General features: G+C 43.5%; 1 protein-coding gene across 1 annotated transcript; it reads right to left on the minus strand.

The window, feature by feature from the left end:
- Positions 1 to 18,900: 18,900 nt before the first annotated feature.
- Positions 18,901 to 49,798, minus strand: SLC22A15 (solute carrier family 22 member 15; the record flags this gene model as incomplete). The annotated part of the gene is made up of 12 exons (XM_084267073.1): positions 18,901 to 18,987; positions 22,072 to 22,260; positions 24,925 to 24,997; positions 25,591 to 25,711; positions 28,135 to 28,220; positions 29,039 to 29,179; positions 30,514 to 30,729; positions 32,398 to 32,527; positions 33,516 to 33,680; positions 34,697 to 34,829; positions 37,827 to 38,039; positions 49,712 to 49,798. The coding sequence occupies 12 exons, from the start codon at positions 49,796 to 49,798 to the stop codon at positions 18,901 to 18,903; spliced, it is 1,641 nt and encodes a 546-aa protein (XP_084123199.1).
- Between the last annotated feature and the right edge of the window lie 22,291 nt (positions 49,799 to 72,089).

The raw sequence follows: 72,089 nt of genomic DNA on the forward strand, positions 1-72,089 counted from the left end.
GTACTATCTGACTCAAGGAAAAGACTGCAGCTGATAAAAGGCCCTTACACCATCAACAGGTTTGAGTGGCAATAGGCCCTTCTGTAAAGGCTAAAGCAGCGTGGTGGCATGGAAGAGAAGCCAGCAGCCAGTCTTGACCTCGCTGAGGAAAACAAACCTCACGAGGACTCATGATGACCAGATAGCACAGAACACTGGAGAAAAGTAGAGGCAGATGGCCATGTGTGAAGAGATATTACTGGGGGACAAAAACCTATCAGAAGGAACGACGACAAAGGGGAGTGCAGCAACACATCTGCAGAGATATGAGAAGACACAGACTCACATAGACCCAAAGTAGGAAGAATTCAGGCTCCTCCAGGTGCATCAACAAGAGGGACTGAAGAAGTGCTGCTTCTTCTTTCTTACTCTCTGAGAAGCAGAGAGAACACCCTTCTTTTTCACTTAGGCACTCCTCCTTTATCCAGGACCAGGCATATTTTGTTCCTTGAAACAGATTTGTTTGCTGTTGCACAACTAACAGTCCCTGAGCAGGGGAGGCCACAGCCTGACAACAGAAATGTCTTTTCACAGAGTATCAGCCAGGGACATGTGTTCCCAGCCAGCTCTCCCAAATGTCAGCCTGTCAGCCAAGCCAGCCACGGACTGAACCGCAGGGAAAAACACATGACTGCTTCATGGAGATACAAATCACCAGGCAATGACATGAAGAAACAATTGAGGCCTTTTTGATTCTTTTAAAGTCACAATCCATCAGATATGGATCTGAGCCCTGTAAAGAGCTTCTGAACTTCATTAATTTAACAAATTATATTTCCCGAGTGTACTTGTTTCTAAGGAGAGTCCCATCCACACTGAGAATGGCTACTCTTCTGACACCTCTGAATCACGTTCCTTTCTCTTGATTTTTGAAAAAGACTTAAGCCTCCACTGGGGTCTGGGCGTGTTTCTGAGAGGGTGACTCATCCTCAGGCATTTCTTGTTGAGGGCACTGCAACCTTCCTTCCCTTTTCTGTGTCCCTCAGGAGGCTTTCCGGATCACTTATGTCGCTAGCTGACCGCAGACAGTCCCCCAAATTCTGTCTGATGAGCATCCATTGCTGTTCTCAAGCATTTTCAAGCCACACTTGGACTTCTCAAGTCATAGTTCCCTGCCTGCTGATCTGCATAAGCTCATCTGAAATGATTCACCTGTATTACATCCCCTCAATTGTTTTATTTCAATGCCCATTCCATAGCACTATATAATGGAGTCCAGTTAGTGGTTAATTTCCTTTCTACCTGTGTCTTCATTTGCATATTGTTATTCTTCTAAGAGGATTTCAGGATTTCCCAGTATCTCCAAAAAACTGAATCTATGATGTATCATCTTCATTCATGCCTTTCATGATATCCAAACTGAATATGATTGCAGAGCTGGGAAACCCACATAAAAACACTCTGTGGCTATATACCTTGAATGGTATTAGATTGGCTCTTCTATCTTCTGAAGCTGCCAACTACTGATGCTTTCCATGCTTGCCTCGCTTTCCTTTCTTCACACTTCAGTTTCATAGACAGGACAAATCTATTTCAAACCTACAATCAAAAGTTATCTGCACTGTGAACTGTACAACAATAAAAAAATAAATAATCACTGCCATCATCAAGGAAATAAGAGCAGTCACGTTAACTGTGTGGGGAAGTCCAACATTGGGGCATTTTCTGTTTGGCAACTACTTAGAAAAGCTACTCATACGGAACAGTGAGCATGCATTAAGAAGGTTCAACTGATTCACACAAACGAGTCAGTCCAATGTGCCACTTGTGACTCACAGATGATCTGCAATGCAACAAATAAGCCCAGCTGAAGATGCTGCCTTCCAGATGAAATACAACCCTTAATTTGCAGTTGTTAATGATGACCCATCCCTCCTTGCTCTAATTACCAGAGGCATTAAGTCTGTTGCATTAGCTGAAGCATGTACTTAGGTCAAGAGAGACTACCAAAACAAATCATCCCAGTAGATTTAATAATCTCTGACAGTTCTCTTGCCTTTTTAAACTGTTGCTCCATTTCTCCCCATTAGTGGATTAAGTGACTGTACAAAATGAGTAATTGTAGCTTAAATCCCCTATAACATTTATGCTGTAGCAGTCCTTAGCATTGCTGTTTCAGTACAGTCTGAAGCACCCATTCAGAGGGTAACATTAGATAATCAGGCTTTACTTGCAGCACAAGTTCTGTGAATTTAGTCAGGGCTTTTTTCACTTTGTCTTTTAGCAAGTAGATATGGGCAAAGAGGATGCTTCAATGACAAAGGCCTGGGATGGACTACAGGGAAAAGAAAGCGCTGCTAATTCACTGTGACAGCATCAGAATCACATACAGATGCCAAATTGAAATGCTTCTCCACTCATTCCCACCCCTGGCTGATCAATACTTGGCAAGCTCAGAAACGATCCGCATGCCCATGCTGCTTGTTGTCACTGCCACAGGCTCTCACGTTAGCCTTGGGCCTGCATTTCACAGCAAGTCAGTAAAAGGTTTATATCCTTTCCAAACTAAGCACAGTGTTGGATCAGGTCCGGTGGGTTATCAATTGTCTTCTTTCCATTCATGGCCAGACTGGACACGTGGGATAAAGGCAGACAGCTTTTGCTAGAAATTACTTCCCTCAACCCGGGCAGAGTTCTGGAATCCAAAACGATTTACAACAAATTACAACCTGAATCTTCTCAGGCTGCAACGTAGCATTTCCAAAGGAAGTGATCACTCCAGGATGACGGGCTGAGGATGCAGGAAATTCTGAAGAATGCTGAGATTATGATGCTGCTGCCCACCACTGACCATCCTCAACTATCAGATTCGCAGGAGTCCAGTCAGTGTTGCAGCTGTTGTTAGGAAACCAGCCACTGGGTAGCAAATACAAGACATATAGCAGGACTTCTGGTGCTGGCATGATCACTGGCATACAGTGTGGTGAGCTGTTCAGAGAGTGTGGAAATTTCCAAGTTCGTAGCAGTCAGCTCAATGGGTGGCAGTGGGGCAGGAACTTGGGAGCCCTGGATGCATCACATCTGAGGCCCCCAGGAGAGCTCACTGAGATGTTTGACAGGAAAACTGCCATTCTGAGTGCTAAATCCAGGTACTGTCCTCTGGAAGTTCACTGAAATAATACAAGTTTAGTGCATCACAATTTCAACATAAAATATTTCATTAGGGCCTTTCCAAGCATCTGCAAAGGATATTTTTCCTCTATCCCTATGTTTTATCCATCACTAAACTACAACCTCTCATCTATTGTTTCAATCAGGACGTGTCACCATCTTGAAAAACTATCTATGGCTAACTCATAAAAGCAGAAACCTTCCAGCACATCTATTTAGATGCCAAGGTAAATGGCCCGAATGCCAAAAAGGAAATACTCCATACCCAGAAGCTCTCACTGATTTAAACACATGGTTAGAAGAACAGCATCTGGAGAAAACACGATGTTTGGCAGAGCACAGTGTAACTGGGAAAACATTTAGCACTGGAAGCCTTGGCAGGTGAGAAAAAGCTGCCTCATTTTTGATCTCAGCATAGGTTTGCTCGGCTCTTGGTAGACTGATTATTTTCAGCTGTCAAGAAAAGGACTTTAAATCTAGAGTCACGGTAACTCTGGGACAGACAGCCCACAGCCAAGATTTACAGCAGCCAAAACAAGAAGCACGCTTTCAATGATGCTCTGTCTACACGAGGGGCTGAATCAGACCAGAGCACAGCATCTCCAGGAGCTGGCATTTTTCCATGGCTGCCCTCCAGAGCACAATGTTAGCTTCTATTATCTTTACACTTCGCTGTTCTGTCCAAATTGACCCGATTCAGAACTTACTGCGTGAGTCTGCGGCAGTTTGAAGTAAATTGAATAAATCACCAGCGCTAAGTGAGCACACCCACTTGGGGGAGAGAAGATTCACACTGGCACTCCTGTTGATGTGCTTCAGCTAGTGACTGACTAGTAAAAAATGTAGAAGTCTTTGTCAGAAACAGACCTAGAAACTGGGTCTTGTGTCTCGCAGACCAGTGACAGCTGCGTACCCATTAAGATCTGTTGCTTTCTCCTGATGAATAAATAGTTACTGCAGAACAAACAGGTCAGCTTCATCAAGCAGTTGAGAATGGTCTCCAGACCCAAAGATCCTGGTCCTTGGGAGCTACCTCTGAGTGCTGGGAGAGATATTTGTATGGGAGGGGTGTGAGATTTAAAAAAACCCACAAAACAAAACCCCAAACAAAACACCAACTACAAAAAATGGAGTGAAGAGGTCAGCAAGAGCTTGAACAACATTAAAGCACCTGTGATTTTGTACAATCTTGGTTAGCAGCATGGACAACAAACTGTAAAATTGTCTGACCAAACTTCTCAGCTTGTGTCATGTCACACGTAGAAGTAACAGATACCAAATTTCCAACTAACAGGTGATCCCAGGATATGTCAACTTGGACACTGTTCTGAGGCTAACATGGCATTGAGGAGAGACTGGAAAGGAGAAGCTGAAGAAGTAAATGGGATAAAGGAAGAAATTGTCAGTGTACCTTAAGAAAAGCACAGGGCAAGAGCCAGGCAACAGCTTGTTTTAGGTGGGAAGAAGGGAGGGAGGGAGAGAATCATTAAGAGACACTATAGCACAAGGGCCCTGAGGGAAGCGGTGGCCAGGAGGGAGCAATTACAATACAGACAAGAATGAAAGCACCAGCAGAAGTGAGAAAAGAGATGCTCTTTATTAGAAGTACAATATATGTACCACAAAGCAGATCAAGAGATTCAGCTTCTATAGTGAGAACCAGCCTTGTATGAGAGAGAATCTCAACAGAGGCTTCAGACAAGTCTTTTCAGAGCATTTCAAGACAGATCAGATCATGACCTGCATTGCTACACGCTCTACCTTCAGTCACTGGAAAATGAGCTAACAGTCTCCAGCCCAAGTTGTGCCTGGCAGATATGTATGCTATTCTTTAAGGCAGCAACTTCTTAAAAACTTGTCATCATCAAGAGCAGGCAGCAGGAGAAAGGAGAAACGCAATTGTATTCTTCCAGCAAACACTTCCTCCTCTATCTTAGACCATAAAAATATACAGCTTCAAGCTGATCCCCGCAGTCAGCTGCCCAGCCCTTTTCACTTTATTGGCTGTTTTGTGCAAAGTCAAAGTCAGATTGCCAAAGGGAGAGGGTCAATCGTTTGCACTGCATCTGCTCCGGGCAGCGATAGGACACAGGGTAGATATTTAGGGCTAGAACTAGTTAAATGCAGATTCAGGGCACTGAAAGCTGAAGTGGGGGAGGAGAAACAATCCTGGAATAAAAGCACTAGGAATCTGCAGAACAAGTTGCCTGGCCAAGCTAGTGCACCACCGTGCTGAGTTTGGGTCAGAAGGGAAGAGGAAGCAGAACAGCACTGATAGGAGCACAGGGTCATCTAGTCTAGTTCCAGCTGTCACGGACAACAAACACCTTAGCTGAGTGAACTTCTACTCCACTCACTGCTCTCTAACAAACCAAAGGCTAGCAGAGAAAAAGACCAAATGGCCACAGCTGCAATTCCAAATTTTAAAGAAGATAACAGACCCTCAATTCAAACAACCCAGGATGCCTTTGAAAAGGCCAGTACCCAAGCACTGCTTTCTTCTACCCTTGTGTATACTGTTTCTGAAAGCTGCATCATCCCCAAAGATAACCTTCCCTAAGTACTGTGCGAGGATCAAAGCACTTAAAATTAATTTCCTAGGAATTCTCTGTTTCTCTATGACATCTTCACACCAACTGCAACAGAGATGCACCCTGTCCAACATCATCATTATAAACACTATTTGAACATAATGCATCATCTGGCAAAATCACATTAGCTCCCTTCTACAGATAGGGGCGGGGGCAGAGGGTTCAAGAAAGCCACAGGCTTTAGTGAGAAAAAGTGACTTACCCAGAGCTGGTGGCAATTTCAGCTGTAGCACTCAAAGGTTCTGGCTTAACCACTGCATTGGTAGCGTATGCTTTGGTAGGGCTTGCAGAGCCTGGAGAGGGATCTTCCTACACCCCCTTCAAAAAGGTGTTAATTAAACATCTCAAAGTGAACGTCAAACAAGTCAGAAAGAGCTTGAATACAGTCTGGGCAAGTGCACAACTCCCAGTGCTGTTCAACAGCCAGCACACAACAGGGTGGGTATTCGCTGCCCACCGCATCGGTATCCAGGGGCCAGGACACAGAACACAGCTGGTGAGGTGCCTCGATGCAGGTCTAAAACTGGGAAGTGGTGGAGAAGTATGTGAAGTACAAGTAGCCACTTCCACTATTACAGAAAAACAGGGGTGACTGCAGAGGAGGAAACCATCACTGTCAAAAAATAACAAAAATACAGGGTGTTGCAGGCTTGAGCTGGTAGGGGAGATCCTCACAAAGGGCAGTACAGGTGTAGTGAAGGGGGGAGCCCTGATACCCTCCTGTCAGACGAGGGAGCTCTGTGCTGACCCGTGTTTGGCTCGTTGATACAACTGTAGACAGAATACTTCTTCTAACAGCTTCTACCTTTACTTGAGCACAAAGTTGAGAAGGCAGCACCTCCTATTTGGGGGAGAATCTGTAAGGCAGTCACTGGGACTTGTGCAGAGGTAGTCTTCGGTATTTGGCGCACCCACCCTCCAAAATGAAGCAGGGATTTCCTACGAAATCCGAGTGCTAATATAGCTTTGAGAGGTGACAAAGTTTTACAGGTGCTCTTGGAAGAAGCAGCAGACAACAGGAATTATCCTACACTGTACAACTTCCTTTATCAGTAGGTTTTACTCGCTCAAAGCACCTGCATGCTGCTTATGCTTGTTTCTCTGCTTGTTAGGCACACCTACAGGACGGCTCCACCATGACATCAGCTAAGGTGACACCTTGTCTTGGCACAGCTGCTAATCAGAGCAGCTTGAAGACAGGATAGGGATCAGGCGTCATCCTGGAAGATGTAGCATCTGAGAGCAAACAACAATCCTAAAATAATCCCAATACGCCCCTCCATCCCCAACATTAGAGCACTCCAGCTTTGGGATCTGGTCCAGGGTTCAAACCATAGCTGAATCAAAGTAAAGCTGAACTAGATTTTTAATTGTTTCTGAACTTGCAAACTTCCAAGTAATCCCATCTGCATGGATCAGCCAGCCTTCCATTCAATAAGTACCCATGACATGCTGTATCGTAATCTTGCCAGGCTACTACTGCACGGATTATACAAAGTGCAGAGAAACGAGAATGCCTGCCTGCTTATAGCTGCAGAACAGATTGCAGGATTGTCATATCTTAGCTGTGTTTCAGTAGCAGAAGTGTGGAAGGGATCACAGGAACGCTACAATTTTTCCAGCACATATTACCTCCTCCCTCCCCCAAACAATCAGTTGCATCTTTAACAAGAAATGGTGAGAGTAAGTCACCCACACCCCACTTACCCAAGTATGACTTTGCATTACCTGCTGTTAGTGAGTTTGGTGGACTAGAAGAAGTCGAGGCTCCCCTCCTCCTCCCTGCAGCAAGGATCGCTCACTGAAGGTGCCTTTAAGTAACAGATCGGGATTGGAGACTTCTATTCACCAAGGCAGAGAAGACTTGACCACAAGTATCTGCCTTGTTTGTGTAACCAACAAGCTGCAAGATGACAATGCTGGAAAAGGTTGAGCTGAGTCTTGCTCAGAAGCGTGCTGCTTGGAAATAAACCTGTGAGTCTAGTAGAAGGAAGGTAACTTTAGTTAAACGTGAGCCTGGTGCACTTTGGGAGAACTGAGTAATTCTGCCTGATAGCTGCTTGCCAGGTGGTGAGTAATGCTTACAACAGCCACCTCAACACCCGTACTGGCAGCCACTGGCAAGGAACAAGCCCGTTCCTCAATACATCCCTGTTTACAAGGGATGGCACACTCCTGTTTGATGGCTTCCAGAGGTGTCTTCCTCTTGTCAGAGTGAAAAATCACTTGACAGTAGAAGCATTACAATAAAGCGAAGGTTACAGAGCCACACAGGCAATAACAGCAGTAGCAACAACAGTCTCACAGCTGTGTGAACTACAGTCTTTCCCATGCATAATTTGTGTCCCCTTCCCCCGTTCTTGGTCTCTCACCGTTTTTCCTTACCTCGGCCTAACAAAGGGTACAGCACAATGGTTCGGTAGTCAAACAGGCTCCAGTTACAGCGAGATAGTGCCAGTTCCCAAAGCATAAGCAATCAAAGCTGCTTTAAAGAGCAGCCCAAATTAACACAGTTTTAAAAGACAGGTGCATAGAAAGCTATATCAATGTAAAACAGCAACGTAAACAAGGTGCAATCTGCCCTACCCAGTGGCTGAGCACAGAAGCAACTCCTTACCCTTGTGTAGATGACAACCAGGTCTTTCAGGCCAGTAGCTGGCTGCAGCCTGTCGTTGAAATACAGTAGAGAGGAAAGAACAACAAATTTGAATGGCTAGGGCTGGAAGTGGACACATCTGAAAAACTGGGCCTTCAATCATCACCTCCATTGTGAAAGAGCAGCAAAAGTAAAAACGTAAGTAAAATCCTAAGAATCTCAAGTGCCAGAAGTAAAAGAAAGGCTCACAAGAACTGAGGGGAAAAAAAAGCACAAAAAAAATGGCCTTTGTTTGTTAACTTTAGATCAAGGGATGAACAACACTGGTGATTTTGGATGCTGGTATATGCTTCATATTTCTAATCACTCACTCTAGAAAGGCTGCTGCTGCTGCTGAAAACACTTGGGATTTCAGAAGACTTCAGAAAACCTTGTTTGAATCTTCAAACAATTCTAGAAGGCATATGAGAGATTAATCAGAAAAGATACTTCAGGTGGCTGCCTTTTTCTTTTACAGTAAGCAGTACCAGAGCAAAGGATGACTTTGCAATGGTTGGTGCCCAGGAAGCGTGGCTGGATTACTGGCCTGAACTCCATGTTGAGGAAGAGAAAAATGCAACATAACACAAGGCCTGGGATGTCACCTGTCACGCAGAGCACCTGCCTTCTTCAGCATGAACACTTTAAAATACTGATGAAGGGATTCAGCATCTGCTCAAGGGGACAGCTATTCAAGGAGAATGTTTCAACTACTTAGTTTCTGGGGGCAAGCAGATACAGAAGTGTGAAAGCCCTGGTACCTAGTAGTTAGAGCACCAATCCCCATTTCCCACAGTCACTTTTTCTTCCCCCCCCAGATTCAGACAATATTTTCTTTTGCTGCTGGACCGGAGACAGGAAATGCTGCCAAGCTATTTATCACCTCATTTCCAGGTAACAAAGAGAAATGTTCTAATTCTGCCATTCCCTGCCAAGAGGTGAGGCAGAAGCCCCGAGGACAGGGGCGATGGTTCTGTGCATCTGCACAGCGCTTCAGAGAAGGGGTGCGAGGTGCCACCCAGTGTTTACGGGCCCTCCCCCAGTACAACTGTTAGTAACACCACCGCAGATATTTTGCTGTGCTAAACCCCCCAAAGTGTTTCCAGTCTCTCAACATCAATCAGCACTAACGAAGCCAGTAGTAAACTGATTCTCACATTCCACTGGTGCCGGTTTTTGTTAGAAATGATTTGTGATAGATATGGTGGAATATATTGATTAGTACTGACAGTCCCAGTTTCCCAGGCGCTTTGTAGCGCTGCCGTTGCAAAGTGACCCGCTTTCCACCTTGTCAATTTCCTTCCGCAGAGTTCGTTATAAATATCTATTCTATTATGAGAGCTTCAGCCCTCTCCAGAAAACAAAGCAAAAGGGTCAGGCAAGTAAAAAAAAAATCAGTACAGTGAAATAGGTTTTGCAGTGTTGCAAAAGAGCTTGTTTTTATTGAGAGATTTTGTGTCAAGGGAAGAAAAGGCACAAAATAAGTTACAAAGACATTTTATGAACGGTATGAGTCAGAGGCAGTATCAGAGCTGTTACAAATCACTTAGAAGTTGGCTTATCAACATATGTTAGCCTCTACAAAAAACTTAAAGGAAAAAAAAATATTTCAAATGATCAGAATCATTCAGAAATGAGTGAAAATGTAAAGACCATCAGTATTAACTTTTGGCTAAATTCACCTGGGCTTACCACCATCACCCTCTCTATCTGAGAAGATAGACACCTCTGGAAAACATGCAGTATTACAGAATTATTTTAAAAACTCATTTACATTTTAAAAATTAAGAACCTAGTATTTACCTTTCAGACCTCCAGTGAAGTACAGTACATACAGGTAAGGCAGTATGCATTGAAAATACATTAAAAAAAACAATGTAAGTGCAATTATTGTGAATATTTCAACTTTTTTTATGGTCCCTCACCTATGGTAATGAACATCTTAGAAAGATGGATCTAGCAGCTGTTCACAGAACATATGAATAAAAGGTCTACTGTGGAAAAGCTTATGTTGTCTTCAGCTGTGACTTTTCAGATCAAGTATTCTAAATTCAGACTTTTCAGCAGTACAATTCTGAGTGAACATCAGCACATTAATACACTTAAAGAAGAGAAAGTACTTCTGAAATATATCAGTCCTCATTTTAACATGGGAGGGGTTAAAATACACATCCGTATTCAAGTAATCCAAATTAAATATTTCAAAATACACACACCAACTATATACAACTTGATTTTTGTTTGAAACAGTGAATCGATTCCCTCCCATCTCCACTTCCCTGTTACTTATCTCTCTCAGCTGGCAAGGACTTCTGACTGTTGGTTCAAATTAAACAGGCCTGAGGAAACGATTCAAAGTCTACAGGATACAGAGACTATACAAAGATTTGTTTTCACGATGATGAAGAGTTGAGCAGAAAGTCATTTGCCCCTTTGGCTGCTCCTCTGGTCAAGAGGAGACCTAAGTTCTGTCTTCTGAAATCAGCAGGGATGCAAACGTAACCAGACACAGCACTTGGCCACACATGTCTGATTACGTCCTTAGGAGTTTCACTTACTTGACCTAAGACAACAGTAACACAGAAAGGGAACACAGTACCAACTGCCGCTCACAAAATCTGCCAGCCCGGACTGTAAGGAAATGAACTGCAACCAGACCCCATTCAGTCGTGTACTGAGTGCAACTGTCAGGGTTTGGGTAGTGAGGGGGCTGCAGGGTATCTTGTGTGGGAAGGGGCAAGGGACTGACTGCCCTGTGCTGGTCCTGGCCAGCAAGGAAATCACAGAACAGCTGAGGTTGGAAGAGACTTCTAGGGGGCATCTGGCTCAACCCCACTGCTCACGCTGGGGCCACCTACTAAAGCAGGCTGGCTTAGGGCTTTGTCAGACAGCTGTTGAATATCTCCACGCACGGAGACCCCACAGCATCTCTAGGCAACCTGTGCCAGGGCTCAGTCACCCTCACAGTAAGAGAGGGCTTCCTTCCCTATGTACAGATGGATCCTCCTGTGTTTCACTTAGGGACCACTGCCTTTTGGGCACAGTGGGCAGGGATTCACTGTACTCCAACGCTGTCAGAAGAGTTTCTAGCACATCTGCAAAAGCATGTTTAAGGAAGGGCAGTAAATGCCAAGAAAAAGAGATTACAGTGATATAGCAGTAGGAGGAAAAAAGGATAAAACCATGCCAGCACAAGAGGAGTGGAGAGGAGAGACAGCTGAGCAGGAGAAATGCCAAAGGAAAATCATAGCCTGAGCAGAGGCTGAGATTAGGCTCAGAAAGAGCTACAACTCTTAAATGACTGTGGCTATGAAGAAGCCCACACAAGAACAGCTGAGTAAGAAACAAGGAGCAGTGAAAGAACAGCAAGGACAACAGACTGATCCTGATCTCCTGTGCCACCTGTTGCCTTGCTGAACCGACTGAGCATAACACAGCCAGGGAACTGGAGGTCACCATGGGTTGGGGGATGGCACTGGGGGGAAGAGTGCAGAAAGTGATGTTTGGACAAAAGCAGCAGTGTTTTCCTTAAGTGGCTCTTTTTTTCCTTCAAATACCAAAACAACTAACTAAAGACTCTTTAATTGGTAATAAATTCCATTTAATAAAAACACCCCAACTCAAAACCCTTTATTGCCCCCTGAAAAATTGTATCCTCAACTGAGGTTAGTATAAAATCAAGGGCCTTCTGGCCCTTCTAAAAGCAAGTAGTACACAACACACAGGAGAACCTATGTTCTAAGTGTGCAATTATTCTGCTTCTTCAAGAGCTTAAGTCTTTAAATGTAATTAATTTAAAAGGCCTTTAAGGAAAAACTTTAAACAGAAAGAGGACTTTGCAGTGTTTAAATAATGGATTCCAACATAAATAAAAAAGGAAATATTACGTAGTTTCCTAAAAATCATTTAAATACAGTATTGATAAAAAAGCTTAACATAAAGAGGTAGCTTAAATCAAATTATTATTAGATGCAGTAGGAAAAGGTAGTGCAATAAAAGTATCCATATGAAAAATATACATCCAATTTCCACATGACTTACTCAGACTTCAACAAGAACAAACCAAAATTTGTGTTAAGTTTTTGACCCTCGACACTTACCAAAACCTGTCTTTTAGAGGCATATTTGAAATCAGAGTACCACAATAAATTATTTTATCAGAAGTCACCCAGCAAAAATCACTGCTCTATAACAGTTTTCATCAGTTTACAATACTGGTTTTTTTGGGGGGGGTGAGGGGTGGTTCGTACAATCTAACATCAGAAATGTCTGTTTCCCAATCAAGTTTCCACCATCAAAAACATTTTGTTTGAACACAGATGTGCCAGATACCTCTCATGGGATATCTTTAAGTAGATTTAACTTTCAATGTGGGCAAAGGCTTTCTTACTGCCATACCTTTGCCTGTCTCCTGATAAAGTCAGTATAACATGAGCACCCCAGTCTTGTCAGTGGGAAGCAGTAACATGCACACTAAAGCCCTGTTTCCTCTACAAACCTTCTCTAAATGAGGGTGGGCAAGTACCTAAACTCATATACAGCTTGTAGAATGGACTGTGAAGACCCTGACACGCCATGGTCCCACTTCATTCTGCATACACACCGGAGAAAGCAGATTATTTCTTTTAAATCATTCTCCTGGGTGCAGCCAGCTCTTGCTGCACAAACCTTCAGCCACCTGCCTACTTCCTGGCAAACAAGCAGCTACGATAGGGCTAACTTGCAGTGAACTGTAGTTGTAATAGGGATTTAAAGCCTCGATGTTATTTACCAGTGCCCCAGGCTGTGCATTTAATGGAAATCTGCTAGATCCTATGAAGCTCCAGGCAAGCTGTTATTAGCAATGCTAATTTCTGAGGCTGATCAATGAACTAACAAATACCAATTTGCAGTTTTTAACCAGGTTTTATCAGTCTTAAAAGTAAGCTTTGACATTTGCAACTCAGAAGCAAAGAGGCTCTGCAGATTTCTCTTTAATGGCTGCATGGTAGAAGTTCTGCATGTTCTACAAAACTTACACTTTATCCCAAATCCTTCATTTAATTTCTTTGGTTTCTCATAAACAAAAGCTACTTAAGTGAACAGGCCAATGGGAGACAAGCAAACAATGGGAACTCTTTCTGTCTCCTACAGCTCCAGAAATGCTTGTAAATACCAGATTTAACAGGTTGCATGGAAGAATTCCAAATGAATGCAGCTACAACTAGTTTTGGACCATTGCTTTCCAGCAAAAACTGTCTTTGGCACTTACATAGCCCAATTCTATGGTGTTACTTTACACACAGTCCAACATCAAGCTGACTGAGGCAATTAAAGACGGCTTTTATGAAACAGGCACTTAGATCAAACTGGAGAAATCTGCTCCCCATTAGGCAATATAGGAGCTTTCTACAGAGTCACAGCAATAGCAAGTAGTACCAAAAATAAGATGACACAGTTCAGTATATCCAGACTGCCAGGGTGAAATTTTTACCCAGTTCTATTAGACTTAAGTAACAGCAGCACTTGGAAAATCTGAAGGTTACAATAGACTAGACAAGGCATTAAAAAGTATGTAGCATGGAAAAATTCTGTATAAATTTGTTCACCCTCCAACTCTACATCTGGATCTGTCAGAGAGGCTTTCTTATGTAGGTATCTTTCTTCTATTTAATACATCTTGTAGTGAGATACGAGCAAAAAGACTCAAAATACAGATACACCCAAGTCTCCTGTTCAGTACACAACTGAATACAGACATTTCTGACACAAACATTACCTGTGTCAGGCCAAACCAACCTCCACTGTCAAATGACAGCACTGGTCTCAGGCTCCTCTGACGTATTTACTGCGAGTCTCACAACTTGCATGCACAGAAGCCTAGATTCAGCTGTGTCAGAGCACAATCAAAGGAGCTCTATCAGGGTGGGAAAAGGTACACATAGCACACCATCCTCCAGCTAAAACAAAGTACTAACCAAACCCACATTCGGTGATTACGCAGATGACTCAGGAACAGGAGTTGGAGCTGAAATGTTTCCATTAGCACATCCTAAGAAAAGTTTGTTCCTCACTTTCCCCTCCAGTACAACAAAATCATTCTCTGCTAAATGCTTTTATATGCTTAGGTGAAATAGGCTGGAAAATGGGCTCAACTGCAAATGCCACAGTTCTAGGGAGGATATTCTGCTAACCTCAGAACATCCGTGGTTTGGAAACCCTGGCATGGATTGTGCATTAAAGCCCCGGCTGTAACAAAGGCAACGAGCAGCTCCGTGTTATTTCGGTGTCTCTGGAGAGGTGTGGACATGTTCTTCACTCAGCACCCTGACCCGAACACTGCGTCACTGGTGGGACCTCCTGTTACACAGAGCTTCTGCCTTTCTGGTGTGTCAGGCAGTTTCTGAACAGCTCTTTCCCAACCCCTAAATGCAGAGCCCTAGCACTAGCCCTGTTTTCAGAGGAAATAGTTTCAATAAAACAACAAACCAAAACCAACTTGTCAAATCGCTCCACTATTCCACTCTTTTCAGCCTATCAGAAGTAGCCAGGTAGTAAAAGCCTTTCAGAAGGCTGAAGTATCACTTTACAAGAAGCTGTGTGACAAAACTGCACCAAATGATTCTAATGTTCCTATCTTTCTGAAGGGAACCTGGCATATTAAGCCATGACAAGTTATACAGCATTCTCCACAAGAGGGCTTTACAAATTTTAATCATTTTAGTGACGTGCCATTTCATAGAAAAGCTGAGTCCAAAATTGAACTGAAGCATGCCACATCTTATATTGATCAAAATAAGTATTTCATAACTAAAGTAGTAGTGCTCAACAAAGCTGGCATTAAAAAGGAAATTATGAAACTGGTGTCCCCAATAGAACCTGCTGGGACCAATGCAAGCTCTGAAAGGAGAAGCTTCAAGTCAACATAAGCAACAAGAAGGGTAGTTTCACCCAATAGCTACTATGTTGTGTTTTCACTTACTCTTGCCTGAAGTGTTTCTGTTCAATCCTCTATTCTTCTGACTCCTTCCAGCTAACTCTCCTCTGTGCTGTCTCACACTCTGTCACTCTTCCTTACTCCTAGCTGTATTCAAGTATCACCTGGGAGGTCCTCAGATAGCTGAATCCCAAACATACCTCACCTGAGACACTATTCGATCTGACTAATCACCACGGGAAAGCCCCTCTCATCTCTACCATAATCCCTTAAGTGAGCTGGCTGAAAAAAACCAGCTACAAACCCAGAGGAAATCAGGGAAGGAATTCCTGTCTAGAGGATACGTGCCCTAGTGCCTGTACCACACACACACAAAAAAACATTTAACAGGTCAGGCTGGTTACTATACAAACCTACTCTAGCAAAAAAATGGTTGTCATACTTCATTCAACTATAGCTGAGGATATTAGGTCTCAGACTTAGTATTACAATAGGTCAAAAACTGCAATATATTTAGTGCTGTACCAGCTTCAGGTCTCCAGGGCAAACTTACTGCCTGAGTACTGGGATTTATTAATTGGGCCTATGCAGACTGCTTATACATAACTTGTCGAAGTTCTCTCTGATGTGGGCTTTCATCATGTTGCGAGACCCATAACAGCAGGCACTGTTCAACTCAAGAACTTCTGCTTCACAACAATGCTTCATCTAGACAGAGAAAATGCTGACCAGGTAGGCAACAAAACACTGCCCAGCATCTCTCCCTAGTGAATGTTACATATAGCACAAGTATCCCAGTATTAGAAAGCATTACACTCTAGGGTAAAGGGAAAAAAGTGATCCTACAGGTTTCCGTACCAGAAGCCCAGTTCTTATAAAATAAACCTCTCTGAGAAGAAGTTTAATGCACCTAATTGATTTGGACTTGGGAACACAAAGGGGGAGATAAAGTAATTGTAAGGAGCCTAATACTACATTGCTGAGCTCCTCGTGGAGGGGATTGTCTCTATAAAACTTGTGAATTAAGTGGCCAGGGAAAGGAACAACGGAGTACCAAAAAAGATGCTGCCCTTTAAAATTCCAGAGGTGCAAACACAGGACAGATTTGTTAAATAAAAGCAGTAATTTTTATGGGGAAAAAAAAACCCGCTGGCTTTGCTTCAGTCTTGTTTTTGCAATTTTACACAAGTATATTTATGCTATCAAAGTGTATGAGTGAAGTAAGTTTAATTGCAAGTTGAAGACCATCACAAAATCCAGCTCAGGTCCTGCAAATAAGTGATCTCCTCCACCTGAACCATGACAGCATCCTACCATTATAATGAAAATTATGTTCAGGTGTCCCTTGGCATGACCAGGGTTGACAGTAACAGCTAATGAAGGTAAAACTATGGAGGGAGGAAGACAAGCTGTTTGTTCCTCTCTGCCTCTCAGGTGACTTACTCCACCTACTGTCCAAAGAGGGACAGAGGCAGCAAACACCTAAACTTTGTTCTTGGCAGCATGTTAACACTGCCTGGCTTACCACCCTTTGCTTCTAAGTGAGCAGGTTTTTATTTAGAAGTCACCAGCAACAAAACAAAAAGCCATTTTTCCAGCTGTCCCTGATTCCAAGTGTGAATGCAAACTAAAAAGAAATAAAACTATTTGAACAAATAGATTCAATCTTTCCAAGTATTCCCAAGAACTTTATATGGAGGGATTATTTGTCCCTTTTGTATGCAAGAAAAGGCAGAAAGACTATTCAGCTAAGTTTAAAGGTGCCCTGCCACATCTGCAACTAGTCAACAGCCTGGAAAATACAAAGTGAAGGCTGCAGGTTGGAATTCTTCTAGTGAAGCTCCTAACATAGGCAAAACCCACAACAATACTGACAACACTGTGCATAGGGACTGAAGCTCCCAATTTTGCTCACAGTCAGTGCCTGGATCAAGCACAGGCCAGGTGGGAGGACCCCAGGTGTGAACCTGCAGTCTCTGGGCAGGGTAGCTGCGCTTTGCTCAGTGTCAGGGCTCCCAGTAAACAAAGTTTAAGCAGCCAGCTGGGAACTGTGGGTGCTGTTTACCTTCACTTCATTTCAGCTTAACCAGAAAATAGTCAGTAATCAGCTTTTTGATTAGTACTTTTTAAAAATTTGTTCTTTTTAGTCTAACATTCACAAATATGGTTACTGAGCCTCATGGTACCCTTGCTGCCATTGGTAGGTACTCCAAGTATAAATACTAACAAACATTTTATGGAAATCAATCTTAATAAATCCACTGGTTAGAGGATGAAAATGACAGTGTCAAACAGAATCCTTGTAAGGCCTCATCTTTATAAGTGGAACATTTAATATATTCATTTTTAAAGACTCCATATACCTCTAATGAAGCACTTACAGAAAGATCAGTGTAATAGGAGAGTGAAGTTGTCTTCCTCAACAAGGTCAAGTAGCCAAGTGCTTGAGCAAGCACTTGGTTAAGGGATAACACCAAGTAACTGAATGCTGTCTCAAAGAGGTTTGCCCTGCTTCCTCTTTTTTTTTTTTTTAAAAAGAACTTTATCTACACATCGGAATTTTGAATAAATACTAGCAGCTTCCTGACATTAATCTCCAAAATGTAACAGCAATCCATAGTTCCTCTTACTAGTTCAGAATTAAATTTCTTCCAGAAATAAAGACACAAATAGGTCCACAAAAATGAGCTACATAATCTAACACACACCTCACACACAGAGTAGGTGATAAACACCTCACCTGTGTCACACCCATGAACTTACATCCTTCACAGAATTATTTCATTGCACAGAGAAGTTGCTGAGTTTTAATATTTATAGCAAATGAGGACAAGGTAAAAGTTGGCAAAGCTATAAACAGCAGCACTGAGATGTGGGGAACACGTGGCAAACATATGCATAAGACAGTCCAAGAAAATGCTTGGTGGAGGAAAAGGGGAAAAAAATAAATCAGTAACATCTTTCATGTCTGCAGGCTCTATCGCTGCTCTTTTCTGCAGTCCTTCCATTATCACTAAGTTAATGCACAGCTCATGACTAACCAGCTGCACCCTGTAACTATACAGGTGTCTGTGTGCAGAGAGAGAGAAACCTTATGTTCACAGTTGCATCTCCCCTGTTCAATATGCAGAAGCCTCTTACACAGAATTTCAGGAATTTGTTCCTGCTGGAGTAGCTCAGAGCACATTCTGTGGCCACTTTCACTCTACAGAAAAACACAACAGTGGATCTTTTCAAGTTTTATCAATTGATACTGAACCAAAATCAACCACCTTGAAAATTAAATAAAAACATGTGCATTTATGATCTGTCCGAATCTGTCTAAGCCTAGGTAATTCCCCAGGCTTCAGAAACACACGATCCCACCCTTGCTGTCTCACCTGGCTTCAAATGTGCTCCATACACTGTCATTCTGAACCACAAGAATTAGAATGGCTGTCTTCTTTGGAGAGCATTGGTGGTGAAATTAGTCTGAACAGTACTCAAAACCCTCTCCACTTGCCTAATTACATTCCCTGACAGGTGAGGTCCCCAGGACTCATCTTACAGCTGGACTGACTGGACAAGTAAGAAAAGGCATAAAATAGGCCAGTGATTTCTTCTTCTTGTTACTTGATCATATGAGTCTCTTCATCAGCATCATAAAACTCCTCATCTTCACTTCCACTCCCTGCAGAACTGTCTTTGTCTCCAGACTAGAAATAAAAATGAAGTAACTGGTTAGCACAGAAGCCACTAAACTAACCTCAAAATACACAGGCATGAGCCATTACGCCTCTGTCAGAATGCTGGTAGAGAAAAAGTAAGAAAAGATAGGTCAAATCACTGTACTGAAACTTTGTAAAAGACATTATGTGAGTTAGTATTTCGTTGCATCCTTGGTTCTTCAAAATCTTTTAAAAAGAGGTGGGCTTCTAGGTGATGGAGTTTCTCTGCTCCATCAGCACAGTACAGAACACATGGAGGAAGGAGACCCACTAGAATGGTTCTGAAGTGATAATCTACTCAGCTTTCTTAACTGAAGTCCAAGGTCCCTACTCTGTGGTGAGCTACTGGAAACAGAGGTCAGAACACACAGATTACTTGATGACATAAAAACTTCTTTATCTGAGTTATTACTTCTCCATATGTAGCATGGGTGTTTTCCTATTCAAGTTTTTCATTAAAAAGATTCCCCCATAACAGTGTTACAGAGAAGGGAAAAAACCCCAACATTACTACTTCATATGTTCAGAAAGTGAACTGCCTATTACAGGCACACTTACTCCAGCCAGAGTCCTTTTAACAACATAATTTATATCGTACACCCAACCTAAGGTCAGCTTTTACAGCTAATTGGTTTTTTATTTGGTCAATGTAGCGTTTTTCCATGAAACTCATACAACTTATTCCAGTTAAAAAGATCCTCCTGCTAGTATAAACTCCATCTAGTTTGGTACTTTAGATTTTTCCAGTGTGCTTGCATCCGCCCTAAGACTTCTGCCTTCCTAGTCATATGTGAAAAAGGGTGAGAGAGAAGGTGAAAAACTAGAGAGATGGAAATCATGTTCCTGACTGACAGTACCATGCAAGCAAAATCTGTAGCTTTAGATCTGTCTTCAGAGGAGTTTTGCTACAGCAATGTGCGTTAGCTGCAAAGGAATTTCAAACAGTTTGAGCACTAAGACCTGTCAGAAGATATAAAGGGAATCATGTTATGCTTTCTTCTGGATTTCTAAAAATTATTTGAGGAAAGTCAGGCTATCACTGGATGCTGTCCAACTTGAATATCACACTCATGTATGTTAACAGGGACAAAACCTCCACTCTGGGCAACCAGAACAAGTTATGCTGAAAGTGGTACAAAAGGACAATGGATTCCACAGGGGGAATTTCAGGGTATGCCAAATAAATTCTACGTTTTTCTTATATCAGCTTCGTAAGACCTCTCCGTGGCCTTGTCAAATAGGGTTAATGTTTAACAGCCTTCCATTGTATCAGCGCTTTCTTTGTGAGCTTTAAAAATACCCCTAATGTGTCACCAACATTCCAGATACAACTACACAGGATTACTTCAGGCCTGAACCAAGAACTTGACTTTTTTTCATTTGGATTCAGCAATTTTAATCCACCTGGGGAAAAGTGTTCCTGAAGAATGTTCTCTTGTGGTTTTTTTCCTTCTTTTTTCCTTTTGTGGATCCTGTTCAGATTGGGATTTTTAAGAAGCCTGCAGAAGTGCAAGCTGGGAAGATTTAATCCTGAGAAGGCTGTCTGTCAGAAGCGAACAGAGTTGTACAAATACTGACAGACAATACTTGTCACCCCAAAGAGCAATACTGACCTTACTTCACTAGAAAGGAAAATACAAATGTGACTTTCCCCCCTTAAGTTGTAGCACCTGCACTGTCTGCTAGAACTGCTTTTTGTTAATAAGCCATCTGCACAGTTAAGATGTAATAATGATGTAATTACCAAAGTAACAGCTGGTGTAAACTTGATGTAAATGTGTATGATGGATTTGTATAGCCAGCAAGAACGTGGTGCCATAACACATTATCCAATATGGTTAAAAATGTTTATAAAATGTGCATGTAAAGCAGCTGAAGTATAAAATTAATTGTTACAGGGCTGCCTTTTTCAAGCTTTCTTCAAGGGCGCTTTTGTCACTAAACTGTGCTGTCCTGTCAAGAATTATTACAGCTAAAATTGGTAAACAAGGCAACATGTTAAAGCCTTTGAAAGGAAGCAACTGTTCTTATTCTAGAAATAAACACTGCTCTGCCTCCCGATTTCTGTGAAAGTAAGCTTACAGCTACCTGTGAATCTTGGGGCGTTTGACCAAAAATTATTCAAATGAAAGTAGGTGTTATAAGGATCCTGTCTCATCTCAGCCTAATGGGACAACTAACAATTTTTGTTGAGTTGCCTTTCAAGCCTTCTGACCACTTTCATTAGTCCATCAAACTTAAAATTTTCAGACCTCACACAAATTCCAACACCCACTTACAGCTCTAACTACTCCTCTCTAATCCCACTCCATTCATGGAGAAACAGACATGTAAAAGAAGCCCAAACACACACCTCCACACAACTAGATGATGTACACACCTCAAGAGGTGTTCAGGAGTTTGACAAAACAAAGTATAAAGCAATGCAAAAGAACCCCACAACACTCAAGGAAGCCTCACTGAAAAATATCCTGCTGCCACATTTATTTATGCTTTTGCCAGGGAGTTTTGTAGCTCCAATGCTTCTGACAAATCTCATTTCCCAGAATCAACAGTAGGACAGATCTCAGAGGCTACTCTAGCTTTAACTAGTTTGAAGACTTGTGAGGATAGACCTAACAATTGACATTGCAGAACAGCCACTGTGGGTCAGGGCAGGAGGACAGCATGCTGCCTTTGAGAACAGTGCTTCACTAACAGGCTTCTGTTTTCTTTAACCTCCAGGGCTTCCCAAACTTCAACAGGCAGCTTTGCATGAAGCACGCATGCTGCAGCAATGTGTCTTTAGAGATTAGAGAGGCACAGACACCACTGAGTCCTTTATGCCAAAGGAAAAGACTGTAAGCTTTTGGCCTCGAAGGGATGAATTAACCCAGCTATGTTTCAGCCTGCATTTCCAGAAAATATTTCAGACATGATGGTAAGGTTACCAAACTATCTTCTGTATCTCCTCGGGGCCCATCCTCCACAGGCCAAGAATCACTACCCTAATCTATTTAGAGTGGCATATTCAAGCTGACAGCTGAAATAAACACAACGGAAAAGTACCAGGAAAAAGAAAAATGAACATACCTGTGAGCCATCTAGGGCTTGCAGTGACATGGCTTCATCACCCAGCCTCCAGTACGAGCATACCTGCAGGTCTGAAATAGTTTCTAGCAAAGGGCTGTTTAAGGTCTCTGGCAGCAATAAACTTAAGAGCCCAGACAAAAGACCAGTCGCTCCAAACACAATGTAAGGCAGAGACCACTGTACAGATTTCTGGAAAAAAGAAGAGAGACAGGTAGGTTGAGATTGGTTCTGTCCAGTTTAGACTGCATATTAAAGCACTTGACCTTTACAATCATTCCACCTGGCCAAGCATTTCAGCTCGTATTTAGCATAGAAGTTACTAATCCTAGTGGGGTTTTTTTAACCAACATTGTCAACTGTATCTTATCAATACTATTAGATCCACACAGATTCTGGGATGAACTTTAAAGGTTTGGCCTGCTGAATTTATACTCACTTGTTCAAGAGTACATACACCATGGACAAATGCATCATTTTGCAGTAGAGAAGAGGTATCACAAAATCACAGATGTGCTGGTTGGAAAGAGAGGTCATCTAGGCTAACCACCTACACTAAGCACAACTACAGCCAACACTAGACCAAGTCAGTCATAGCTTTGTGTAACCAAGTATTGAAAAACCTCCAAGGATGGACATTCCCCCTCTGAACAGACTGTTTCAGGGTGGCATTAAGCCTCCCAAAAAGAATAGTTTCCAAATTACCTACCTAAAGCCCGAGCCAAAACTTTTGGGCACTGACCCCCACTGAATTGTTCCGCACTGTTGCGAAGATCAAAGGTGCAATTCCCTCAAGCTTTCATTGAAGCCATGTGCTCTAGGCCCCTGACTATCTTGGTTACCCTCCACTGGACCCTCCCCAGATTTTTCCATATCACTCTAGACCTGGGGAAGTCTTCTATATAACTTGTTATCCATAATCATACCTGGGTGTCTTCCAGAAAGGCCAGTTGATCCCCAGCCTGTACTGACCATGTACTTAGTCAACAAAGAAGCAGAATTTTATTCCTGTTGGCCTTCATCATATTTCTGTTGGCACAAAAGGTCCCACTGGACTCAAGGTCTACCATTTAGTGTGTCTATCACTCCTCTGTATTTTGCATCCTCTAAAAACGTGAGGAGGATGTCTTCTGTTGTATCCTCTACTGGTCACCAGCCACTAAATACCAAGCCTGTCACTGACTCTTTTGAGCCTGGTGGTCCATGCAACATTCAAATTTAATATTCCTTTCATCCAGGACATACTTCCTCAGCTTCCAAACAAGAAAGCCTTACAAAAGCCTTTCCTACTCTCCTCCTTTTCCTCATCTGTATTCCCTTCTGTGATGAAATAGTAGACTATCAAATCAGGATGGTTTAGTCTAATTTGAATTGTCCTAAGTAAATACACATACGCTAGTCCTGATTATGTTCTTGGCCTTCACATGCCCAGAAAGAGATTTAACTTCAAACTGAGCTTTGCCCTACTTACCATAACTCCTGACAGCCTAAACAATGTTTATATCCCTCCTTTGATGTCTGTCCCTGTTTTCACAGGGCTTTTTACAAGCAAAAACTACATTAGTAAAAGTGTATGCAGAAGTATGCATTGTCTACAATAGCTCAAAAACGTATACATTCACATTCAGCTGACAAGTAAAGCAGGCACACTTAAAAAAAGGCAAGAGTTTAGCTGTTTGTTTCAAAAGCCTCACTTTTAAAAGAGCAATTCCAAATTGAGAAATTAACAGGCTGTGATCAAATACAAGAGCAACATTTCATCTCCTATCTCAGCAATTAACTTTTCTCATTCTGATCATAAAATCTTCAGACAAAAGATACTGAAAACGCATTAGAATAGTTGAAGACATTCCAAAAATAATTAAAAAAAAAAGACTTAATTCTTTGACAAATTGATGTTGACTTGTTATTTAAACAGATTTGTTATCACTTTCATGGGAGCCCTGCAATTTGTGTTTCCTGCAGTGCTGTGTCTGTGACAGACACAGCGCAATGGATGCCCACGCTGCTGCACAGAAGCTGCCTATTGAATCTACCCAGGAGACCGGCGCCAGGCTTGGCTCTGCCTGTTCTACCCCAGATGTGCTTCCACCCTCTTCGTTCTGCACATTAGAATCTACCCTTTTGCCAGCCCTCTGCCTGACATCACAAGATTGCAAACAGCAGAGAGGAAAGTTATTCCAGATTAAATCTGTCACATTAAAGATCTGTCACTTGACCTCAGCCAACAGTTTGTGTGGAAAGACTGGCACACACTGTTACCTGCATACATGTAAGGCTATGAACACTGAGGGAAATAACTGTGTTGTCCCCACATTTCATTCTTCAGAACTTTTCTTTGCCTTGACAGACAGCTGTAAAACCTGTTCTCAAAAGCCTTTCTGGTACATCATCTCCACACACATCATCATTGTCGTTCATGGAGAGATAAACCACTTCTCTTACAATTATAATCCATGGATATTCAATGAAGTGCACCGACTAAAACTAGTTTATTACCAGAAATAGGAGTTATCGATCCCACATGCTTTATTTTGACGCAGTAGATCTTTTAACTATGCGGGGGTTTTGCTATTGCTCACACAGGGTTTAAAATTGGGGTATCACCCTCTTGGTATTTGGAAGTTCCTACACTGCTAAACTCCACTAAACTAAGTCCCAAAATTCCCACAGGGCTAAAACACCTACTGAACTAAGAAACATTGAGTCACTGTCTACTCAGATTATATTGCAATGCCTTTCACCTACCACAATACTGTTAACTTACTATCCAAAATATTCCCCCCTCTGCGAGCCTCTGATGCATCAGAGCCACAAAACAAAAAAAACACGTAACACTGAGAAAATCAAACAAACCAATGAAGGGACGAAAGGAGCAATGATTCCACCAACACGGGAAAACATGGAGCAGGCACCCATTCCAACATTTCTAAGAAAAAAACAAAAATTATTAATCAGAAACATTCTCTAGGAGAAATTACAACTTTTGAAAAGTACCACTGAGCAATGCGAAAAAAATAAAGCCTCGGTCATGAGATTAACTGGCACATTAACTGGCAAAGAAAAGTCAATTTTAACTGAAAGTATCCAAAGGCAGGAATTAAAACATATGCTTTGTGCTTTAAAAGAAGCCAAAACCCCCTGCACACTCAGAATCCCAACATACACACACAGATAGAGAGGGGGGGAAAAGTGCGATTTCAGTTAATGCATCTTGTCTCTGCCTGAAACTCTGGCCCCATCCAATTTACCAGCAGATTTACCCACTGACCAAGAAGCCAAAGGACTATTTTACTGCTATATAAAAGATGGTTAATCTGAAGAGAACACTGCAAAATTAAGGAAAAAAGAAGTGAGAGAAGGAGAAGAGATTTAGCATATAAAACTATAGATAATCATTACATGTAAATGAAAAAAAATCAAATTAAAGGGTATAGTTAATAGAAAAAAGTAACAGAGAAGCAGAAGGTGTTCAGGTAAAAGAACCAGAAAAATGAAGACCTCAAAATAAACTTGTGTTACCTGATCACTGTGGGATAAAGTTCTGATGTGTAGATGTAGACAATGTTAAATGCAGCACTGATTGTCAGCTTCCCCAGCAAAGACAGAGAGCGACTATTCACCACCGCAAACACTCCAGTATCTGACAGAGAAAACGTGACCCTTGTAAGGCTTTCAAGCACTTCGATACATCTCCGTTATCATTTCAATCACACGACAGTATGGAGTGAACCAGAATCTACTGAAGAATCTTCTAAGACAGCCAAGGGCTTTTCTATCAAAGGACAGTATTTGTCAGAGGTAATATGTACCTTCAGAAGAACTCTCAAAACTCAAGAGAATCCAAGGAGCTTTCTTTTAGACAGCAATGGCAGAAATACTCCCACATAATTTATATTCTGTGTCTACAGACTTATTACCTTCACCTGGACAAATCTAATTGCACAAAGAGGAAAACTCTCAATAAAACACACTGAAAAAAATAACTGAAAAAAATAGATTTTAAATTCATGGCAGACTTGCTACTAGCCCAAAATTGTTTCCTTTCTATTACATATAATCTGATAGAAAAAAACTGGGTTAAATGACAGTCCCAGAAACTACAGAATGGAACTATTCCTCAATACCAGAAAAGAAACTGAGTTTTCCTTTCCTTGCCTTCAGTGTTACAGTAAGTGACATCTTAAAGCATTAAAATCCTGCATTAAGGTTGCACTAGAACATCAAATTTCAGAGATGTAAGAAAAAATCCTGTAAACAGCAAAAGTTGAAACTAAAACTCAACATATGCTGAGTCTACCAATAATAAAAAATACTAAACTAGTTTTGTCAGTAAGTTGAAGAAAAGAATGCTGGATACATTTTTCAAAAGAGAACAGTGTTTTTTACTAACAAGAGCCCTATTCAATGTAAATTCCACAGGATGATATCATGCTTCTTACATTAGAACTAGAGGGACAGGAAGTTGCTGTAAAAAATGATACAAAATGTCCCATCCAAGTCAGTTTTGTCCAAATGGCCAGTGCTTACTCACACAATCCATATCAGAAGAGGCATTGAATGCCTACCAAGAAAGGCTACAGCATAACCCATTACTGCTTTGAACAATTCATGCCCAGCAGAGACAGATGCTTAGTTCTACCCAGTTCAGTTCCTAAGGCACTTTGTTCCTGGCTGACTTTGGCAGTTCATCACACAGCTGATTTCCTTGTCTCACAGTTCTATCCTCTGAATCATAGAACGGTTTGGGTTGGAAGGGACCTAAGAGATCATCCACTTCCCCCCCCCCCCCCTCCCCCCGCACTGTGATGGGCAGAGGCACCATCCACTAGACCAAAAGCCCCATCCAACCCAGCCTTCAACACTGCCAGGGAGGGGGCAGCCACAGCTGTCAGTGCCTCACCACACTCCCAATAAAGAATTTCTTCCTTATATTTAATCTAAATCTACTCTCTTTTAGTTTAAACCCATTGCCCCATGTCCTACCACTACACTCCCTGATAAACAGTCCCCGTCCAGCTTTCCTGTAGGCCCTTTTAGGTATGGGGAGGCTGTAATAAGGTGCCCAAGGGGCCTTCCCTTCTCCAAGCTGAACAAGTCTACCTCTCACAGCCTATCTTCACAGGAAAGGTGCTCCTCTGAACTCATGGCTCTCCTCTGAACTTGCTCTAACAGCTCCTCATCCTTCTTGTGCTGGGGACCCCAGAGCTGGATGCAGTACTCCAGGTGGGGTCGCACCAGAGTGGAGGGGCAGAATTCCCTTGCACTTGGCCTTGTTGAACTTCATGCAGTTCACATGGGCCCACCTCTCAAGGCTGACAAGGTCTCCCTGGGTGGCATCCCTTCCCTCCAGGTGTCAACTGCACCACTCAGCTTGGTGCCATTTGGAAGCTTCCTGAGGGTGCACTCGATCCCACTGTCCACATCTCTGACCAAGATGTTAAACAGTACCAGCCCCAGTACCAACAATCCCTGAGGAACACCACTCATCACTGCTCTCCATTTGGACACTGAGCTGTTGATCGCAAGCCCCAGAGCGACCAGCCAGCCAATTCCTTACTCACTGAGCAGTTAATGTTAAGTTATGTGGCCACATTACTAATACCACAATCACATCAGTCTTGAATGTTAGACAGTAGTCAGGAAAAGACAGAAGCTTGCTCCAAGATTCAATTCTTAGGATCTTCTGACATTGGACTTTGATTTAGAGACACATACAAGTTGCACAGGTACTTCTCACAATGACCTATCATTTGGCTAATCAAGATAATCCCAAAGAATGGTGTTCTTGGGGTATGTCAGAAACACTGGAATTGAGGGACTGATGTGATCAGAACTAAAGGGCAGGATCTGAAGACAAACATGTGAAACCAAGCCTTTCTAACAAGCTTTCCCTAAGGTCCTAGGAAGGTTGCTGCTTATCCTTTTTGCAAGTTAGCTTCTCTGGCTTCAAAAATTTAGACTCATGTGTTGTATGAGCCTAATCCACTGGCAACCATCAAATTCTTAAGAGCGTAAGAAGCCAACTTCTTACCATGCACTCCAGAAACAACAGGAAATATTTACCTTTCTTTTTAGGTAGAAACATGACAATGAGACAAGCCAGTCCTCCCAGGAACAGAAATGCACTCAGCGTTCGCTTCCGACCAAACCTGATGTGTAAGAGTAAAAGGTTTATTCTGCGTTAGGTCCGCAGCTGGCAGAGCAGGGAGCCCTCTCTAGTCACGCTGCCTCTTCACTCGCAGCTGGACGTTCTGAATGCCATCTCTCACAAACACTTCCTCTCACTCTGTTTTTAAACAAGTTTCTACTGCACTCTTAAAGTCATCATCACGAACTCTTTATGTGGCGGGTGACCGTTTCTAGGATCTTGATTTGCTCCCCACTGTGTGCACGTGTTTGTAAAACCCCTCAGGAGGCACCAAGAGGAGAGACCGGGAGGTGAATCCTACAAGAAGTGAAAGATGTTTTCCAGGGCACCCTGGCTCAGGAAAAGGCTAAATATCCGAATCAGCAGCCCTGCTCACATACTAGTGCACACATAAGCTGCTATATCAAACCACAGGACAGTTCGGTTGAGTTTAGCTGCAATAGCTTTGACCTAACAGTGAGAATGAGGATTACAAGACAGAGGTGGGGAGAATGCCATCTTGTGTTAGCATGGCGCCAGCACAGCTAGGTTCCACTGGTACAGGAGATCAACTTCACCTCCCAGCCAAATTTAGACAGCTCATTAATAAGTAAGTTAGTGAGAACAAGGTAAACTGCTGTGATTTGAAATAAAGATATAGCAGTGGCACTTTCAAAGAGAAAAGTGCATTTTCCAGAAGAATATAATGAAGGAAGAACAACAAAGTGGGAAAGCCCCACCCAACAGACAAGGCAGGAGACACAATATACAGGAAACCTCTATTTGAGAAAAAATATAACAAAACAAAACCCCGAATGGGTTAATAGATTTTATACTTACCATTTTTGGTTAATCAAGTAAATACAGATTGGGTATGCTGGGATTTCTATCAACCCTGAAAGGGCTAAATTGGCATAAATACTTCCACCTAAGTCACCCACATTAAGGGTCAGACCATAGTAAACCAAACTGCACACAAACCTGCCAAAGACAGAGAAAGAATAAAATCAGAGCTGCTGCTGAAAAAAAATAAAATCAAAGCACTGGTCTGGCACAAAACACTAAAAACTAAATTTAGTGTTTCAGAAGATGGGTCTAAAAACGTTTCTCTGCAACTGTGTCATGCTTTCTAGGTAATGAAACAATTTTGTCTCTGCACAGACCCAATTTCTGTCTTATTACTCAGTTAAATTTAGTCTACAGAGAAGAAAACTGTGCATAAATCAGAATAAAATATGATCAGGATTATATTCTTTGACTTAAGATATTATGTCTTTGTCCTTTTTTTATCAGGTTTCACTTTAGGATTTACACACAATAGGAGAACTACGGACTTTCTCAAACAATTCAGATGATACTTTTGCCTTCTTTTAATTTCTACACCCTAGTCCAGTTTTATTCATTCCCTAATGATGATTTTTTTTATTTTTCCTTTGTAACCCTGACTGGCTATTTTCTTTACAGAGAGGAAAGGAACAGGTACTAGTTCATTCTGCAGGAAATCAGCAATTCTCATTTAAGGAACAGAAAAATCAACTACTCTGTGTTTGGAAAAGCAACAGGAAAACAGCTCTGTGTTGTCTACTGACAAAATGATGCCTTCTTTTTTCCTTAATCAATACAACTTCCCCAAATACATACATTATAAAAACAGTAATAGCAGAGGACTCTCATACCATGTCATACCTAAAGTGTATTTCAAAATGGCACCAAAAGACTCAGTGCTAGCAAAGTGATCTGAAACAAAACAGGCACTTTGGGAGGGTTACGTTTCTGCTAGTGACTAGAGGCAACTCCTGCTCCCTGTTCCCATCACAGGTTTCTGCTCCTTTCTCCAGAACTGCTAGCACTGCCTCTACTTTCTTTCTATTAAGAAAATACTCGCTCACTAGACAAGGTAGGTCACCCACCCGCCAACAGTAACAGGCTACTTACACGCAAACCAAAGAATAATCCATGGGATGGAAAGAACTGACACGCAGCACTGGGTCAAAGAGGAGGACAGCGTGACTAATCTCAACAGCCTTTGAGGCTCAGAAAGGAAGAGATGGTTCTCAACTATTCTGAGACTCAAGAGGCATGATAAATGCAAAGATAAAAGACCTCAGGAACAGACTGTAAAAACAGCTTCACGTTAGGAATGCACTAAGGAAATGATCTAACATGAGGATCCTGTTTAGATGCAGTGTCCCAAGTAACACAGGCTGAGACCAAGTACAACCTGCAAGACAAGCCGCTGCTCAGCAAGGTGTTCTCTTGAAGACATTAAGAGGCAACAGAAGCACTCAGCTGGACCTACAAAGCATTTCAAGTACCAGGTAAACATCATGATCAAGGTGCGTCCCAAGAGTATCCTGTATCTGAACAGATCCAGGAAGCTGCCAGCCTCTCTGGAGCTCCTCTCTGCTGGGAGTTTTAAGGAAAAAGTGCACTTCTGCTTGCGGTTCCTTTTTGCAATGAGGTAGAGGGCATCTTCTGCTTCACTCAGCCGGCCTTGTGAATAGAGCCAGCGAGGGGACTCTGGAATGAATCTGAAACACACAGGCACAAGGAGATAGCTTTAGGGCTTTTTTTCTTCTATGACTTGTCTATGGAAATATACTGAAATGCATTTCAGCCTTAAAGAACTTTTCAAACAACCCTTCAGGTACAGAATTCATTTACTGAAATGGAGACAAACATGTTGAGAGGAAAGGGAACATAAGTCATACATAATTTAAATACCAAGAAATTATATTAAGTACATACATATATACACATACCAACACATACACACAATATTACAAATTACAACATAATTTGGACATTCTCAGGGGAATTCAGAATTAAGGAGGCACATGACTACAAGTAACCACAGAATGTGGTTATATTCTGTTTTTCATTTTCTTACTTTTTTCCCCAAATTCTCTCCTATAGAGGCAAATGCAGAGGCTGTGCAAAGGTCATACTCGTTCCCCATGTGCACTGTTCACTTGATAGATCTGTAACTCCAACACAGCCTATAAAACAAATCTTCTTCTATTACTTTCAGATTCCCAAAACTAATTTAAACTTTAGTCTTTTGCCAGAAGCTTTCTAGGATTTTTGCCTCTGACCAGAAGTGACATTTTTTTTCTTTAAATTAAAAGGAAAGTGATTCTATGGTTTTATAAAATAAAAAAGCTTAGGAAGGAACATGTTTTGATAAAAAAACTGATAGCATTTTCTGCACAGAGTAATTTTTAAGCAATGTGGGAGGGAGGCAGTGTGAAATCTGGAGTAAAAAGAAGTCTGAGCACAGCTCAAGTCCCAAGCATAAAGTACTTTAAAAAATGGTATATATCTGAAAGGTTTCTCCCTCCCACCCCCACCCCAAGGCCCCAAACACCACCTTAGGTTTGAAATATCAGAAGTGTCATCTCTGCTTTTCACCTCATGAACATCTTTTAAGACCTTTCCCTGAGTTTTGATGCTTGCTTTGAAAGGCTGCATAGCCTCTTCAGCAAAGAGCTTCATTCAGAAAGTTACTGAAGTTAAGCAAATTCTGAAAGGAAAAAAAGCCTTAAGTTTGAACAGCAGCTAAGCTTATCTTCTTATTTGAGTTACTGAGATTTTGCTGTCAGGAAGTATACCGAAAGAGCAGACTGCATCATACAGCTTTCAGTGCTGAAGTTCACAAACACTATCTTAGTAAGGTAACCCTTCTTCCTCTTCTTTCCTATTCACACTTGAAAAATAAAAGGAAGCTGCCTACTTGTTTCTTACATATGTCACCTTTAAGACTTTATGCACAAGCACAGTAAGAGAAACACCATGTTATCACGTAAGGGGAAAACCATTTCTGTACCTTGTAACAGGCACATGTAGCATCTTGTAGCTCAACAAACCACAGTTTAGATCATCTACATATACCAGCTAAAGAATGGGATGTTCTTCTTTACCAGTCCTGAGAATGTTCCTATCTACAGTGACAATGCACATACAATTTAATGTACAATATCAAATACTGCAGCTGTGCTATTTGAACAAACCAGAGAGCATGGCGTGGGAGAGGTTGAGAGAAATACCTTAGTTACACCACTTCACACCACCCTAGAAAAGCGCCTTGACTTAGTTGTTTGGTTTACTGGTTGATTTAGGGTTTGTTTTTGGGGTTTTTTTTCCTTTTTTCTTATTTTTGACATCTTTCTTGACAAAACTCAGTTTGAAAAATAACTTACAGAGAGAGAAGAAAGACAACTGTTCCTTCTACGTTAACCACGACAGCCAGAGTCCTCCAGGAACGAATGAAGTAGCCTAATAAAGCATACTGGGCAATTCCCACAGCAAAAAACAAGCCACCGATAGATCCTAATTACAATTAAAAGCAAAACATTATCAGTCTTTTAAGTAATATTATTAAGTCTCAACACATGGAATCAAACAGAAACTAACACTTCATTAAGAAAAATTTACTCATCAATAGAGGCAAAACCACAGGTATTTGATCAACGACCATTCAGTCCTTCTCCCATGCAGGGCAGACATATTACCTCTAATTGCAAAAATCAATAAAAGTCCAAAATGCACCATTCTGCATCCTCCTCGCCCAAAGCAGCTCCATAAACCATTAAGTCTTGTAATTCCAAATATAAGTATGTTTCCACTCTCTGTGTGTCAAACTGCAAACCATGGAAACACTGGTACTTTTGGGACTACAGTGTATTTGTTTGCAGCTCTCATGATTTGTAAGTTTTAAAACAGTCTCAGTGTAGCAATTCTTTGGCACTTGTCACAGAAGGGGTAAGTCAGACCCCACAGCTGTAATTGTTCAATTTATACATTTCATATCGAAAGGACAGCTTCCACACTAGCAACCTAGATAGTTAAGTGTGTCTGTACCTTTTTTCCCCCCAAGTGCTCAGTCTGATTACCACACAGGACTATATTCTTTTCATCTTTTTTCACCTCTTCTTTTTGTTTCATTTTCCCCCTACCCTTTGGATTTCCTTTGAGAACTGCCAGCAATGAAAGAATTGATATTTAGCACACAAACACTAAGCTCTGTTTAGCAGAGTCCAAAATTCTGATGGATAGACCTCAGCTATCATGAGCCTCAGGTGAATATTTAGCTGTGTAACATTCACAGAGGATGTTTTAACTGGTCCTTTGCTAACTTGAATGATGCGGAAATCTGAATGTCCCCAGGTCATCTACTGTGCTTGCCTGAGGTTCGTATTAAAGCAGGGCTCAAAAGACTGTGGGCACAGAGATCCTCAAGCAGAGTTACGTTTGCAGCTGCTGTGGTGTGAGATTGAAATCTGTAAATTCTGACAATAAAGACACTGAGAAACTTCACCTGCTAGTGCCCAGTAGGCAGTGCCCACACACTCATTCAGTAGAACAAAGGCCACCAGTGACATGCCACCATTCATCATCCCTACCAGGAAGCGAGAGATGGCAAAGAACTCATATGAGGGTGAGAATCCATTTGCAATGGCAAACAAGATGTCCAGGGCAAAACCTGTAAAACAAGGCAAAAGGTTTCATTTCAGAAGAGCACCCAGAAGCATTTGTCAGTATCTTTACTTGATGTTCAGTGGCATCTGTCCTAAGCAATCACATTCAACAACTACAACACACTGCTACATACCACAGGTTTGGGCAGAAATACAAGTATCTGAAGTCAATACCCTAACAGGAGGGGACACAAAAGGAGTGGTTTCTGGTACATAAATTTCAGTAGTAAACCTTCAAATTCAGTTCACAGCTGACAATTGTTTTTCACATACTCAGGATTACTGTCCAGCTCCAGTTAAGATTGCTTGTTATTTATCCCCATAAAGAAGCCAGATTAAATATATGTGACCAAATATCTCCCCTTTTTCTTGGAAAGGAGTTCATACAAACTAGGAAGAGAAACATTACCAGGTACCAGTACACAGGGAGTTGTACTGCATAGCAAGCCCACCTTTATTTGCTTTGGTGAGGTTTTTCCTTTAAGAAAATACCAGGTTTTTTAATTGTACTTGCTCATCCATTGACACACAACTTTATAAATACATACATGAAACATGAAGTTCCAAATGTTGTTTGATCTAGGGACAGTAAAAAAAAAGCTTGAGCTTTAAAAAACAATGAGGATCACAATACATAAAAATTAAATCACGTAGACAGGAGATATAAGGTGCCACAAATTCCTAGCAGATTATACATGTAAAAACACATTGCTAATAAATTATTACAAATATTAATTGTAACATGTGGAGATGTCATGAACATCACATGCATAAGTGTAAGCCCTTATGGTATGATTCCTAAATTCAGAACACTCTGATTGAACAGCCAAATACTAATTTACTGCCCCTACTTACATTCCTGAAGTATATTGGAAGGACAAAAAAAACCAATCAAACACCACCCCCACAAAGCATCATTCACTCCTGTGTATCAAAACTCTTAGCAGAAACTGGGCTCGTCACTGATGTTCATAGGTAGGTCACCTCCAATTCATTAATTTTTCCAGGTGGCAGTGGTTACCTGTAAGATAGACTTTCTTCCTCCCAAAGCGATCCGAGAGCTGGCCAAAGGAGATTGCTCCAACGAACACACCACTGAAGTAGAAAGAACTGGCAGCACTGACTTTGTATGATGTGTTACCAATTAAAAACCACTGGATGGGGGGGGAGGAAAAAAAAAAAAGGAGAATTACCTAAAATCCAAGCAGTTCACCTGCAGCTAATACTTGGAGGGGATTACACATACTTGCATAAGTCTTTAAGCATCATATTCAGTCACCAAAACACAACTGCTGTCTCCCACATTCACCACCACTGTGGTGGTACTAACCAGTTGCACAGTTCCTCACATCATGTGCAGTCTCTGATTCTGATATCAACAACAGATCCCTCACAGAATATTGCAATTTTTTGCAGCCTTCTCCCTGTCTCCCTTTTATTGCCTTTTCTCACATAAATGTGTTAGCTTAAATAGACCTCTTGACATATGCCACTGCAGTGTGTTGACTTACTTTGCCAAAATAAAAATTGTTATGTCCAAAGATAATCCAGCACCCATTCCTCCTTATGAACACCTAAGTAGCATTAGACAGGCTTCCTGGTATTGCAAACACTAATTTTTTAGAGTCTATTTTCTGTCATTTCCAATTCTTCTCAATTCCAAATACACAAGCCTGATCTTCATATGTTTAATTCTTACAGACCTAATGTCCTGGATAGAAGAATTTCTTGTCAGGTTCATTCTCCTGCAAAACTGCAGAATGAAAATATGCCATGCTCTCACTGCTCAAAAGTTATTTCCTTTGTATGCTAAAAACTCCAAGTCTTGTGGTTTTGCTTTTTCTACTCCTCTTGCATCTTAAGATAATGTTTCTTCTTAGTGACACCCAACTTTTCTCCCTGTGCTGGTAAGCTGGTGCTTATGTCATTATCCCTGTAATAACACTCTAATCTTCTCCTCATAATCTTCTCTTCCTCTACCAAAACCCTGTTAGCTATCCTTTCTAGTAAAGCTCATATTATTTCAAAGCTCAGTTATAAACCACCTCACCATGAGAACAGAGCCATGCAATTAAACCTCACCAAGATTAGGGAGCTAACAAAACAAAATCATTCATAAGCTCCAAGAAAATAACTTGCTTACTCTCAATATATGCTTCATTTTGAATTGTCACTTTAATGGTGAAGTGCTTACTGATACGGTAGGTAATGTGCCCAGAAAGCATCAGGGCTGCCAAAATTCAATTTTGTGATCCACGTGACCACAAATCAGCTTTTGAAACTTCTCTACAATTTAAAAACAATTCCCAGAAAAATACATTTGTATAATAACAGCATATGAGATTAATTTTATCTTGAAGTAACATGGTCAGTAGGTTTTATGAGAGTTAGAAGAATCGTGCCCTAACTTTTGGTATATAGATTAGAAAAGCTGCCAAAACTGAAACTCAGTGACATGAGACACTTTCTGAATCATTCAGGGATTAAGGGATAATTTCGCTGTGAAGCAAAATTTATTCTGCAAATTCATCTCAACAGCTAAGAAGTCCTTTTATGTGCTCAAGGCTTTTCCCTTCTCCATAAAACATGATTTATACCAGCCATATATGTAACAAGCTTTTTATATTAGAGTATTTTTCAGTGTAAATTTGTAACGGTCATGTTATTAGTAAGTAATGTCACAAGATAAGCATGAAAAACATCCTCTTCAAGTGAAGAAAAAGCTTTTTTATATGCCATCAATTAGACAGCAACACACATTCCCCAAGTAAGTGTGGTATCACTAATATCTTTGTATTTAGCACATTAGTCAACTTACAAATATACCACACATTCAGCTAACATTGAAAAAAAATGTACTTTGATAGCAGGGAAACAGGAGAGGCAACAAGATTTTATATATATGGACCTTTACTGATAAGTATGTTAGAAAACTTCAAAGCAGAATCTACACAATTTGCCTTAGAATTTCTTTATTTTGCAAGTAAACTTTCATCCTGACCTGCATTTCTTATTGATGCCACTAAAATGCACAGGAATATTTATAAAATTTATGCCCTAAAGCACTGCTAGGCTCTACAAGCATGTCTGATTTGTCAAGTTTAAGAGAATAGAAGATTACTGGATAAATTAAAAAGCAAAATAAAAAAAGCCCAGAGAAAGTTTGAAAATCTTACTGAGCTTTAAATAATGCTTTAAAAAATCCACCATCCATTAAGATTTTAAATTAAACAGCAGCATAAGTACTCATATCCTCTTTATTACCATAATAAGAAGCAATTCTTGCTGTACACAACCGCCTGGTACTATTCCAAAGCTAGCAGTTTTTATTAATATGCTCATAACCAATAAAGTTAAGTGCTTTGCAGGACTAATTCGGATAGCATTAATGCCTCTGGACAATAGCCATGAATTATCAAGTGGTACTACAACTGACTCAACCGCATAGCTCTGAATTCAGGTCTTACAACAGATGCACTCGGATAGGGCTCTTGTACAAAGTAACTCGACGTGAGCAGGCACTGAAGGCCCCAGGAAGGGCAGATGTTGCACACATCAGGGGGGAGTCTGGAATCGTTTCTGCAAGGACTGTGGCCAGTCCATGAAAAAAGACACTTACAAAACAGAGGCAACACTGATAAAGCTAAAGTTTGTTTTGGGATAGAATGGGGATGCTGCTTTGCCCACCTGACTCCTCACTGCCCACGCCTTTCCTCGGTACCTGGAGCTGCAAAGATTGCAGAAGCCACTTCCTCTTCAGTTCCTTCACTGCTTGCTAACTCCATGATGGATGCACTACAAGCTTTTGACCTTAGCATGGGAATAGCAAGAGGCGGCCAGAAAGACCTCGGTTCCATGAAGGATTTTGAGTGTATTAGTACTATTAGATCCAATCTATAACTTCCACATGGAAAAGTTAAGATGTTTTGTAGCTCTGGTCAAGATCTGCACAGCAAAATAAAGCTAGTTTTTGTTGCCAGTAAAGATATGAACAGAGTACCAGTTATCTACCTGGAGGTAGCACCTGTTTCACTTGACAATCAAAACATGGATTAGCACGGGAGAAAGCAGCAGTGCAACCTGCTCCCTGCAACTGACCCAGTAAGATGTACTACTCATACACCAGGCAGTGAAACACCCTTCAGGCTTACCTCAGAGACTATTGATGTGAAGCTGCTGCTGAAGTGTACGTGCTTATACACCTCACTGCCATTGGCAGTCAGAAGCCACTCCCCAAAAGCCCTCTGCTCAGTCGCTGACTGGTTGCTATGGCTCTGATTAGCTGAAAGGTCTTGGAGATCCCAGTGGTAGGGAGGAGTTGCGCCCACCAACGCGATGAGGATGGCTTCAGTGGCCACATAGAGCTGGCATGAGACAAAAAACATCAAAGATGGTAAACATACATCCAAGCAACATTCTATCTGCAATTGGATCAAATCAGTATTAAAAAAATACTCCTTTCTTACATCTGCTTTCTACCACTACAAGATGCCACATACTGCCTCCATCTACCAAATACACTGAAGAACCACAACTTCAACACAGCAGCTCTTGCACTCATTTTCTCTCAAATAATGAATAGATAAAAAGTTCTTTCATCAGCCAGAGGCCGTCTCCCCAGCTCCCCCCAAAGTTTTGGTAGTACTAAGGAGACAGAATAAAACTATTTTTAATGCAAATATATTATTCTACTATATCCTATCTCTCCACTTGTGTTGTTCATTACTCTAATTTATTTGGAATAGATCTCCTCCTCACTGTTTCCTACCTAATCTTTTCCAGTTTTACCAAAATAACAGGAAATTGAAAATAGGACAGAATTCAATCTCTCTTACTCTTAAACAAATAAAAAAGCACACGTGTGAATAAACATATGCAATTTTCATATATCTATGCATGCATACACACATTCAAAGTCTACCTACAGTGATAAACAGTTGGCTTTGCTTAGGAAAGAATAAATAAAACTGCTGGAAATCCAGACATTTCAGGCCCGATCTAGAGCTGGACCACTACTGCTTGTTCAACAGAATGTTCACAGGCCACCACCTTCACTACATTGCAAATCCAACCTAAAACCCAGTTTGGGTTTTTTTCAAAGCCTGTTTGAACATAAGTACCATGACTTCTGCAACACAATACAGATGATAAAGTCCTCAGACAACAGCAGTTGCTGGTAACAAGAACACCACCCCACAAACACTCTCCAAATAAAACTTTACTGTCTCAAACCCTCACTGAAGAACAGTAATTCAGCACAGTAGCTCCTGTGTTAAAAAAAGAAAGATTCTGTTGCTTCTTCAACCTACTTCTTCCATTTAAAAAAAAAAGTCCTCAGCCATGCCACTCCATTCCTCCAACTGCTTCAGAGACCTCCTGAATACACCCTTTGCTCTGCCACCTCCTCTGTATGCTCTTGGGATGAATGTACCCATAGGAAGTACATTCTCTTAGATGGCTGCTGCACAATTAATTCTCAAAAGCGGGAAGACCATAGATAACCACAAATAAAGAAGTCTTAGGATCTCTGAATACATCCAGATCTAAATGAGAAATACTACTAATTAACAGAGACCTGAGTTATTACCTAGAGTCATAGAATATCCTGAGTTGGAAGGAACCCATAAGCATCATCACGTCCAACTCAGGGCCAGCCAAGCCAGAGCATGTGACTGAGCATCGTCCAGATGCTGCTTGAACTCAGCCAAGCTGGGCGCTGTGACCACTTCCCTGGGGAGCCCATTCCAGTGCCCGACCACCTTCTCAGTAAAGAACCTCTTCCTGAAAGCAATTTCTTTCCATCAGCTCCCTTCTGCATTCTACATGATAAACTGCTACTGTAGTGGCAAGAAGTAAATATATATTTTTTGAATCTTTCTTTCAATTTTTAAATATAAAATTATTGAATATCAAAACTATTTTGGAAGAAAACCCAAAATTGTTTAAATGTATTATTTAAGATAAAGAACAACCTCTATCTAGAGAACTACAAAAAGAAAGGCACCTAATCTGCACAAGGCATCAATACCTAAGATTACACGGAGAAAGAAGTGTTAAAAAGCTGAGTGGCCAGGTTGCTAGGGATGTATGGATACAGTACTCAAGAACAGTTTGAAATTACTGAGAAATGAGACTTACAGTTCATGATCTGAAATGAGAATTACAGGTCATTCATTATAGGTACATCCCTGTACACTGACTCACTCAATTCTTTGTCAGGACAAAGTTATAACATCCTTGCTTTTGTCTTGTGAAATAATAAACATATTTCTGAAGTAGTTCAGGAAATGAAATCCTTGAGGCATTTGGTTTAGAGAAAGACAGCATAACACTTTCAATTTTCGCTCTGGGTGAAACCCACCCCAGCTACAGACAACTAAATCAAAAAATAGGTGATTGCAGGCACACAAAGAAACACTACAGATATTTTTGCAATAAAAAAAAAAAAAAAATCAGTCTTAAGCATCCTAGTGTCTGCAGGAAGCAAGAATATACCAAAGATAGAAACACTTTCAACTGATCTGTTGAATTAGAGAAATGTATGAAGATAGAGACATGTTTTGATGTTATCAAATAATATTGTTCTATATTTAAGTTCGCTGGAATCACTGCTGTCACAAGATTCTCTTGCCTAGCCATCATCTGCCTTGTACTCTGGGTAACAGATATAGCAAACCCTCCATTTCATTGCAGAAAAACCAAACCAAACTCCCAAAAACACCCTCAAAAATTCATTTGCACTTCTGAAGATATTAAGGGTTTTCCACAAGTGGTCTCAAACACAATAAAGCAAACTCAGAAGAAGTTCAGGATACAGATTTTAACATTCAAATAAAAGGCAGGGGGTTTTGATAATGAATCCAGAGATTCTCCTCTTAAGAATTTTAAATGCTTGCACTTAGTAATAACACAGTTGCATAAAATGGTGATAAATATAATATGTCATCAAATCAGAATAGAAAATTGTATAACAGCTTCCTAAGGTAACATGGTCACATTATACACACAGTGGCAAACAACAAAACCTTTCATTTGTTCTAGAACAACATAGTACAAGTCAAGTCACATGTATGTAGTTTAATGTACACCTTTTATTCATAAAATATTTTAGTTAGCTTTACCTGGGTGTTAACAGCTGTGCACCAAACTCCCTGCGCTGATCTGTATTTATCAAGATGAATGCCAAGCACAGAGTGAGAAGGCAATAGCTCATTGTCACTGCTGAAGCACTGGCAGTTTTGTTTGGTTTAAGTTTCTTCTTTATGGTCTCTAGAGGTTAAAGTTTTATAGTCAATGGTGTAAGATTTATTAACAGGCAACATCTTAATAACCTGCAAACTTCCACTGTATTTGCTAAGTAGAAGGAACTTTAATTAGCCATTTATGGCTATTTCTAATTAACTTTAAATTAACATTTTAAAATTACTATTAATAGAAATGCCTGGAATGTCTTGACCAGCTTTCCTGGTGTTCATTTTCATAAAAAATTACTTCCAAGAAAAATGTAGAATCTCTAATAAGACTAGCAAAGGAGGGGAAGGAAGAACTTAGTTTAATTCATGTATAGTGAAAACACACACACAAATAATTTAAGAAACTCCCTTAGACCTCCTAACTTACCCATTATGAAGCACAAATGAGAAACAAAAGCGAGACTTATATTCTACTGAGAAGTGCTTTCAACCTTTTTAACCAGCTCATTAGCAATTCACAATCAGCCTGCTCATTCCAGACAAGTGTCAGATGAAGCATTCACTACTGCACAGAGTAATGAGTAAATCGCTGGCGTCTGACCTTTCAAATAGGGGAATATTAACACTGTACCTTGAGGAAAGACAGAAATTATGGAAGAGCAACAAATGACCTTGTTCTGGCAGAAGCCTGTGATGAAATGGTTACATTTTAGGATTAGAATTATTTCTATCGAACTCATGACAAGCAGCTGAAAAGCTGGAGGACCACCTTGGTTTTGAAGTCTGATGAACTCATCTGCTCTGAGTTAATTCAAAAGGGTGACTTGCCTCTAAAGTCACATGATTTTTTCCCCCCTGAATCTCTCTTTTGTATAGAAAAGCCCCATCTTTCTGCTGCAAAGTTGTAATCTGCTGCTGTCAACAGGCTCTTCTACTAAAGGATCTTTCCCCTCTTGGTAGCACAGTAAGAGACACCAGCTTATGGCAGGTGGGAAAGCTAGGCTGTAGTTATAAACCAAAGAATCACCAGGTGCAGAACGATATCATGTAATCTCTCAGACACTTTACAACCCCAGATCCACTCTGATAAGAACTAGTCGCCATGGAGAACATAACCACTGTTGATTTATTACATGTGCAATACAGTCAACACCCATCTTGAAAGAACCTAGGGTTTCTGTGGAGAAATTGAGGAAGCCTATCTAGAGCTTTTCAGCCCTAAAATGTAGACCTCCAGAATCCATAGAAAAAAAAAAAAAATCCAGTCTGTCCAAACACATACATCTTTATTCTAGAAATTCTTCAACATCTACATTGAAATCTAACACTGTACAGCAAACCACAACCCTCAGAGCCTCATTTCTTATAGCTGCGTGGAAAAAAGCCCCCTTAACCTTCACCTTCTCTTCTGTTGCAAATGCACAGGCATCTGACCCATTTCAAGCACTGTATCACTTCAGGGGGCAGTGGCAGCTGTAAAGGTTTGGTGCTCCTGCTCAGGCTGGCCATCCAGCACACGTGCTGATTGACCAGGTGACTGCTGCCACCAAACCACACACACACACAAGCAAGGGCTGCTTTACTCCCCATCGGCACGGGCACACATCTGAATCTCAAGAGCATGTAACTCCATCATACAAAGTTTCTGCAAAGGCAGCCCAAGGAGCAGCCAACTTCTGTGTATGCACCTTTGCTGGACAGGGCCACAGCAACACACTTTGTACCTGTCATCCTGCCTACTTAATGATGACAAAACCAGTCACAGCATCGGTGACAGGACTGCAGGGTCCATACCCAGACTCCTCAGTTCACCCGGCTATAAAAGTGATTTCATAGTGTGTCACAAGACTCAGATGATGAGCCTGGGAGTTAACAGGCACAATTATACTTGAGAGCAAAGGCCATGGATTAAAACATTTGTATTGTGATACATTATCTCCCTTTCTTTCTCCCCTGCCCATGTGTACACATAGTCTCTAACTTACCATGTTCTGTAGGCCATAAAATACTGTATTTTTCCACTAGAGAGCCACATCATCAGATCTATTCTCACTGACATGTCCTTCATTTTAGGGGCTCTGACTTCCTTTTCTCTTAGGAGACAGAACTGGTAGAGGGGTAACTGAACTCAGAATAATTGTTGCTCTGTATTTCTGACCTAAATAAAGTTTTGTGATCTAATTTATTTTTTTTTTAAACTGGAGTAGTTAATATAACTAATTCTGTTTATAGGTGTGGTGGTTTGGCCCTGGCTGGAGGTCAGGTGCCCAACAAAGCCACTCTATCACTTCCCTTTTCAGTTAGACAGGGGAGAAAATAGATATTGAGAGGCTCAGGAGTCGAGATCAGGACAGGGAGAGATCATTCTGCAATCAGCATCACGGGCAGAACAGACTCAGCACAGAACAAAGGACAGAAAACTCTCTAATTGATGACACTGCCCTGCACACCCAGTAACACCAGAGTCAGATAGTAAGAAATGCAACCAGATCTTAAAGCTCTTACCCCCACCCCTCCCTTCTTAGCAGACTTCACTTTAGCCATGGTTTTGCTCCCTTCTTCCCCCCACATTGTGGCACAAGGAGGGGCAAGGACTGAGGGAATGGGGGTTTTGGTCAGTTCCTCACAAGTTCTTTTCCTGCTTGGTGAGGGTGGGCATTCCTCGCACCCTTTGCTTGCTCCAGCATGGGGTCCCACTCACAGGAGACAGTCCTCCACAGACTTCTCCAACATGAGTCCTTTCCCACAGTGCTTCAACTCTTCACCAGGTACCCCAGCGTGGGTCACTGCTATGGGGTGCAGTCATAAATCACAGAATGTCTCTCAGGCTCACACTGCTCCAGTGTGGTCCTCTATAGGTCACAAGCCCCCCACCCCCAGGAAACCTGGTCTGGCATGGATCTCTCTGGTGTCTGTCTGTCTCCATGGGCTGCAAGTTCTGGCAGAGGCTTGCTCCAACACCAGTCACAGCATCTTCTGTATGTCTCCACCTGCTCCAGCGTGGGGCCTCTCCATGAGGTGGGGTCCTTTTACATGGGCTGTGGGGGGGGAACAACTGGTCCACCATGGGTTTCTCCATGGGCTACAGGGGCATCTTTCTCTCCTGCACCTGGAGCAGCCCTGCTCCCCCCACCTCTTCACTGGCCTTGGTGCCTGCACAGCTCCTTACATCTTCTCACTCCCTTCTCTGGTAGAAGAAAGCAGCTACTTGCAGTTTTTTCTCCTAAATGTGATTCCCAGAGGTGTTGTGACCAGTCACTGATGGGCTCGGCCTTGGTCGGCAAACAACTCCAGCCTTGAGCTGACTGGTGTTTGCTCTGTGGGGCCTGCAGACTGCTTCTGGCTGCTTTTAGCAGAAGCCACCCCTGCAGCCCCTACTTCTTCACCAGAACCCAGCCATGCAAAACCACATTTGTTTAATGAAACAATCTGTTTCCTTTCCTGTGCCGCTAAGACCTTCAGAATGTCTACTTCTCTGTGCTTCTCCCCAAACTCATACTTCTAACTATGCCCATAAGCAATTAACTCTTAAGGTCTTTACAAGAGCACACTGAACAGGCATCTTCTAGGACTGAACTGCACAGAAACTGCAGTTGGCCTTTTGAGTTAAACTGCAAAAGCTGACTAGATATGTTTATAGAGATACAGACACACAGAACACATTTCAGTGTCATAAACAATGTAGTAATCATTAAAGAGCAGAAAGACCAGGCAGTTGTGAATGACACTTACTACCACCTACAAGAGAGCTCAGTTACACCCATTTTGCAGTTCAGATGCAACTAAATACAGGAAGGTCTCAAAGCTACAGCTCATCTTTCTTCTGTACCCCAAGCTTGCTCTGAGCATACTTTTCCCCTGTATAAAAGCAAAAATTTAAAACTTAACTATATGGATGATGCACTGGTTTTAATTAAATCACTTAATTTTGAGGGAAGATTAAGTTGTTGGCAGCTGATCAGATATTCGTGACTTCACCATATCTGAGGTAAGGACCCCACTGCTACTGAAGCTACAAACCAGCATTGTGCTATATTCTGTGGAAAACCTGAAATAACAGTCAGCTGCATTCTTTTCAAGTTTATAACTATAATATCAGAAAAGGCAAGTGATTGTTTCTTTTCAGGACCAGCTAAGAACCTGAAAGAAGTCATTACAGAAACACACACCACACTGGGTCTCGACTGTATTTCTGATTCTTCTGGCAGCTACGTTTTATTCACAGAAGGCCACTGAAGGACCAGTGAGTCTTGGTTAGCCCCTAAATCATTAAAATGAAATGTAACATGTAATCAAAGAACCATCTTTTTTCCACTAAAGTATTTCCCCCCCCGGCCCCCAGTCAACTGGAGGGATTAGGATTAGTCTTCACTTCAAAGTCCCACCAAATTTCAGGTGGAAATATTCTCAGCTAAACGAGGAGCAGCACCTTTCTGTATATTCGGTTTACATACTTACACCCACCTCATTTATTTCTCTTCCCAAGCAGGGATAAAACTACACCAGAACAAGGAATTATATTCAGTGATGCAACTACTCAAAGCCTTCATCACTTCTACAAGGAAAGCAACACCACCCTCTAGCATAAGCATGTCCTGGGTAAGATACAACACAAAAAGATGTGGGAATAAACATCTTTCCTCAAGAAATAAAAATTTGGGCTGCTACTTTTTATGTATGTATATTTTGAAGCTACTCCCCCACATAAGTGGCTGCAAACTTCACAAATTCTGCAACCGCTTTCTTGAGAACTGAGGCACTTAAAACTCTTACTTCTCTTACAGACATAAAGAAAAAAGCCAAACAGCAAGGGAACCAAAGTGAAGGAATGTTACACAGCAATTCTGTAATCCCTTTTAATATACATGCCACCTTATTCACATACTTATCTGTTGTCCTTTTGAATTATTTCTAAAAATTAGAGATGGTCCCACCTTACTTAATCTACCTGCTCCATAATTTGCTTTCCCTCAGAATATTTGTGCAGACAGACTGATTACAGAGCAGCTTTCTGCACTGGGATATTCTAATGAGAGAAGTCAAACCTGATCTTGGTGCCAACAGCAAAAAATATGTGGTAGTAGCAGCACCACATATTACTGCATCAAGAATGCCTGTGCCTTAAACTATTACTGAGTGAACTTGATAGTAGTATTTTAACTGATCTTCCATCCTTCCTTCAGTTAGTAGTAAGCCCCTACGCTGGAGGGAAACGCCACCCTTAGTAATTATCCACACTGATGTGCAAGGCACATCACCCAACTTCAGGCAAAGCCTTTTTTAGCTGTGCAAACAAGAACTCCCTTTTAAACTCGTAACAGGTTTTAAAGAGACTTTTAATAGCGATATAGTAGGAACACACACTCTCAGATTTCTGCAGGTTGTTTTGACTTGCGCAATCCTGTAGCTCAGATTCACTGGTAAAGGCAAATCTCTTTCAACTGTTATATGTTGAGTCACAGGAGACCAAGACACTTTTTTTAGTATGCTTGTACATTCTCAAGCATCTGATCAAGAGGTGAGATTTTGGCTAGTGTCTAAAAAAAGCCTAAAAGCAATAAAGCATCATTATTTAATTATGTTTGAATATAATTTCTTCAAAAGGGAGTGAGCATCTTTCTAGTAATCAATACATGTCAAGCAAATACTTTTAGTTCAGATACTACGTATTTAAAGACTTATTAACTCCTTTTACTCCTCCATCACTCCCTTAAATATAAACTGAAAATGCAAGGCTAAACCAGCCTCAAATTCACATCATTAGTCTATCTCAATATCATTCAGGTAAGTTCAGTCTTTGGCTAATTCCATAGATTCTGGAAAAATAATAACCTTTTTCTACATTAGTTGTCATCACTCCATTCTAATGTCAGCAGCCACTGCCATAGAACATTCCTAAAAATTTTTCCAAATTCCCATTAAGTTAGTAGGGAATAAGCCAGGCACATCTTAATAAAGTAAGAGCTCAACAAGTTAATGAATAGCAGCAGCAGGTAGCAGCAGAGGAACAATACAGAACACTGAAGAAGTTAAGAAAATTAAAGCAGCAGCCCAAAAGACTTACACTTCATCTGGTTTTACACTGATTACATGCAGAAACATTTTACTGACTACAAACACCCAGACGCTTTTTGGCAGTGTCAGTAAGATCACCGCACAGGTTGAGCACCAGTTCACTCAAGCCCACATGAAAGCTGACTATCACCTGCAAAGTTTCCCTCATACAGACTCATAGTGTTTGACACAATTTGCCTCGAAGTGCTGTGAGCTAAATCTTTTATCTAAACAGAATTCAGAGACGAGATACACTAGCATATCAGTAAGAGAACATGGTAGAAGTGGTTTACTCTAGAACTTAGAAGAAAAACACTAAGCTCAGAGAAAATATCAATAAAATATTAAACTAGATAGATTAGAATCATGCAGAGATGAAAAAGCACGAAAGCCTACAAGGAAGGCAAGAAAACATGCTGAGAATCTTACGGGACAGGAAAAAGTTTTAAACTCAGTGTTGTAGCATCAGAGATTAAGGAACCTGACACAGCAAAGAGAAATAGTTTTCATCCAATTTTAACTTTCACAATGTAAAAATATTTTTTATAGAAATAGGCCAATGTGCAAATGCAACCCAACTGAGGAAGCATATGGGGAGGCACAGGGAAACAAGCAATAAAGTGGAATAACCAGCCCATGGCAGAGCCAGTGACACAGACTAACAGGAGCTCTCATTCTACAGCCTGATGCTGTATCTAATCCACTACAGGCACCCATGATTACCTAAACCCACATCACACAAACCTGATGCATTACTTAACTTTGGGTCCATCCTCCAAAGATTGATGATGGACCAGACAAAAGACTAACAATGGTCATGGAACCTGCCCTCAATTTTGCTCTTGCACATCTCAGTGACACATTATGTAACTTGGCACTAATAAAAGAACACAGAAAGCAATCAACCACCCAAACAGGAACCAGTTGTGTAAGTCCAAATCTATCCATGAACTGAAAGACACAAGCTTTACCTCTAAATCCCTTACAAACTCCTGTGTCTGCATGATCTGAAGAAGATATATCAGTCAAGGGATTATCCTTATTGGTAAAGTTCAATAATTGAAGGTAATACATGCAAACCTGTTACCTTTTTTCCTTTAGTTATTCTGAATTAGTTCCATGATTTGCAGAGAGCTTTCTGTTTACTACTTCAGTGAGAAGTGCAAGTTAATCCATTGAAAGAAAAACAAAAGCATTACAGAACAGCTGACCCATACTACTTAAAACTCTGGGAATACAGAGCACTTGTCACAGTTGCAGTTTGTTCCAGAATATGACCAGCACTGGAAGAAGAAGAAAAAAAAGAAACCCACAAAACTATTGCTTCTTAATTCCTAATCTACAGTGAGCATACAATTTTTCTAGCCTGTCAGCCAGCAGAACAAGCTCCAAGCAATGCCTAATTTTAAAGGATTAATCAGATAAATCAGGTTAAAAAAAAAAAGCCAAGAGAAACAGGACAAGGTAACAAACCTACAAAGCTTTTGCTGTTCATCATCATAACTTTGCAAACAAGTACAGAGTTCCCAAGTGGCAGGGCTAGGCATCTGAGTTTTCTTTGCTCCTCTTGTAAAGCTTCTTAATGCTTCTGTCAGTCCCCCAGCTGCTAAGAGAAGGCCTCTTCAGTCTCACAGCTCATTATTGGAAGCTCTTGATTACTACAAAATACTGGTTAGCTGAGGTGGGACAACACTTAAGTTCCACTCTTCCCTCCTACATCTGGTAAACTTCCACAGTGGCAGTAACCCAGCACGTGCCAGCCTAGCTGAATTGACTACAAGTAAGTTTTTTAAGAGTTACCATGGAGTAAACCAAACTGTGTAAAATATGTATAAACATATAAACTATCTAAAACATATATAAAATTATAATTTAGGCCTAGGCCTGACTGCCAAGGTGCACATTATCACTACCTCCCCTTCTCACCCCCACAGGGATAGGCATAAAGACTAAGCATAGCCGGAAGTAAAAATGACAAACCTGGTTGCAGAGCACATTCATGCAGTCTCTGAATGATATTACACTTATCACAAAACTTTAGAGGCTTCCAGATTTGTATCTCACAGAATACAAACATGGCTATCCCAAACATGGTCTCACCCAAATACTTAACACAAAGCCACTCACCCTACATCCAAAGGGTTAAGTCAAGGCAAATCTAAGCACCATAAGCAGTCACAGCCTACCAACTGATTAGATGAGAGCTTCTGCACACAGAGGTATCAGTGACCACCTGTAGCTTTTCAAACATTTCACCACAAACAAGCCACACACAATCCAGAAATCACTAGCCTGGGCCATTAACTCCAGGTTGCACAGGATTCCTAAGAGCCTCTGACAGAAGTCACCATCTTTGAACCTACCTCACAGAAACCTCGGTTCAGCTTCACTTCAACCAGCCCTTCACCTGCCAAACCACGTACTTCCAGTCTGGTTACCAACGGACACAAGGCATAACTCATCAGGCAGCATGGCACAGGCAGCTAGCATCAGCCATTTGCCCCCAAATTACCTCTGCAGAAGCTGACTCTGCCTGCGGACAGAGGTCCCTGCTACCCCAGAAGCACTGCTGTGAGCTAAGTCCAGCCCAGAAGACCAGTTACAGCCGCCAGCAGCCCTCAGCTGAAGACCTCGGACACCAACCTTCGCGCCAGGCAGCACTCACCACAGGCACATCCAACCCAACCACCTGAGGGGACAGCCGCCCGGGCCGTGCGGGCGCTGCCCTGCGGGGCAGGACGCTGCACGCCGGCTCTGGGGAAGGGGCGGGAGGGGAGGCGGCCTCTCACCTGAAGGAGCACGGCCAGCAGGACGCACAGGTACACCTGGTAGGGCCCCATCTGCCCCACCAGCGGGAACGCCTCCTCCACCTCCATCCCGCTCCCCGCCCGCCGCGCGGCTCCCACGGGCGGCCGCCGAGCAGCGCATCCCCGGGCGCGGGGCGGGGCGCGGAGCGGCGGCCGGGCCCTCGCGGAGGAGGAGGAGGAGGAAAGGGCGGGAGACGCGAGGCCGCGCTGGTGCGCAGGCGCCGAGGAGAAGCAGCTGAGCGGCGCGCGCCCAAGAGCGCACGCGCGGTCTCCCGGCCTCCCTTCCCAGTTTCCCGGCGCCCGCCAGGGAAGCGGAAGCGCAGCGACCGCTGTATGGCGGCTACGGGCGCTGGCGCACGCGCGCGGCCTGGATTTTAAAAGGGGGGGTTGGGAGGTAAAGGAGGGGAGGCGTCTGCGCTCGTCCGGCTGCTGGTGGCTGCTGACGTGGAGGGGTGCGAGAGGGGGTCTGGGGAATGGAATGGAATGGAATGGAATGGAATGGGAATAGTGAGCGGGGGTGGGGGGGCGAGAGGTGTGCCAGGGCTCTGCGGGGGGCGCCTGGGAAGCGGGAGGGGCTGTGAGAAGACTGCGAGGGGATTGGGGGGGGGCGCGGTCGGCGGTCTGTGAGGGGTACGAGGCGTGAGAGGGCTGAGAGGGGAGGGTCAGGGAGGTAGCGCGGAGGTGCCTTGGAGCTGCTTGGTCGCATACGGAGAGCAGGCACAGCGCTAGGGGGGCGGGGGGTGTTCCTCATGAGGTGCATCAGCTCTGGTCGTAGTTGTTTGGGGGGGGAAGAAAAAGGCATTGCTTCTTGATTAGACCAAGGCAGAGCGCTCGCCCCACAGGCTTGGTGAAAAGGCTGTACAGAGTCCACGCTGGCAGGGTGGTTCTGGGTTTTGTGGCATTCTACACAGTTTCTTTATAGGAACACAGCTCAGATACAGTCTTTGCTCATTGAATTTACATGGGATGAGGAGCAATGGCCACAAGTCAGAGCATAGAAAGTTCTACACCAATACGTGGAAGAACTTTTTCACTTTGAGGGTGGCAGAGCACTGGCACAGGCTGCCCAGGGGGGTTGTGGAGTCTCCTCTGGAGGCATTCAAAACCCACCTGGATGTGTTCCTGTGTGATTTAGTCTAGGTGATCCTGCTCTGGCAGGGGGGTTGGACTTGATCATCTTTTGAGGTCCCTTCCAACTCCCAATGTTCTGTGATTGATTGAGCAGTGTTAGCCCTGTGCCTGGAAAGCTGCACCTGCATCCTGCATGCAGCTCAATGTCTGTAAATTTGTGCAGGGCCCCTAAATGCTGACATACCTCGACTGTGGAATATTCTATAATTATACTTTGTTGCATATCTGCTGGTAGGTGAAACAAATTTGGTGTGAGACTATTATGTAGGTGCCGCTAGAGTTCAGTTCTGGACCTACAGAAATCTTGCTGTTCTTGATTTAATACCTAGTGAGGACATGCCTCTCTTTTACAGTTGCCTTCATAAAACTGTAATACTTGTGTTTTATGAAAAGTGTTTGCTATTTATTTGGAGAGCCTCCATTGTGAACATGTGGTAGATGTTCTCACTTAGAAGTAATGGGGCTGGTTTGTGAAGGAATGTGAACTCTACTGAGTGGGAAAGGAAGATAGATGCACCTGTGAAATAATATTCCTGCGAAGTGGCCACAAACTTTTCACAGTCCTTTCTTGTTCCACCTGTACAATAAAGCTTCAAGAAAATGAAACAGGTTAGGTTGTTGAGACTTTTTACCTGGTGGTACCAAAAAGCAGCAGCAACATCTTTATGCTTGTGGATTTGATTATATGAACAACAGCTGGAAAGAGAGGGAAGAGGGGTTTGTTGTGAGATGTGATCTTTAGGACCGTGCCAGCAGCCTGGGCATTAATACTGTTTCCTTACTGTAAAAATTGCAGCGAATTGGCAAGCATCAAAGCAATTTAGTCTTAATGAGAAATTCACCTTTGCCCTAAGCACTTCTTTTCATATTTGATGCTTAGTACAGATTGATTAAAGGCAAAACAGTAAAGGATTTCTGAAATGTCAGGACCTTTCTGGTGTTCACCCAACCGCACTTGTCTCATTTTATTACTCTGCTAAGATGCAGAGAAGGTGTCCTTGTACTTGGGATGCTCTGTGTTCCTCTTCCCTGCGCCATTCCCACCATCCTCCTGGTTAGCTCAGCCACATGCTGTGGCAATTGCAGCTTTCTACCAGCTTGCCTGGCACCAAGGAGGGTTGTTCCCTTTGCCATCAACTCTCAGCCTCTCCTTGACTCTGGAGTGAAGGTGAGCAGAGTTGGGGGGAGGTGATGGTGCTTGCTTCCTGCTAGGAGGGTATTGCCTCAGAAATTGAGGTTGTCTCTTCAGCCTCGAGGCACTCTCTCCTCCCTCTCTGTTGGGACTTAAAATACCCCTGCCTGGAAGTTCTCCTTCCTGTGTTACCTGCTTCCATACAGCCACACCAACTACAGGTTCTGCCTGCTGTGTGGACAGCAATTACAGCTGGAAACTCTCTGCTATGTTCTTCTCCATGTGGTGCTGCCTTACAGACAGTGCTCTTGCCCTGCTCCTGCCATGGCTCTGCTGAGATAACTCCAGATTCCCACAGCCTCTAGTTCTGATGGTACCAAAGTTACCATGTTGGCTTTAAGCATGCAATGATGCCTTATGCCTGGAGAAAACAGTGATCAGGGGGTTGTCTTCACTTGGGCAGGTGGTTCCCATACAGTCAAAGAGAGGACCATGAAGATAATAGACTGGAACATCTGTCTTGTGGGGAGAGGATGAGAATGCTTATTTATTCCTGTTAGGATGGTCAAATACAGGAAAAGGTTGCCCAGGCAAGTTTCAGAGTGTCCCTCTGTGGCGATATCCACAGAATGGCAGGGGTTGGAAGGGACCTGTGGAGATCATCTAGTCCACCCCCCCACTGTGAGAGCAGGATCACTTACAGTAGGCTGCACGGGACGGCATCCAGGCTGGTTTTGATTGTCTCCAGAGAAGGAGACTCCACGACCTCACCGCTGGGCAACCTGTGCCAGTGCTCTGCCACCCTCACAGTGACAGACTGTATCTACTGGACACCGACCAGAGGTATGAAGCAAGGAACCCAGGTGCAGTGTAGGGTGAGGAGAGGAACTGCCTGCGTGAAGTAAAATACTTATTAACCACCATCTGCAGGGCACCCTGTGTCACGTTCTGCAGTGACCATATGGTGAATTTAGAGGAAAACAGGTTTTTTTTTCATCTTCTGATTTTCCCTGAGGATGAAACGTGTCTTCCTGGTGAGGCTGGTGAGTTTGGAAAGGATTGGATACAGTGTTCAGAGGTTGCAGCATTTTGCAGCGTAATGACAGCACTGCACTTGGCCAATGATCTCTCCTCAATGGAGCCCTCAAGACCTTCCCACTGTATTACTGCCTGTGAAGTTCATTAATGTGCAATTCACTCCCTCCTCCTCCTCATTAATAACCATGTCAAATAAGAATAGTCTTAACAATCCTGTCTCTGGGGAATTTTTCTTTTAATGAGAGTGATTCAGGCTTCTTGCTCAGGCATAACTATGGCCTCCCCAAGGTTTTCCCACATCACTCCCAACCCTGCCTCTGTTACTAGTGCTTCATGGGTTCGTTGCTCTTTAGAGGCTTACATGTCCATGTGGGCACCCCAAAGCTGGGACAGCTGCATGGCTCTTTTAGCGGTTCCTGTGTACATTCAGCCCCTTTCTGTCTGTATGTAATGATGACCCAAAGCATTCAAAGCACTGTGCAAGGGAATAGCCCTGAGCTAAGTTTCTCTCCAAAAAACCTAAGTTAAATCAGGTATCTTCGAGCTCAAACTCCATTCTGGCTCCCTGGTGATGCATTTCCAGATCTGTTGTGTTTATTTGTTGTAGATTCTGACACAGCTGTTAATTTTGCCTTGGAAACACAACTGATAACAGTGCAGGGGTGGGGGGTGGGAATAAAAAAGGATCTTGAAAGAACTACTGAAGTTCCTGCCTTCTCGGTGGGGATGTCTTACCCATTCAGAGGGTGGCCACACAAATCGTTGATTCAGCACTTGGCACAGACAAGATCTAAAGAAAATCTCTTCCTGATGGAGGGAGTTTCATCTCATCCACCACAAGACGTTTTAAGCTGTGAAACTCCTTAGCCCAGGCTGCTGTGGATGCCAAAACGTCAACTGGGTTCAAGTGAAGGCTGGGCAAGCACAGAGAAGGAAAGACCGCCGAGGTTTATCAAAATCAAAGAGGAAGTACCTCTTGCTCCAAAACATCCCTGAGACACAAATTGTTCAAAGCTGGTATCTGGAGGAAACACTTCGTATACTCTTGCCTCCGGATCAGCTTTTGGCCACAGCAGGAGATGGGATTTGTGGCAAAAAGGACATGTTCTCTTGCTGTGCAGCTGCTTTTGTGATTTTGCACTTCACCAGGTTCTGGTCCCCTCCTGACCTCCATCCCCTTAACTCACAGGAGGCTTCTACCATGTCAGCTGAGTTGAATGAGCTCTGACTGAGGCAATGAGAATGGTGGCTGTGGGAAGAGGTGTTGGAAACCTCTTCCATAGGAAAATGAAAGAAACATGGTTCCTGAAAACAGCTACTATTAACAAGCTTAGGGCTAAAGGAGGGTCCCTCCTATAGGGTGAAATTAAAGCAGAGGTTCTCCTGCTCTTCTAGCTTCATCTGATCCACAGCAAGATGACAGGGGCAGTCAGAGGGGTTGATGGCACCTGCCAGAATGCCTGCCTTTTCTGGCTTCCTGTTATGGAAAAAGAAGATTTTATCCAACCAGACTAATCAGCTGCACATTGCAGCTGGCTTACCCCATAATACTATGCAAAGCTAGCATATGGCTCATTACAATATACCCTGACTAAGTGTTCAGCCAAACAATCCACCGAGGCATTTTTCCTTCTCTGATGTGCTGTTTGCACTTTTTGCAAACAAAGCAACAAACAATTCCTTTGGAGGCACTTTTCAATTTTAGATGAGGCTTGGGGACACTGAATTTCTGGCTGTACTGTGAAAGATGTTACGAGCTGATTCCCTACCCCATGCTAGATGGACAGTTGTCTCTTGCAAACCAGGTCCAGTTCAGGCTCCAGAGAGATCTGAGCTTCCTCACACATCACTTTTCCCTGACAGTGGGTAGCTGCTCTCAAGACGTCTCTCCCGGTCACGTCCCAAGGTGCTCATCTGCATCCAACACCTTTCTTGGCCAGTGGCAGCTGTAACATCTGTCCTGATCCTGCTCAGTTTCCCATCATTTAGACATTACGTGCAGTGTCCACCCTGTGGTGGGAGCTCTAGTTTCACCACTAAAAGCTTCACGGGTTTCAAGCTGAGAAAAAGTTTAAACCATGCTTTTCTGTTTAAACTTATTAAAACCTAAACATTAAAGGGGGGGAAATGGAAAAGAAAAAGGAAGGGGAGGGGGGTGGGGGGAAGGGAAGGGAAGGGAAGGGAAGGGAAGGGAAGGGAAGGGAAGGGAAGGGAAGGGAAGGGAAGGGAAGGGAAGGGAAGGGAAGGGAAGGGAAGGGAAGGGAAGGGAAGGGAAGGGAAGGGAAGGAACAATGCAAAACAATGCATTCCTAAGAGGCAAGATTGGCCATTGTGGTCTCCCAGCCATGACTGAGACAGAGATTACAATATTGAATACAAAGATGAGTTCTTCCATCTCCAAAAGTTTCACTTGAGCAGCTGTGCTGTGCTGCCTTTGAAAGAACCTATGTGTTCTTTGTAGGCTCTTTTCATCCTAAGCAGCCACCATTTGTTTGGAGTAGCGCTCATACCCTTGACCTTTATACCCTTCATTCTCTGCCTTGTCACTGGGTACAGAAGACTTGTTTGGACTGTGCCTCTCTGGAGACTGCCAAAGATCCCTCAGCTATAGACAGGAGCACTTATGGGTGGTTTATCCATCAGAAACTGCGGCATTCTGGATTTGGAGAGGTCACATGGCCAGTGGTACCTTCCTCACAGTACCCTCAAAATGCCAAAAGCCTTTAACAAGGATAACAGCATGGCTTTCAGCAGCTATTCCTACTCTGGGTGTGCCATGTACAGTGCAGTGCTGGTGCTCTGCTTGTTATGTCTGATCCTCATTAAATTTCTGAATCACCACTGCTGCAGGTTATCGCAGGAGTAACTTGTCCTTCAACAGCAACCCCAAACTGCAAAATAAGGCTTTTTGTCTTACCCTGCCTTCACAAAAGTGAAATAACTTAGGAAAATCCCTCAAGATTGAGGGTGCAAACAGAGCCAGACATGAGAGGTGCTCCTGAGTGTCAGAAGTTCACGGTCAAAATTAGCAGACTTTTGGAGACCTGGGAGCACTGCGGCAGAGACATGGAAAGTCTCATGAGGCCCCATTTGTCTGACCTGATGGGTTTGCACCAACTGTGCTACGTAGACTGCCAGGGTCTGGCTGGCACTGGCTCAAGGCTATCTGAAATACAATGTACTGAACTGTGTAGATGTTCTTCTGCATAAGGAGGGAAGGCATCCATGGGTGGTGGGATCCTGCGGTATTAGCACTAGATGTCAGTAGGTTTTCTGTAGAGTGTTCCTCCAGCAAACAGGTATGCACCTTGGAGGGGGTGTGGGGGGGTTGTGTCTCCAAAGACACAAATGTCTTGTGGACTTTGTTTACCCAAAGAGTTGTAGTTCTCGAAGTCATCTCGAGATCCTGTAGGCACATCTACAAAAGATGTTTGCAAGGGAAGTCCCGTGCCCAATACCAGAAAAGCACAGCATGCACAATCAGGGTTTCACAGCAAATAACACTTGAAGCTAGGCAGTGGAAAAGGAGATTTTCAAGTGCTTCCCATTACCCAAGGAAACAGGAGGTTTCAAGTCACCCTTGCATCAGGCATTCCAGTTGATACGTAGGCAAAAGAAAGATACCAAACTCCTTATCCCAACACAGCATCCCGGAGGAACAGCAGCAGGCTTTGCCCAACAGCTCCTGCACACCTACAGTCAGAAGGATCTCTCAGCCATCCACAATACTAGTTTTTATTTTCCCACGTCGATCATTGCCTCAGAAATTTAGAGTGTGGGGCAAAAGGTGAGTCGATGAGAGCAATGACAGACAGTGAAACCGGGAGGCAGCAGTGTGAATCCAAATGAATACACAAGTTAACTTGATACAGAAAACATGGAGACAGTGGGCTTTAGCACTGAGGACACCGGCACAATACAGATGAGATAAATAGGCTGGCACTGAACTGCCCATTACAGCTCATACATGCTGGCAGATTTCCACAGGCTCTCGGGTAGAACAAGGTCCTGAGGAAGGCTTTCAAATGTGAACTGTGTGATGCGAACTATATGGGGTTCCTCCATCAGAGCTGGTGGCAGGGACTGTTGGTACATATCCTGGATGGTGTGATAGCTACAGTGCTCTGACAGCAGGAAGGATGCTTGACTGCCTATATGCTAAGGACTTCAGGAAGCCTGGAGGTCTCAGCTGGGACCTACCTGTATATTTGTCTCAGGACAACCTGCAAACTGCTGCAGCAGGATGGACATCCAGCTGGAGTAAAGACCTTCAGCTGGCTGAAACAGCATGGTTACTTACATCTGAATTTTGAAGAAGGTCATCTTTGTACCAAGCCTGTCTGTCCTGTTCACAATCCAAGCAACAGGACCTGTTTGGTGACCCTGGGAAGGAACTTCTGGATTCAAAACATTTCGATCTCACCTCTTTTTTACTGTGGAGTTACAGCCACCTTTAACACAAGCTTAAATCACCCCAGACACCAAAGCTGAGCACAACCAGTGAAGTAATTCCTAAAAAAAAAAAAAAAAAAAAAAAAATAGAGACCTGGATAGGTGGGAAGCAACATGCAACCTGCTGAGGTGGGGGTGAGGTTCCCTCTGAGCCCCAACGCTTGCCCGATGCAGACAAAATGAATGCAGGAGGGTAAATCATAGAACCATAGAATGTCCCGAGCAGGAAGGGTCCCATAAGAACCACCGAGTCCAACCCCTGGCTCCACACAGGGCCAGCCAAGTCAGAGTGTGTGACTGAGGGCATCATCCAGATGCTTCTTGAACTCAGCCAAGCTGGGCGCTGTGACCACTTCCCTGGGGAGCCTGTTCCAGTGCCCGACCACCCTCTCAGTAAAGCGCCTCTTCCCAATATCCAACCCAACGCCCCTGCACCAGCAAAAGGGCCGCTCCAGAGGAACCGAGGGAGACGCCCGAGTCACTTGTCGGGACGGGGAAACCACCTAAGCAAACACGCTGCCGTAACAAAGAGTGCCTGCGGCGCTGGCCGGGGCCAGCAGGGCGCGCCCGAGCGCTGCCGCGCCCGCGGCGCCGCAGCCGGGGCCGGTCCCTGCCTGCCGGGGCGACGGGGGTCGGTCGTTGCCTGCGGGGGCGGCGCGGCCCGTTCGCGGCGCGGCCTGTTCGTGGCGCTGCCCGCCGGCCCGGGCCTCGGGCCGGGCGGGGGGCGGGGGGGGGGGAGCGCTCCCGGCACGCAGCGCTGCCCGAGTCACAGAATCGCCTGGGTTGGACGAGACCCTTTAGATCGCCGAGTCCAACCACAGCCTGACCCTGACTAGGCCGCCTCTAGGTCAGGTCCATATGGACTCCACCGACCCTCGCAGTGTGCCGCCTGAGGCAGGACGTCGCGATGTAAGCCTGACCTCACTGGCGCGGCTGGAACCCGGGTTGCAGTGCTGTAGGCTGGGTTCAGTTTCGCCAGGGCGCGAAGGCAGCCTCATCAGATGTTTCTGGTGGGGGCACACACGAATTTGCCATTCGAGCTTGTGAAGATCTTGCTCTTAATAGCTATTACTGCCAGTCACGGTGCCCGCTGCTGTGCCACGCTGTGCAGGCACAGAGCTGTAACACAGAACGAATGCCCAAGAACGCTTTTCTACCACAGGTGAGACAGAGGATTCACTGACACATCCTCCTCTATTCTGCCCTGGTCAGGCCCCACCTGGAGTACTGTGTCCAGTTCTGGGCTCCCTGGTAGAATAAAGACAGGGATCTCTGGGAGAGAGTCCAGAGAAGGGCTACAAAGATGATTAAGGGCCTGGAGCATCCCCCCTGGAAGGAAAGGCTGAGTGAGCTGGGACTGTTCAGCCTTGAGAAAAGAGGACTAAGATGGGATCTTATTAGTGTTTATAACTGTCTGAAGTGTGGGACACAAAGGGAGATAGCCAGTCTCTTCTCAGTGGTCTGTGTGGTCAGGACAAGGGGCAATGGCTGCAAGTTGGAGCACAGGAAGTTCCGCACCAACATGTGGAAGAACTTTTACCCAGTGAGGGTGACAGAGCCCTGGGACAGGCTGCCCAGGGGGTTTGTGGGGTCTCCTTCTCTGGAGATACTTAAGACCCACCTGGACGCCTACTTGTGTGATCTGTCCTAGGGAGCCTGTTCAGCGGGGGAGGGCGGGGGTGGGTAGACTCAATGATCTTTTGAGGTTCCTTCCAACCCCTACAATTCTGTGAATCTACTTGCTGTAGGATTATAAACTTTCTGCTACTGCTCACCTTTAAACTAAAATCGAGAGTGTGTACTATTGGATGATAACATAATAGGACAAGAGGGAATCGATAGGACAAAAGGGAATGACTGCAAGTTGCACCAGGGGAGGTTCAGGTTAGAAATCAGGAGAAATTTATTCTCAGAAAGAGTGGTTATGTATTGGAACACATTGCCCAGGGAGGTGATGGAGTCACCATCCCTCGGGGTGTTCAAAGAAAGGGTGGATGAGGTCCTTCAGGACATGGTTTAGTTAGTAATGTAGGTGGTAGGGGGATGGTTGGACTAGGTGATCTTGGAGGTCTTTTCCAACCTTATGATTCTGTGACTTGGCAATGCTAAGTACCAATCTTAACAGCATGTTGATCACTTGGCCATGATGGTCTCATTTTCCAGGTTGCTGGAGAAAAACACATTGCCATAACAGTACAGAATAGCTGCACAATTTGTTTAGGATGGCAAAACCTAGGAAACGGTTAGAGAGAGAACGTGAATTGATAATTCCAAGTCTAAATGACATACTTAAATTCCTGGAGGTAAATGTGTGCCTTGTTATCATATTTATTGAAGCCTCTGGACTAACCCACAGAAGCAAATTTGTCTTGAGTTACCTTATGTTGAATGGGAGAAATACTTCCAGGAACCTAAAATGGGGGAATCCAAGTCTTGTGCAGGAAATTCAAGGTCTTTATAGAAAATCAAGATGGTGCTGAAATCTGAATCACCCTTGTCCTCCAAAAGGAGACATTTCTGCATTAAAAATGCACGCTTTTTTTAGTACAACGCATTCTAGAGGAATTTAAAATACATTCAGCAACAGGCAACCAGATTTCTAGTCTTTCTGGATTTGTATGATAAAGGAAAGGGAGATCTTAATTCCACTAATAGTTTTATCCTGGATAATTGTGGGTGATACCCTTAAACTTGGTGATTCTGCTGCACACATTCCAGGCCAGATTCTGTATTTTGTAGGTCTGTTGAAAGTGTGGATGATCTCTCCAAAACAATGTTGCTGTTCTGGATGGATTTCAGTAAAAGTTCTTAACGCAGCTCCGTGGCAGTGAGTTTGGATGCCCTTCTAAACCCAAGGACAAAAGCCATGCATGTCTTGCACTTCTGTTCCTGTGAATGCCTTGTGGCTGCAGGGAAGGCATATTCTACCCATGTTAGCCAAGATGGGATATCTGAGACTGAAATGAGCTCCTTCTGGGACCTACTTAGTCCTGCTCATCCTTACCACTGTCATACGTATGTGCTTCATATAAAAGCAGCTGTACTGGGTCTTGCCAATGATCAGTACTGCCTCCAACACTGATGAGCTGCAGATGTCAAGGGAAGAGTGTAGGGAAGAGGAAAAGCATTCCCAGGATTTCCCAGCCCCTTTTTCCAGTCTTCTGGCAACGTGCGGCTGGTTCAGCCACAGCTGATGCCTTTATGCTTAGTAGGACTGGAGAGGTATTTTTCTTCCATTGCCCAATCCTCTTTGGATGCACATTTTCTGTACCACTTGTATTTTTATAAATTTTGATGGGCACTCTAAGGTCTCCTACTCTTTTTCTAGGGCAGTGGAGAGAGGAAGGACTTCCTGGGGATAACTATTTAGCTGTAAGCATAAAGAGAAAAAGAGTAAAATGTTCTTAGATGTGTGATTTGCTGTGCTCAGCTCCCAAACCTCTCAGTCCAGAGCTGGCCATTTGGAGCAATCTGATTCTGCTGGAAAGAACTTAGGCTGCAGGAGGTGATGGTGGTGCTGAATTCAACTTACACATAGCCTTCATATCTACAGTCTTCTCAGTGGAGATTCCAAGCAGTGTTCCTGCTCCCTTTCCTCCTGGGAGCTCTGGACTGTGAGAACAGTCCTTCCATGTCAGTTTAGTTTCCTGGTCTAAATTGTGTAATAGCAGCAAGCAGGCAGAGCAGGTAGGATACACATTCCTCTCCCAAATCACAAACTATACTTGTCAGCTGCCCCCAGACCCTGCTGCAATTGCTCTGCTAGCCCACCCCGGACCCACCTCCTGGAGACCTGTGTGGAGCAAAGTGAAGTAGTTTCCTGAGCAAAAGTCAGTTCACACAGGCAGCTCTACTGGATTCTGGTGACAAGCAACATTAGCAGGAGCTGACACCATTGCCAAGCCCCAGTAGGCAGCAGCAACAGAGAACTTCCCTTCTGCTGTTTCAACCACTGCCAGTCAGGGCCTGAGGCCTCCTCTTGGAGACAGGGTTCATTCTTCATCACTTAGCTCCTCATTGACTTGAGCTGCCAATGAGGACATCTGGTAGCGAGGGGAGCTGGTGCTTTTTTCCGAGGCGGAAAGACAGTGTCTTTATTAGCAGCTGCATTTAGACTTCTAACTAATTTCATCTAGGCCACTGAACAGTTGGAGGATGACAGCAACTCCACTGAGTTTTGAGGGTACAAGTGCACCTAAAGGCTTCAGCTGTATTAACATGTTTGGCTGCTGTGTGACAGATCTGCCACCGGGTATGAATTCAGGGATGGCGTTCTAAGAGGAGCTGGCATTTTTGATCGGTTCGTTGGTCATGACACCTGAGGCAGGAGTTTGCATAAGTCTCAGACCCGATTTCCAACGCCTTTAATGATTGCAGGCACTGAAGTGAGTTGCATCAAGGAGACAGAGGCTCCATTAGGAGGGGTATAAAGGAAGCACAAGTGTGAACAGCTGCGTTACTTTTCACTGGGGCTGGGATATCCATCCTAACCCCAGGGTGGGCAAGAGAAAGGGCTTCAAGCTTCTTGGTGGAGATTAACTTCCTCAGTCCCTTTTACTTTAAAAATCTGGCTATGAGGGTATTGGGAACAGAATCCCATCCTAGATTACCAGATCTCCCAAGGGGTAGAGTGGAACAAGAATTCAGAAATCTGTGTGGGAGGCTTAGGGAAAGAGAGGCCATAAGCTAAACTGATTTCATAAGATTTGCGATGCATGGGAAGTCAGAATGGGTTTAGAAAGGGATTGTATGGACAGACTTGTTTCTCAAGCAAAGACTATCCTGATCTGATCGATGCCTCCAATACATGCCACATTTTCTGTAGTGAGTAGAAGAAAATTGACTCCTTGAACTTGGACTTGCATTATTTTCTGTGCAGTGTGTTTTTAAGGATCGGTTTGTGGAGCTGTAAGATGCACAGGACATGAATGGAGCACAGCACAGTGATGATAACGCACCGTAGCATTTACAGTACCCTGAATCATGAACCTCTGCATAGCACCGTGTGGACCTACCAGCTCATTCAAGACCAGCTTGCAACTCAACCTCGACATCCACTTGTATAACAGACTCAGCCATTCTGTGCTTGCTGATAGGGACTTCTTTGTTATTTCTGTATTAAACATCTTTTCAAAATCAAAAACTCCATGTCATTCCATCCCTGTTCAGTTCAAGTTGCAGTGGTGAGATAGGGAAAGCTACCAGTGTTTGCTTTCTGTAGCAAGAACAGTAACATTGGAAGCACTAATGAAGAGTAGGAAGGATGTTTTCATAGGAAACATGTTGCCTACATTTGATCTGAGAACGAGAGGAAAAAAACCCAACCTGTGGTTGCCAGCACTAAACTTGACAGGTTGCTGCCAAAACAGAAGCACTGCCAACCAAAGCGAGGAGAGATTTGCTAAGAATACAGGTAAAACTGCCTTGCTCCTCCTGAGTGCAGAACTGGTGGGAACTGATTAGACCACAGTGACACTTTGAACAACTGGACGGTAACCCAAACTCCCCTGAAGTTTAGTATCTGCTGATAAAAAAGAGGCAAGAAGAGAAGGGAAAATTTCACCTATGTAGATTGAAAAAAGTAAAAATGGAAGTGGTGAATCCTTTTATGTCAGGGTTATGCTGCTAGACTTCAAAGCACAGTCAAGAGGTGGGACCCCCAGATTTGACCATGAGGAGAAGAGAAGAGCTAGCCATCAACCAGCATGGATGATACAGCTCCTGGGAAAGGGAGTGCAACAGTGGAACAGTAGTTGTTGGAGGTAGAGTTGAACATCCCCTTCTTCAAAACTTTTTGTGATTTTACTAATCTGTGCAGAGTCCCCTGGTATATTCTAAACCACCCTGAGCACAGATTAAGGCACTTCTCATACAAAAAGAGGAACCACTCTCCATAATTCAGTTGAGGAGCTAGATTTTAAATTATTTGAAAATCCATTTTGAGAGCTGTGATCAGAGCCAGGTCCATTCTATGCAGAAAATGCAGCACTGGATGAAGTCAGTTGCTAGGTTTTGGGTTGAGAGATAAAGGCTTTTCACCAAGCCAGGAAAGGCTGGGTGTCAGAATTTGGATACTCTAAGGTATTTTCACCCCTTGTGCCAGAATATACCTTCTGCCACCCCATCCACCCATCATTATGGCCTCTAAGCAAGACTGGTTTAAGTATACACTCATTAATTGTTGATTTCTGTGGAACTCCAGTTGGACTCATTGAATGAGTTTATATTCCATTTCCAATTATCTGCAAATAAAACATAACAGCTACACAGACACCAAAGGAGGGAGAATGCAGAAATGGAAGAGAGAATAGTCAAGGGAGCTTTTTGGATTCAATTAAAAGAAGTTGGTCGTTAACTCATGCTGTACCAAATCTGTATGAGGCTTTGGGATTTTTTATTAAATCAAAAAGTTTCTTGGAGTGATTAGAATTTGCACTTTAAAGTTTAACCCATTTCATATCAACTGAACATACTCACCCCATGGTCAGTACTTCCTAGAACATATGTGTTTACCTAGTGTCAGTCTCAGATTATCCAAGCAACACCAGACAAGCTGTTTCACCTCTATGCCTCCATCCCCACACCACATCCCCTCAAAGGAAATAGATTATTCTTGCCTACATGCCAGGATTTTCCAGAAGCTGTATATTTCCTTGTTTTGGCACCAATCCAAAAGATACTTAGGGTCAATGCAAAGATTTGAACTGATTTCCCTGGGCTTTACCTTAGTTAATAAATATACTCAGAAGTCTTTGGACAAACAGCACTGCAGAAATGCCCTGTCACTACCAGCAGATCTTACACTGTCTTCAGCCAGTTCTTTGGCTGGCAATATTCCCACGGAAGACAGACTGAGTGAAAGCTAAGTGTTGAGCTCCAGATTTCACCCATTGTCTTCTAAAACAAATGACTTGTAATGCAAATTGATCTGCTTTGTTAGCAATGAAGTATAGCAACTCACCAAAAGTGTTTATTCCCAGTGGCATTTCTTGATAGACAAGACACATTGCACCCAGGTGGGGAGATCTAGCTTTTTGTTACATCCTAGGCAGTGCAAGCCCAAAAGAGGCTTCCCTAGGGAGCAGAACTATCCATATTCCCTAAATAGGGAAGAAGAGGCTATGTCAGTTTAAAGCCAAGCTCCTGGCAGACATGAGGAAACCTCCTGTTAGCCTCAGAAATGCCCAGATCTGTCTAATGAATCGGTAGCACAGGCAGGGAACTGACCCAAACTTCACATGAGCAACAGTGTCTCTGTAAATTGGCCCCATGACTCTGTTCCTTCTTTTAGTGTTCTCTAAACTCCTTACATTTATCCAGTTGTGTTGATGAATGGTTGTCAGCTTTGGCCATTCGTCAGCACTGATGAATCAGAGTGCGAAGGCACTTCTAAGAGCCTTTTAGCTCCCATTTGGTTTAACACTGCTCAGCTGAGGTCTCTGTTTAGTACTCAAGACCCTGACAAAAGTCTTTCTGTGGTGAAGATCCAGCACTAGTTAATGCTGGAAGAGCCTCCGGACAGATGGAGAAAGCCCGTAACGTTTCTTCGGTGTCTCCCATGCTATAAGGCTTTACCTCTTCACAAGACTGCAGAGATGAATAGGTGTCCTCAGACCTGGTAACCCTTAGCATTCTGATCAGTGTACTAATGCACAGCACAGGAACTGTGAAAGTCATTTACATGTCCAAACATGTGTCTTTTGCCAGGCAGTTGGAAGAAGCATGTGGACTATCTAAACAAAGGCCCTGACCTACATGTTAAACTTGGCTAGCTCTTTGGACCATGTGCCCTGTAACACTGGTCATCAAAAGCAGGACAGAGGTACAGTCCCCAAGCCTGAATTGCCGCTCTGGAGTCTTACTGGCTACAACAGATGTTTCTTTCTGGCCTAGAAGAGGCGCCTCATGCAGGGAATCCACTGTTAGCTTTCAGCAGTGCTGCTTATGTGAGTGCCCTGTCACATGGGCAGGCTGGGAAAGTCAATCACACCACTCCCCACCAGCTGCTTCCCAGGGCCCGGCAAGAGGGACAGCATTTATGGTCAGATGAAAGTCAGGAATCAGTAGGTTTCAGGGCTCATTTCTATGATCTGTTAATCAACAAATTCACCTTCAGATCCGGTTATAAAAGTGTGCTCCAACATCCATCCTCAGGGGCTGCCTTTGAGGAGCAGATACTGAAGATTTCAGTTTCAGTAGCCTAGCACATCTTCAAGAAGCTGCCAAGATCTTATTTCTGTCTGTCAAGTAATATATCAAAGCCATTGGTTCATCTCAGAGGGATCCTGAACGTTGAGGAAGGCACGGGTGATAACTTGTTATTAGACCTGAGCTGTTGACTCCTTCCACAGATAAATAGTTTAGCCATTAGTGATTCACTGGGGATCAAAGCCATTGGCTCCAACAGGAGGTATTTGCACACACATCTGCTTGGCACTAGCAAAGTAACTAGTACACAAACTGGAGACTCCGGCCTTTGAAACGTACCCATCTATTGTTTAGGCTCACAGTTCCTTGGACTTCCTTCACAGAACTTTTGAGGATCCAGCAAAAGGATTATTTTCTGATGCAGCAGAAATGGGAAGGAAATACTGGGGGAACCAGTCAGTCAGTCTTCAGAGATGTATTTTAATGCTGGCTGCCATAAGATTGTAACGAGACATCTTCATCTGTAAAGAGGCTGCTTCTCCTTCACAGAATCACAGAACAGTAGGGGCTGGAAGGGACCTCTGGAGATCATCTGGTCCAACCCTCCCTGCCAAAGCAGGATCACATCCCGACAAGTCTTGAGTATCTCCAGAGAAGGACAATCCACAACATTTCTGGACAGCCTGTCCTAGTGTTCTGTCGCTCTCACAGTGAAGAAGTTTCTCCTTATGTTGAGATGGAACTTCCTGTGTTACAGTTTGTGGCCGTCACTCCTTGTTCTGTTACTGGGCACCACTGAGTTGAGTCTAGCCCCATCTTCTAGGCATCCAGCCTTCAGATATTCGTAAGTATTCACGAGATCCCCTCTCAGTCTTCTCCATACTAAGCTGACTCTGCTTTCTTTCTCATTCCTAGCCAGCAAGCACGTGACAATATGGCAGAGGATGACTACCTGCTGGGGAAAAAACACCATTTCGCCTCTCAGTGAGGTATCTTCTGCAGAAGGAAAGCATAGCTGTGTAACAGATGGTAAGGTACATGACATGGACCTCCAGTGATGATATCTGGGGCAGGATAAGAGAACCAAAGAAATTCACACGTGCTAGGCACGTCTCTGAAAATCACTAGCCAGCCATTCAGCCACCATGGCAGTAACTGCTCTAAGGACCAATTTGATTTCTTCTGGGCTGCAGACCCAGCTATCAGGTAATACTAGCAAAAATTATAAGAAAATGAACTAGGGAAAGCACATCTTTGTGCATTGGCAAGTGCTGGACAAGTGCCATTTATGGTAGGAAATGCATCATTCTGTACAAGAAACAGCAGCCTCTTATGTGCTTGAAAGAGTTAAACACATCCGACTCTCAGGAAGGATTCCAAGGAAGCTACAGCCATGCCTCAGAGAAGTTAGGAGCAAAACCACAACAGTGGGAATAATTTTAGTATTGACGTGTGCAGTGTTTCAAAGCAAGCTTATCTGGGTACCAACAGCTCCCTGAAGGTTGTAGTCATGATTATTTCCTTACCTCTCTGGATCTATCACAGCAACGTTCAGCCATTTCTCTGACATCAAAACAGAGAGTTGACTGCCTTTTATTGCTATGGAGGTGACCAGGCAGGACATGTCTGATGGCACCAACATGACGCCTGTCCAGGGGTGATAAGGACACCGTGACAAGGGCTACAGTGCAAGGGAGGGCAGACAGGGAGGTAAGGGTAGCCTCAGCACAGCACCTTCACCAACACAGCACAGCCCCACAGTACCTGCCTAGGACAGAGCTGTGACAGTCCCACGCAATGGTTCAGGTCAGGGAACCCAATCAGAAACAGCAGGAAGCAAGGTCAGAGCCAGGACTTGGAACAAAGCTGCTTACAACATAGTCTGGTGTCCAGCCTTGAAAAACAGCCAGTAAGGAAGGACCAGAGAGAGGTACACCTAGGACACAGCCCATGATAGATCTGGGCACCTGTGCCCTGAGCTTATATAAAGTCCTTGGGCCTGAGGACAGAGGGTGTGTTGGTGGAGTGCCTAATAAGGGCTGATCAGGGCAATTAAAGTTAATTGGAGCCCTCAGGTTACTAATAGCTTGCAGAAACACCCTTTAAAAGTAGTGATTTACTTCATGTCATCGGCACACACCTCAGCAGCACCTGCCTCCAGTGTGGGCAATGGGAGATACGCTGTGTCCAGCCTGAGGCTGCCACCATGATTCATACCTATCGCCACCACGACACCACGTGCACAGCGTTGGGCAGATAGGGCCTCTGTTTGCTCCTTACAGCGCCACACACCACCGGGGCCCCTGGGGTGTGTAGGTGGCCTAAGGTTGGAACATGCTTATTGCAGCATGATGAGAGGAGTCACAGGCTGGAAACGCACATGCATGGAGCATGGTGAGAGGAATGCAGCACAGTTTTCATTCATCTCCCAAAAGGACATAGACATAACCACTGAAGCAGTGTGAGAATAGCCAGAGAGTTGCAAAAAGACTTTTGAAAGGAAATCACATGGAAGGAATAAAATTTGAAATGCTATCATTTCTGGAAGTAAACTAGTGACACTGGAAGCCATCCCTCTGTCTTGGTTTTTACATTCTTCCCTAGTCAGCTGCTGCTGGCCACTGCTGGAGGCAGGACACTGGGCTTGGAGTACATTTCATCAATCCAGGATGGCAGCACTTGTGGGATGTGTGAGCTGAGTCAAGGGCATAACAAGAAGTAACAGAAAGAGACTCTGCATAGACTTAAAAAACTCAACCCATCTCTAGAAGGGGCCAGAGGTTCAGTGACAGGATCATGAAAAGTTACTCAAGCAAGGACTGCGATCAGTGAGTTTTTGCAAGGACTGGATACCAGACTGACCTTACATCAGAAGTCACTGCGAGACATGACTAAACAATACTAATTGGGAACCTGTGCTCCAGATGCTGTCCCTTTTGAACATAGCAATCTTTGGGATGGTAGAGTCAGCAGAGAAGGCAGCCAACCAAATAGAGTGGAAAGGGATGCATGCCAAGCCAGACCATCTCAGGACAACCTTCCTGCATAACAGAGTCACCCAGTGTAAAGACTTAGTAGCCTGAAGAACAACACTTCTTCACCTGAAGAATCACAGAATTACAAGGTTGGAAAAGACCTTTAAGATCACCAAGTCCAACTGTTCCTGTCCTGTGCTAAACCATAGCCCTAAGTACCTGATCTACCCTTTTTTTAAACACATGAGAATAGTCTCCTGCAACCCATGTCAGGAATGACATGTGGGATGCAGACCCACTGAAAGGGCTATCCAGATAGTCAGACCAGCAAAAGAGTCTGAGGCTGTGCTGAGGTGTAGGTCTACTTCAGCTATCAAGTAATCACACAAAGGGTGTGCAGCAGGCAACAGTTTGAGCTATGGTGAGGTGTAAGTGCTATAGTAGCTGTATTCTCAGGACAGAAGGGTAAACCCCAGCCAAAGGCGAAGGGAGCGAAGCAGCAAGACAGCACACCCAAAGAAACACGAGCTGTGTTCAGAAATGGGAGCACTTATGAGTAGCCTCTGCTGTCAGCTTGCCTGACACAGGAGAGTTGGGAAGAAAAAGCTGTGAGAGCAACAAGAAGGGTCAACAAAATGGATGCAGCAAGAGGAAGGAAATGGTCTCCCTGAGAACAGCAACAGTGCAAACAATGGGTACGAGAGGGATTCAAAGCCTGCGAAGTCGAAACGTGGTAATAAATGTTCTTCCTAGACAGGGCTGTGCACTGGTAACCACAGGGTATGGCAAGTCAGCAAACATGCAAATGAAACAGAGCATAAAAGCAGTTAGAAGGGAGGTAACAGCCAGCTGCAAGGTCCATGGACCAGTGAGCACAGCCTTGGAGGAGGCTGGAGTTTGGAGGATGCCCTGGGAAGTCTGTCTAGCCACATGCAGGCACAACGCCTGCTGTAGCTACAGTGCCCCTAAACTAGCTCTTGCCAGAGGTTTAGTCTTAGAAAGGCTGCAGTGGTCCTTGCTGTGTGTCCTGCTAAGCAGTGCATGACATCATCTCAAAAGCTGTGCTCCAGGTTGACGACTTTGCCAGTGGACCCCAGAGAGATTTAAGGATCTCCTCCTGCCTCAAATTGCATCAGCTCCAGGACAGAACAGGTTTCTAGAAGAACCTCAGGTCCAAACCATACCAGGACCCCTGATTTTCCATCTGAATTGTCTCTTGTGCTGCTGAGGGTGAGCAAAGCTGTGCAATAAGACACACTTGTAGGCCTGACCTGAAGCCCCCATCTCAAATCCTTTCAAAACAAATAGCATGCAAAAAAGGAGCAGGTTTTAACCAGCCTTGGTTTGCAGCCAACGTGGGCACATGGTTAGCTTTAGCAGGACTGGACAGCATATGGCACAGCGACCTGGCTTGTTGTGAATAATGGAGTATAATAAAATCTGTCAAACAGCTATTGGCAGCTAGGGTGAGGGAAAACTCTCTGCACGCAGCCAGTTTGAGAAAACCTGCTCGTCACTGCCATGCAAAATATCTTCCAGCAATAAATACACATTCATCAAGTGCCTCTCAGCCTCGGCTGTCCTCAGCTCCTGGGTTTCTCCTGGAGTCTTGCACTGCTGTGGGGAATTGCTGACGGCCGAGAGGGACAAAAGACATGTGCATGGGGAGCGGAAGGAGAAGGGAGAAGAGCCAAGAAGCAGGTCCAGAAGCAAGAACAGCACGAGGCACTAGAAGGGGTGGTAGGAGGACAGAGGAGAGTCATGGCCACCAACAGGTGTGCTGGCTGAGCAACACACGAGGGGACTGCCTGGTATGGATGAGGGTGTAATGACGTGTCCTCAAGCCAGGCAAAGGCAGGAGGAGGCAGGATGCTGTCAGAGAGGCTGGAGCTGCCTGGCTCTGTGATTGATGAGGTCTTTGTGGGTGATGGGAGGGCTGCATTTTGAGTGCTGAAACTTGAAAGAGGGGTCTCTTTGCAGTCCATCTGCCCAGTCAGTGCTGGCACGGAAGCAGGAGCGAGGGGAAGTGCAGCCCTTTACCTGTCCAAGTTCAGCCAGTGCCTGGGTTCTCTGACTTCTCTGCAGAGCCTGTGGGGCCATAAGGTGGGCTTGAAAGCACAACTCCAGCCGATGTGTGCAAGGGACTCCAAGCCTCAGTTCCACCCCCAGCCTGGGAAGGCTGGACAGAGCTGTACCAGAACAACACAGGCCAGAAATAACCTTAAACTGTAATGTCTTGAGTCACCAGCCTGAGCTTTGATTTTTAGACTGCATCTCTGGACAAAAGCCAGTAGCAGAGGGCTTAAGGGCAACTCAGTCTGGGTTTGTTTGTGGCCCTTAAAGTTGTTCTTCCTCTGGCCTTGGATTTGGATGGTTTCTGCAGTTGTCCTGCTCCCCAAGAGCATTACAGGAAAGCAGGAGCACTGCTTAGTCATTAGATCCTGCCATTTCAAGCATCATTCTTCTTTTTTTTTTGCAAAGAGAACACTGAAAGTACCTCTCTTACTGCCTCAAATGCCTTAAAATATTGCCACCGCTGCTTGGGGTGGCTGGTTTGTAATATCAATGGCCTGCCTTAGCTGTGCTAAATGCACTTACATGGGAGCAATAGCAACAATCTGGAATTCAGAAAGTCTACAAACAGGCAGCCCCGTTTTAATTAGTTGAGTACAGAGACTAATTAATATGCAAATGAGGAGCTTACCAATATTAATCATCTGTTTTACTAGGCTGCTTTGCTAAAGAGTTTCTAACAAATTTGCAGGCGAAGTTTGCCTGACATTAAAAATCAGCTCAGCACCTATCTGAAAGATACCTTCCACCTCATACAAAGGGAAGAGAGACAGGAAGAGCAGGGCTTTGTTTTTTTGGAAGGAAAACAGCAGTGGCTAAAGCTAATTTTGTCTTTGGCAAGTGTCGCGTGGGCTGACTGAGTCAACCTTTTCCAAACCCTAATTGAAAGGCTTTCAGCAAGGTAGACACCAGAGAGCGCTGGGACCGGTGGCCGCACGCACACATCTGCGTGTGCATGTGTGTGTAGGTGCTTCTGAAGCATGTATTGACTACAAAATGGCACGGTTGACTAAAAGTATGGCTGACAAAAACTGCCTACCTCTGACATCTATCAGTAGCTCTCAACACTGCCGAGCTTAAGCACCAGGTAAAATCACAGCGGGGTGTATCTTCTATGGCTTTCCTGGCTCTGTTCCTGTTACTAATGCCTTAAAACACGGTTACTGAAATCCTGTCCCTGAGCTACGCTGCTCTTTACTCTGCTAGGTTTACATTTTGCACTTCGCTGAGCTTCTAGGTGGGTTTGGTGGAGCTTCTTGTCAAATTCGCTCTCTGATTCTCATACATTACTTCAATGCAATTGCATATGGGTTCCTCTCACTGCCCCAGGGAACGCAGAAATCAAATAAAGAATGTTTTCATTGCTAACAAATCTGCCAAAGCATTTCTGTACCTCCTGGTTTTCTTTTCA

This window comes from Gallinula chloropus (assembly GCF_964237585.1).
Source record: "Gallinula chloropus genome assembly, chromosome: 1".
NCBI classification, from domain to species: domain Eukaryota; kingdom Metazoa; phylum Chordata; class Aves; order Gruiformes; family Rallidae; genus Gallinula; species Gallinula chloropus.